At 34.5% G+C, this 72,089-nt stretch overlaps 1 long non-coding RNA gene across 1 annotated transcript; it reads right to left on the reverse strand.

Moving 5' to 3' along the window:
- Positions 1–5,650: 5,650 nt before the first annotated feature.
- Positions 5,651–34,799, reverse strand: LOC308640618. Its single transcript, XR_014020316.1, has 3 exons — positions 34,724–34,799; positions 11,584–11,710; positions 5,651–5,801 (listed from the first exon to the last, which is right to left on the reverse strand). It is a non-coding gene; the product is annotated as an uncharacterized lncRNA (long non-coding RNA).
- Positions 34,800–72,089: the final 37,290 nt, after the last annotated feature.

Raw genomic sequence — 72,089 nt, forward strand, 5'->3', positions numbered from 1 at the left:
TAAGAATAAATAAAGTTCATCAACAACTAAAAAAAATAAGTTAAAAAAAAAAGAATGCTCTTGGGATTTTAAAAAGCACAGCTGGTAAGAGACCCTCTTTCCTCCCTCTTGTGAAAGAGCCTGAGGATGGCCCTTGCTCTGTCACTTTTAACCCCAAGGTCCTAAAATCATGCTGACTTGTGTGGCATTTCATTCCTTTGAAACCTTCTTCAAAAGTCTTCCTTCTTTAGTAAGCCTCCTTTTAATTTATGATGGTTGACTGCAGCCAAGAATCCAGACTTGCACCTTCTAAAATTTTCCAGTCTGTGTATCCATCTCTACCATCAGTACCCTAGCTCAGGTCCTCATTGGCTCTTATCTGGACTAGTCCAATGGCCCCACAATTCTCTTATTTCTAGTCCTCACAACCAGCATCTGTGCTACAATAACAGGAAAAACCATGTTCCCCACACGCACCAAAACTCATCAATAGCTCTCCATTATTAAAGATAGATCTAAATTCCTTAACAGGACTCACCCCACCCTCTATTCACAATCTTCCCTCCAGCCAAACAGCTTTTCCTCCTTGATTCACATTGTAGCTCTGACTACCCAGAACTGCTTGGGTTTGGGCTGGAACTCAGATACATGAACACACCGCACTGAATTAATTAGTAAATAGCAAGTCCCCATTCTTGAAATCCTGAAGAAATCCAAGAAAAGTGGCTTTCTTCAGGCTTACTTCTAGGTATCAAAGTCATCACAATGATGTCTACATATCATTACATTAATATCCATAAATATTGCTGTTACAGATAACTGGTGCCAATGTACACAACACACACAGCAGCAAGTGTATGAAAGGAAGAATCACAGATTATAACAAAAGGTTCTGATCACCCATGCATCTCTGCAGACAGAGCACCAGCACTGACTCCCTGTGAGGCTTTCTCACCCAGACAGTGCCCCTCCTCCTCCACTGGTGCCACTACCCTCTATAGAAATCAGTAGCCTGGTACATGATCTCTTGTTCCTTAAGGACAGGACCATGTTCCCAGCATCCCTGGATCTCCAAACCCAGTCAAGTCCTCAAAATACATTAGACACCTATAAATGTCTACAGAATAACATGTGCATTCTGAGCTAAGCAGAACACTCAAAGATATTTTCTGATTTTAAAAAAAGGGCACTAGATATCAGGTTTGAAAACTTAGGCTTCTCCAATTAAATTTGATAAAAATATTTGAAAACACAAAATATTTTTTAATATCTCTAACCCATGTGTAGTTAACTAAATGACAATTATTTCTGTAGAAAAAAATTTTGATGGGGGCTGGGGATGTGGCTCAAGCAGTAGCGCACTTGTCTGGCATGCGTGCAGCCCAGGTTCGATCCTCAGCACCATATTCAACAAAGATGTTGTATTCACCGAAAACTAAAAAATATATATTAAAATTCTCTCTCCTCTCCTCTCCTCCCTACCTCTCCCTCGCCCTCTCTCTCTCTCTCTCTCTCTCTCCCTCTCTCTCTCTCTCTCTCTCTCTCTTAAAAAATATTAATGGAACATTGAGAAATATGGCCTGTTGTGTTTTTTTTTAACTTATAGAAAATTTCAGAGAAACTGCATAAGGAGACAAAAAATTGGTAAATTAGACTCCAATAAAAAATATACATGCTTCATAAGAAGTAAAAACACTATATATGATAAGAGTACATTTGTGTATATCCAGAATATGTAAGAACTATTACAACTGATCAAGAAAAGAACAGCTCAATTTTAAAATTGGGAAAGGATCTGAATAGGCATTTGTCTATCAAAGAAAACCAATGGCTAACATGCACATGAAAAAGTTCAATATCATTAGTTATGAGGGAAATCCAAATTAAAACCACTATGAGATGCCACTTCATACCCATTAGGATGATTACTATGGAAAAATACCATGGCAAAGTGTTGGCAAGGATATGGAGAAATGGAATCTTCAAACATTGGTGATGGGAATGCAAAATGATAGAGTCACTGTATAAAACAGTCTGGCAGATTTACTTATGGCCAATAAATTTCACTTCTAAGTATCTACCCAAAAGAAAACATAAGTCAACTAAAAAACACAAATATTCACATGATCATAAGAACCACAAAGTACAAGTCACCCAAATATAAATCAACTGATAAATGGATAAACAAACTGCAGTGTATCCATATAATAGAACACTATTTAGCAATAAAAAAGGAATAAAGTTCTGTTATGTGCTACCTCAAAAACAGGCTAAGAAGCCAGACACAAAGGGCTGAATGATTACATTTATATAACATGTCCAGAACAAGTAAATCCACAAAGAGAGAAAGGAGATTCATTGCTACATGGAGCAAGAGTGAGTGCAGAGTGATGACTAAAGGGTATGGATCTTTTTTGGAGGTGAAAAAAGCATTTCAGAATTTGACAGCAGGATAGGCACACAACTATGTGAGTATACTAAAACTCAGTGAATTGCATTTTTAAGGAGTGACCTTGATGGTAATGTGAATTATTTATAAATAAAGCGGTTATTTTTTTAAATGGCTGCACAAAGTCATATAGTAACATCTCTGCAAGAGGCTCTTGTTGAATCACTCTGCCAGTCACAGAATAATCTGTCATAAAAACATACAATCTGTTCAAATGAGGAAATAATCTATGTTCCTACCAATAAATTCCTATTAAAACCAACCATAAAACCAGATCCAAAGTAAAAAGAGCAAAGAACAAAAGAGCATTCAAGTCACAATTAGCTGGCAGGTTACAGAATGAAACTAACCAAAGACTACAAAAAAAAAAAAGTTTATTAGGACTACCCAATTCTTATCAATTACACGGATATAAACAAGTCAAAATCCTTTATACTCATAAGAAAATCTGCCAGCTTCTTTATTAGCACATAGCAGGTAAGTACAAATACTCCCACATCCATTATAATTCCATGCATTGCCACAAGGAGAAATTGTTCATTTCATCACTTTTGTAAAGTAACAGTCAGAGAGACTACTAAAACTCAGAAATTTCTTCTTCTCCTTCTTTTTCTTCTATCTTGTCTAAAGAAATATTTGTGTATATTTACTCAATGGTGAATTTTAAATTATTCCAGTGACTAACTAAAGCATGAAATAGACTCCATTGCAAATTTTTCATTTTTTAGAGGAACAGTATAATTACAAATGCTGTTCAAAAATGTTTAAAAGCACACACAGGTCCTCAAATGTGACTGCCATATGTGTTCTTGTCTCTCTCCAGATTAGCCAATGCCCCACATCCCTACAGTTCCACCTTTCCTCCAACACACTATTGTCTAGTTTTAATTTGTGGGGAATCCTGCAGGCACTGGACATATTATTGCCCTGATGTGCCAGAGCATTCTTCATTAAGCCAAAGAGCAAACTTCATCTGAGCTTGTCTGCTCAACTTTCCAGCAAAAATATCTATCACTGAGGGTGTTTTTAAAATTCTTTCTATGTAACTAGCTTACTGAAATAAGTTAGAGAATACTTTTGATTTGTTGAAAACATTTCTTGAGATGCACAGGTAAGTAGACCTAAGGCCTCAGAAAAATCTAATGGCAACAGAATTTAGTTCATTAGGGACATGTATAGGATCCAGGAAGTCTCTGTTTCTCACATTTGGAAAGTTTTTCTCATTCCACCCAAAACCACAAAAATGCATAGATCTTTTGGGATATTCACTTGGAGTCTGGTCAAAATCCCTGTTGATATGAAAGATGAAGCACTGCATGTCAGAAGGAACTGCTGAAAGATATCTATAATCTGTGCATGAAATTAAAATAAAAGCATGGAAGCCTTTAGGGAAAAAAGTCTGGTATCTGGGAACTCACAGTTGAAATCCAGCTGGTTTGGGACTATCCAGTACATGTTATATACTACCTAGTTTTGTCTAAATTAAGCATGGCACTGGAGATGGTATCATCCATTGGAGCCATATAGTCACTTAGCATTACAAAGATGGGTGAGACATGTCAGAAGGCCAATCAACCTGTCTCAAGAAAGACTCTTACTGTTGAAATCTTATTCCTACTTTGATGCACACTCCCTTAAATAAAGAACTGGAAAAATTATCTAGCAATTGATTTTCAGAACTTATGAGGTCTAGAGAATCTATAAGATGTTTTACCGCTTTTAACATAAGTACTTGCCTGGTCTTATGTTCCTTTACTAATTATTTCAGATATTTATTTTTTTTTTCAGATGGCTTATCACCTTCCAAAAAAGAAATTACTCAGGAGGGATGCTTGATGTCCCATGACATGGAGTAATTATGCTAACTTATGAGCCATAAATACATTGGTAACTACACAAAGACTGCTTCAATTTGAATTAAAATTATAAATAAACATTTACAAGCACCTTTGACTCATACTATCAAGCTTCAGGGAGAAGGTTCTACAAAAGTGGGCTTCTGCAATGGTAGACAGAATCATGAAATGACAAAGACATTATAGATCTTTTTTTTTTTCTTACAGAGGAGAAGTTTAATGATAAGCCATTCCTCATTCAAAGGTTGTCTTAAATCACCACTGTGGCTGCTTTACTTTTCTCAAAGTGTTATACAATTATTAGCTACCCTTCATTGTTCTTCATTTGCCCCACACCATCCCTACTACTACTATCTCAGGCTTGTTTTATACCTCTTAGCAAGATCCCAGAAAAGTGTCAGTAGCCTTTCACAATTCTCACAAGACCCTCATGTCTGCTTTTGGGGTGTGATTCCTGCAAGCCATTTGGGCTGTGGGTGTGATTCCTGCGAGCCATTTGGGCTGTGGGCTTTCTGGGAGACTGTGCTAAAAGTTCCTGGGACTTTCCTGTGTTTGGATTGTCATACATGACAGATGAGCTGTATGCTTATTTGATGTGTTTTAGAAAGATTCAACTGCTTCTCTTCTTTTTGTTTTTTTGCTTAATTATTATTGCATTTAAAAGCAATACCTACCAAACTTTCACTGTAAGCACATTTAATTATTGAATTGTTCTTTTCAACAGAAATGTCTTACTAAGGCTTGTTTCAGCATTTCCTTAATCTGCATGTATTTCTTTTAAGTAGAAATAGTATGCATGTGTTTAAATTAGATAATTTGTCTATACTGTGTAGAAAATCTTTTTATAACTTTATAAAAAAGACAGATTAGAATGCTGCAACTTTAAATTAATGATTTGTACACTTTTCTCTAACCTGCGCTTATGTAGAGATTATTAAAAGTTTTAAAAACATAACTGACTATAAGCATTTTATAACTTTTGAGTTTTTTTTTTTTTTCATTAAAATGCCTATTTCTATCTTAATCCTAATTCTAAAGCTGAGCAAACTGGCTGAGTCTTTATTATCCTAAAGGTATTTTTAAGATACAGCTTAATAATGCCCTGTAAACATTGTGTAAATGTAATTTTATACATGTTTTTGCAATTTAAAATATTGTGTATTGCAAGCGGTTTTACAAAAAATACTGAGTAGTAAAAATTTTATAATTACAATAGTGTAATTTAAAGTTTTAATGAAAGAAAAACTGAATGGCACTAGATGAGCAGTCAGTCTTCAGAGATTTTTGTAATAATATAACCTGATGAACTTGTAATTTTTTGAATAAATAATTTTCATGTTTTTTTTTCCATTCATGAAGACAAATTTTCTGAACTTCCCTCTCTTTCAATTTCAATTTCTTGTTTAAAACGAAGTATTAACTGCCCTGCTTTCCATACCTTTGCTTTTTCAAGTTTTGCAAAAAATATTGTATTTCTTGCTCTCCTGAAAATTCTTGGTTTTGATTAGAAGACATACCTAAAAAAATAATAGAAAGTTATTTCACTTACTATGGTGAATAACTCTGCAATTATATAAAACTTTATCAAAGTGGGGGGGAATAGCCACAGAACAGTATGATTAAAGGTGATTTTTACTCAAGAAATATATAGAATTTACTACAACATGATGACAAAAGCTTTGAGAATTTTGAAAATTATCTTAAGAAATTATAGCACCACAGATGAGGACAAAATGCAAACTGACTAATATTACTACAACAATGTCAAATCATAGCCTTTCACTTCAACATATTCAGAATCCACCTGTGACTCAAATGTTTCAGGAAATGAATATCTCTTATTTGTTTATTTATATTTTTATCTTTGGGGGCATTATTTCATAAGAGAACACAAGGGTATTCTATCACCAAACTAGATCCACAGGCATTTCTCTATTTATATATCTATATACTTTTTTTAAAAGACAGTTTATGAAAAAGATGCTGAAATTTATTTTAAACTGGCATTCCACTGTCTCACCTTTCCAGTTATATGGAATTAAATTTATATATCATTGCACATCACCTTTTTTTGTTTACTTTGTAACTTCCAAATATTTTCCAAAATGACTATAATGATCTAATTGAACAGATTTTGAATAGAAATATCCCAATGAAGATAATATCTCACACAATAAAGAGTATAATCAACACAAGCAAACAAACAATGTAATACTAGTAATTGAGAGTTCAAAAATTGATGTTGTTAATTAACTAAGTAATGCCAGAAAACCACCTGAAATGTATTTAATAAACTAAATTTCAATGTAGAAAATTGAAAAAAAATTAGAAAAAATAGCAACAGAAAAGTTAGAAATTATATACTAAAAATATTATTTTAAAAACAATGTCTCAGGCTGGGGACACAGCTCACATGTTTGAATTCTTGCCTCACATGCAAAAGGATGGGCTTAATCCCCAGCACCACACACACACACACACACACACTCTCTCTCTCTCTCTCTCTCTCTCTCTCTCTCTCTCTCTCTCTCTCATAAATTAGAAATTTGAGAAAGAAAATATATCAAAGGCTAGAATTCATTAAAATACACAGGTACTGCTGGAAGATGTGGTACATGACTGTAATCCCAGTATCTGGGGAGACTGATGCAGAAGCACCATAAGTTCAAAGACAGACTCAGCAATGTTGAGGCACTAAGCACCTCAGTGAGATCCTATGTACTTACATAATTCCAAAGAAATGATAAATAAAACATTAAGGGTAATAAAATAAAATAATCACCATAAAATCTATGAAAAAAATTGATGTTGTTAAGGCAGTTTTTTTTTTCATAGTAGAAAAATTAAGGCAGTTTTTTTCATAGTAGAAAAGTTTATAAAAAATCAACAAAATTTGAAATCTACAGAAATAAGTTCTTCCTCATCAGGAATTTAAATAGAAATAAACTAATTTGTAAAAAACTAAACAGAAAACAATGTGATTAACAAGATTAAAACTAAAATTATATTAACTATGTCAGATGCAAATCTACATAATGTTTTCTTAAGATACAAGGTCACAAAAGTCTAAAAACAAAAAGATATAACAAATATTACATTCAAAATTGCAAAGGTGATAATAATTATATAAATGAGAGACAAAGTACAATATCATATAAAGATAAATATGACTAATCACTTGAATACCATCATAGTCGAAATATTTGTAACTCCAATCATATTTTTTATATATAGAAAGAAATCACAGAAAAAAATTCAACAGCATAAAAAGCAACACACTAATAGTAGGATACATCAATCCCCAGTTGATGTAAATAAAAAAAAAATATCATTGCATTAATACTCAGGGAATGAAAATACTTCAAAAAGCACTAAAAACTAATTAGGTTTACAGAGGCAATCTTCTCTATAGTGTATGGAATATTGTTCCAAAGAGATCAGGGTAAAAATACAAAACAAATGTTAAATATATTAAAATATTGAAGTTGCTTTGTAACATAAAATAATAAGTTGGAAAGCAAAAGTGAAAGTGATATCCAAAATTTATGAATATGAGTTTAAAGCCAAATTCAGCAATTAAGCAAGGCCCTAAGCAACTTACCTAGGCACTGTCACAAAATAAAATTAAAAAAAAAAAAAAAACAGCTGCCAGCTAGGCACAGTAATATACACCTGTAATTCAAGCAGCTTGGGAGACTGAAACAGCAGGATTGTGAGTTCAAAGCCAGCCTCATAAACAGCAAGGTGCTAAGCAAATCAAGGAGACCATGATTCTATATAAAATAAAAAAAAAAAATGGGGCTTTAGATGTAGCTCAGTGGACAAGTGCCCCTGAGGTCCATCCCTAGTACCCTTCCCCAAAAAGAGCTCTTGATGTTGCTCAGTGGTTAAGCACCTGTTCTTAAAAATAAAAAAAAAAAATGCCAGTAGCACCCCCAAAAATCTAAGAAGACTATGTAATACCAAACAATATTATTTTTGTGTAAACAAAATAAGTTATTTGAACAATTCTTTAGAATATTCTTGGTACATCAATAACTACACATACTAAAAAAATTTAAATAGTAATTCCTGATATAAAATAATAAAAACTACAATATTCAATGGAATGAGGTTAAATGAGAAAGCCAAGGGTAATAAAATTGAAAGTATATCAATTAGCCCTCAACTTGATGGTCAAATCAAAATATATTTACAGACCTATTCTCATTAAACAACATTCAAAAGAGACCAATGTGGCAAGCAAATCAAATATCATTTCAAATGACTACATGAAGGCAATTTGGAATGAAAAAGTTAAAAATCTTTTCAAAGATAATAAATTATATAATATCTACAATGATCAACATTCAGGAGAGTATGTTAAGTAAAATAGTAATTCACACCCCCCCCAAAAAAAAAATACCAGGTAATTCTACTTCTGAGAGATATCTAATGTAGCCAAATATAAAGACCAAAAGGAATGGCATTAGGGATGAAAAAGTAAGGAAAAGGAGAACTTGTTTGAAGAAAAAATGTGATACAAATTTTCTAGAAAAAAAAGTTACAAAAAAATTTGAATGAACAGAACTGACCAGTAAATTTAAAATATATAAGATAATAATTCAGCAAAGATATACAGTTTTGAACACAATTACATATTTTTCAAATATATAAAAGATAAAAGAATTGTAAACATCTTTATGGTACATTTAAAAAGCTAATGTCTTACTCCTAGACAAAAGAACAGATTTATATATGTAGAGATGATGAATATGCCATTAATTCTAGCTACTTGGAAGGCTGAAACATGGAAATACAATTCCAACTTTTGCCACTTAGCAAGAGTCTATTTCAAACTAAAAGTCAAAAGGGGGTGATGATGTAGCTCAATATTACAAGAACCTCTGTGTTCAATCTGCTCTATGTGTATGTGTGTATGTGTGTATGTATGTATGTATGTGTGTGTGTGTATGTATGTGTGTGTGTGTGTGTGTGTGTGTGTGTGTATATATATATATATATAAACAAACTTTAGATACATTACATGATTAAGCACAAAAGCAGAGTAAATAATCAAGGCAATATACAATCATATATAAAACAGGGGTATTATTTGTACTTGTAAGTAAAAGCATGGAAAACTTGATTGAAAATTGGCATATGGGTCACATGCAGTTTAATTTTATCTAATGTTGTCCTAAAGTGACAAGTCATGATAATTTCTATTCAATTATTACATATAGATATAAAAACAAAAACAGTATCACTAATGTGAGAAAACATTATGAACAACACTGAAGCTCTCTAAAGAGTGAGAGTCAAAAAAGACACAAGAATTAGAGAAATGTTACCTACAATATTATGAATAATTGTATTACAATAGAAATCTTTTTTTTAATTTTTGTAGCCATAGATGGATAGAATGCATTTATTTCATCCATTTATTTTTATGTAGTGCTAAAGATAAAACATAATACCTCACATGTGTGAGGCCAGCCCTCTGCCACTAAACTACAGCCCCAGCCCTGAAAATTCTTCTTTAAACCACATTGATCAGCTAGCTATACTTACAGAACCACTAGGAGCAGGTATTGTGAAATACTGCTATTCATTACATGGCAGAAAAACTTTACAGAACATTCAATATAAGCATTCATATAAAGTTCTGATGAGAAAAATTTGAATGAATAAATATTTATATTATATTAAAGAAACTCTCCTGTAATATTTATCTTACAATGGTTTGCCTAGAGATATTTGGAAATGAGCAGATTTTCTAGGGAGCCTCCAAATGCAAATAAATGCCAGGTTATGCATAGTCATTGTGGAATAATTTGTAGGGGTGACAAGACTTTGTTTCCCCGCCTTAGAATGCCCTGCAATTTTCCCTAGGAACCAGTCAAGCAATTAAATACATGTGTAATGTAAATCTGCTATGGCAGTGCCCTGCTTGAAAAGGCTCTGCACCAGAGTATTATCAGCCTGAAACATAATCTCTGGCACACAACTCCTTGGAATAAAGAAACTCTCTTTTTAGACAAGCACAATGGTTCACTGAGTCTAAATCTGTCCATAAAACAGTAAGTTTATACAATAGACTTTCTTGAGAGCTACACAAACTCCTAACACTTCACATTGCAACTTAGTATATAACTGATAAATAAGCTGCATAATGTTGCTAAGTTTGTAATCTGCCTAGTAATAAAGTGAACAGTATGTACTGGTGATGCCAATGACCTAAATTAACCTGTTGATATAAACAAAGCTTGGCAGTTTGGCCTCTCTGTCACTACGCCACATTTCCTGTCACTTATCTGTGTATTCTTTTGATTTTCTTTTTTTTTAAAAAGAGAGAGAGAGTGTGTGTGTGTGTGTGGGGAGAGAGGGAGAGAGAGAGAGAGAGAGAGAGAGAGAGAGAGAGACAGAGACAGAGACAGAGAGAATTTTAATATTTTTTTTTTGGTGGACACAACATCTTTGTTTGTATGTGGTGCTGAGGATCGAACCCAGGCTGCATGCCTGCCAGGAAACCGAGCTACCACTTGAGCCACATGCCCAGCCCCTGTTCTTTTGATTTTCCTACAATATTTTGTTAATTGAAATGTAGGGAGATCACTGAAGAACAAGAAGGAGCTTAAATAATTGATATGCATGGTAAACAGAGTGTATGAAATGCTCTTTAATGATTGCAACTGAAACAAACCAAGGATTGAAAAAACACTTTGTCAGATTTTAGCTTATCAATTAACATTTTAAAATGTGAATTCCTCTTTAATTTTGGACCTCTTATCTGTATTCTTTGCTTCATTGATTTCTACCTAATTTGGTATGTCTACTGTCACTTTTCTCTTCAAATCCCAAGGTTATTTCATTGGAGACCAAGTGGTGACCAAAGATTACATAGAGACATCAATATTTTTTTTTTTGATGGAATATGTCACGTTTTGTTATTTTCTTGGTAACTAAAGAAGTCTTTTTAATGTTACCCTCATTAGGAAAAAATGAAAGAGAAAATATCCTATAAGAGTCTACAAAATTATTTTCTCAAACATTTTTTTCTAGACAAAAACACTAAAATACTTTGAAACCATTTTCATTCTCTACATTGTAATCAATACTTAGAAAAGATAAGTTACACCTAAAAAGAAAAAAATCTTTAACATTTTCTTTTCTACATAAACAAATGCCCAATCTTTGTACTAAAAACAAGAAGCAAACTTTTTAATGCAGAATAGAAGCTACCATAAGATACTCTATAAAGTTAAAAAAATAAATATTGGTTTTTAATTAAAAATTCTGAATGAAATTTAGGCTCACCAATAAAGAGTAGGTTTTTACAGATCTCTAACATCACATCTCCATATAAAGTCTGCTGAGAAGGGTCCAGGAATTTCCATTCCTCTTTCGAAAATTCAATGACCACATCCCTTAATGTCAATGGTTCCTGAAATAAAAATGAAGAAACACATAACACATAAACCATATGATTAATGACATAGTATTTAATTTCATACAAATTTTAATGAGAGTTCAAATAGGTGGCTTTCACAAATGGTAGTGATGTCAACCATTCAATAAGATACATTTTTTGTGGTACCCGGGACTGAACCCGAGGCTTTTTGCATGAAAGGCAAGCACTCTACCAACTGAGCTATATCCCCAGCACCAATAATTCATTTTAAGCAGTAAAATTGGTGGATAATTTTGGTATAATGAAACACAGCCAGCAGCACATGTAAAGCAAAACACTGAAGCAAAAAAAGTGGGAAAAAATCCAACATAATTCCAAAGGATAAATAATAGTTGCAATTAGTTATTGAATATTCAAAAGAAGAACAACCAAACAAATCAATGATACTTGAGATATGCATAGCAAAATTGTTAGTAATAACTATACTCATATGACAGTGGTCACCTTAGTGTGCAGAAGACATAAGGGATCACTAAAGACACACCAAAACTTTCAACAGCCCACATAATTATTTGAATGTTTATCTCCAAAGTTGTCTATCTTCTCATTATTTAAATATACCATAAATCTATACTGTATTTTAAAAATTACTTTTACAACATCACAACTCACTTCTAAAACAAAAGAATAAAATTTTTAACTATCAAACTATTACAAAACACTTAGGTACTTGGGTCAACTTGAATCACATGGCACAAAGTTATAACAAAAATAAAAATAAAAAAAGCAAATTAATTGAATAGACTATTAATCTCTCAGTTCATAAGGAAACTGACATATCAGGTTTAACATTCCCAGATTTGTAAAACCACTCTCACTGTGAAACTGTATCCTCACTTGGCTCATTTCAAAGTAGAAATTGAGAGAATACTAAGCAGTTAAGAAAAAAATTCTGAAAGGCTCTTGCACCCTAAATGCCTCTCTGACAGCTTGGAAATACTCCTTTTACCAGGGTCTCAGTTATCACTAGTGAACAAACACATACATGAAATTAGTATAACATTCTGATCTGTGATGTCTTTCTTCTGATTCAGCATTATTATTATTATTTTTTTAATTTAAAGATTTAATCTAGGGGCACTCTACATTTCAAGAAGTTTTGATTTTTTTATTGTGATAAATGGGCTTACAATGTTGCTTAGGGTCTCTGAATTACTGAGTCTTGAATCATATTTACTTTTATCCTACCTCATTTTTCCACATCACTATGATTACAGGTTTGTGCCACCTTTTCCTGACTCTGCAACCACTTTTGATACCAAATGTGCAAACTTGCACAACAACCAATATTTCAACAACTAGTAGTCCAATAATTCAGTTCTGATACCATCTAGCACAGATCCCACAAGTTTGGTGTTCCCTACTATCAAATTTTACTAACTTAGGTGCCAGTTTCAAGCCCCAGAATAGAACAATATTCATATTTATAATTAATTTCCTATAAATTAGGGGTCTCTACATTTACTCACTCAAGGTACTTATTCTGATAAAAAAGAACTCTTATGTATACCAGCTTGTTATAAATTATATAAATCTGGAAGATGACAATTGAAACCTTACATAGACTCTAAAAAAATGTCAGAGGAAAAAGAGACAGTATATAGGCCATTTGAGGAAATAAGTGGTTGAAGATATTACCTCCAATTTTTATGTTCTCCCATAGAAGAGCCCCTTTCCCAATAAGATTTAGAAGATCCTAACTATTTTAAATATGCTAATTCAGATACTCATTCTGAATATTCCCATTGTTTTACATAAACTAATATTTAATTGAACACTTTTACATTCAGGGGTAAGAACAAAATATTTGTTAAAAAAAAAACAGGTTGGTATTCTTTAGATAATTTCCTTTATATGAAAATCTAAGAATACTGAGCCATCTCATGGCAGTCCAAACCAACATACACACAATTTTCTTAAACTCCTAAGTATTCATTGGCTTCAGGGAAAAGGATACTTCATTTGGAGTTTTGATTTTTTTTTTTTTTTTTTGGTACAGGGGTATTCTACAACTAAGATATATTCTAGACCTTTTATTTATTTATTTTTTTTTTTGAGACAGTCGCTTACTAAGTTGCTACACTAAGCTTCAGCTTTGATCTTTCTTCCTCAACCTCCAGGTTGTTGTGATTACTGGAATGTCACAATATGCCCAGAAAGATATGAATGCTCTAACTTCCTTTGGTCCATTTTCATTTCACCTTATTTTTTTGCTATTTCTTCTAAAAAGAAACCCTTGACAGCCTAAGATTTTGGATGCATCCATATCTTATATTTGATAAATTTGAAGTATTGCAAAATAGATTTAGAAAAACAAAAGCTGCTTATAAACTATCTCTGAATTTTTTCCAATCTGACATTCTAGAAATAGCTCCACAGCAATAAAAATTATAGCCACAGATACAACTAAGATGTCACTTACCTTCAATGATGTTCTTTTTCAGGCTCAAAAAATTACCTTAGTTTGAATACAATTTTATTTGAAATTTGCCTCTATCTTTTCTCTTTGGCAACTTTTTTTAATCTTTCAAATGTTAGTGATGAATTGCATTTTATAGGTAATAAAAATATTAGACTAAGTGAGACATGCTAAACCCACCATCCTATTTATTTAAATATTTAGTTACCACCCCAAACTTGAGGCATTACATTATGTCTTCCAATTAGCATATACTGAGTTTTTCCTTGAAGACATCTGCACAAACACACTAGTGTTTTTTTTTTTTTTTTTTTCCTAAATCCTTGCTACGGATTATTCTCATTTCAAATTCTGGCCCCTTATACTCAATCTTCCCTACATCAATAAGAAAAAGGAGGACAAAAATCATATTTCCCTTTCTTTTCAGTTACAGAATCAATAGATCTGAGCAGTAATGTGTTTCTCGGGAGCTGAACCTAACATTTGGAGAAAATATTATTAATATTCCAATATCTGCATTATTTAGATGAAAACTATAAAGGATATTCCTGTAATCTCTAGAGTATCTAGAGTATCCAGCTAGTCCAACAAGGTGTTCCATTCCCTGACCACAAGCTGCTCTGTAGGAAGAGAGGATTACACACAGGTTAGCATTCTCTAGGTAATTCAACAAACATGGAACCTGTGGACACCTTGGGTCAGCTTCATGTAATTTTTACCCCATAGCCACTCAAAGACATGGCAGATACTGAAAAGACATCACACTCTAAACTTTCTTAATGGGTACCTAAACTTGCTGTCTATGCTTATGAAAGACAAATAAACAAAAGTTCAAAGATTTTTTTTTATTTTAATATCAAGGATTAAACTCAGCAGTGCCTACACACTGAGCATCATTCACCTCCCCTTTATATTTTTTATTCTCAATATATTAATTCTCTCACATCAGCCTATTAAAATGCTGAGATTATGAACTTGCATCTTCACACCTGACATTAGGTAACATAGCCTGGTGTCATTTAAAAGAAAAAATATATATTCACAAAGTGAATATTTTACCAGTGAATGAATATATATATCTCCCCACTGGTGTGTGTGTGTGTGTGTGTGTGTGTGTGTGTGTGTGTGTGTGTGTATGTATTTGGTGATACTTACTTCCATCCTCTGTACTGAGGGGAAAAAAATGAATAAAAAAATAATGTTTACCAAATGGTTGCTGAATTAAATAAATAAAGTTATGTCCAAGTGTTAGAACATGGGTAAATGCTTGAGAATGATAAAATATTAAAATAGAAAGAAAACCAATTTGAGATTTATACCAAATCATAAATTGTTACTAGTATTCTGAGAAACATAATTATTTCAGAAACATAACTTTTAAATTTTTCATTAAAGTATGATGCACATATAAAACCACATAAAGCATTTATGTAAAGATTCAGAAGTTATTCAAAAGTAAACACATTTTGAATCAGCCTTGCTCAGGACAGTCTAAATCAGTTTTTTCATCTACTATCCCAAAGAGCAAAAAGGTTCTTAATAACTAGCATGGGAATGTTTTATTACATAAATGTAAAATGTATCTTAAAAAAGTAAATATTTTATCAGTTACCCAAATTTAATACCTGCATATTTTATGCCATTTTTATTTTTTCTATGCTTCTACCCATTTCACAACATAGGCCAGCCATCCTCCTTGTATATTTATTTTTTGGTGATGTCATAAGTACATATCTTGAATGTCATAGAAATACATTATACAGTTTTAACAAATTAGAATGTTAAATCCTTCACTACTTTTAAGCACAGAGTATTTACATTATTGCCGCCCCCCCCCAAAAAAAAAAACATTTTCTTTTACATGCAACTTTGTTTTCCCCAGAATGATGTTATTATAATGTATTATAAAAACTATAATTTTATTTTGCCTGGCATAATGCAATATAATTTTAAATACAGCTGCTGTAAGAGTCAATAAGCATGTGTGCTTCAGTAAAGTGTTCCTTTATATTGATGACTGATTTTGTATTTTATGGATGCACTACAAATTGTTCATTTCAACATCCAAGAACATTTGAGTTATTTCTTATTTTGGACCATTAGGATGAATGGGGCCATCAATAATTTTAAACAAATAATTATTCCACTCAGCTTATTCTTTCCTAGTATTTCAATGACACTATATTTCATTTTTACTGGTGGCTAAGAAAATTATAATTTCCATCTTATCTCAATTTAATTAGAGCCAATATTATATGAGTTTACTAAATACAAAATAAAAACCTTACCACAGACTGTTTATTTTCTTGTACCCTTTGTGCAAGTACTATAAATGTTTATGTACGCATTATACATCCCAAAATACATTGCATAATTTTTGTACAAAATAACCATAGGTTATTATAAAACAAAGAGAAACAAGTGTCAATCTTAAGGTTGCTAATATATGTTAGACATGGTGGTATACACCTATAATTCCAGTGACTTGGGAGGATGAGGCAGGATGATCACAAGGTCAAATAGTGCCTCTGCTACTTAGCAAGGCTCTAAGTCATTCAGCAAAACACTGTCTCTAACAAAAATATAAAAAGGGCATGGGAGCACAGGATTTGTCTCAATGCTTAAGTGTACTAGGTTCAATTAATGGTACCAAAAAAAGAGAAGATTTCTAATATATTACAAAATTTAGGCAGTGTGGTAAAACTTTGACAATAATAAAGCACATACAGAATTTAATAGATAATACTGAGAAATTATAAAATGTTGTTAGTTACATTTTGGATGCAATATTAATAGGTATGTAGTTTTTGGTAAATTTTCTTTGCTACGTGCACATATTTCTAAGTATAGATTTTTAATATCACTATTTATAGGTTGAGATCCCATTTAAACAACAGAATATAGTATTCTTTTATACTGATTGATTTATGTTTAAAAGACACTTTTTCTCAGCTTTTTAAAGTTTTCAGGAACGTGAATTCATAAACGGTTTCAAAGTCACTGAACACTACACAATAAGGAGTATAGAGATCCTTTAATACCCCTGGTAAATACAACAAGACACATTAGAGATGAAAAACAGTTCTATGTGACCATTCTGAATTTAAGTCTTCACTCTCAAATTTTTATGTACACAATGACAGCACATTAGATAACATTCAGCCAGAAATTCACCACATTAGTCAGAAGCCCAAGTGCATATATTTTGTTGACTTTTCCATTTTGTCTAATTTTTTTCTATTTTTACACACTTCCTTTATGGTGACCTTGAAAATATCTACTTTTTAAGCTCTGTTATAACTCATTTGGGGAAAAAACAAAATTAAATAGCAAGAGACACAAGTAAGCTACTTGGTATATACCTTACTTTTACCATATTAAAAACATTGGTTTGAATCTCAAAAATCTACAATTCAGAAACAAAACAAAACAAAACAAAAAAACAAGACCACCAAAGAGACACAAATATATCCACTCAGTGAAAAAAGTGAAAGAAACATGAACCAGTAAATTTTCTGTTCTCAATTAAGTAGATGACAGAAGCAATAAAAAATTCCTCCAATTTTTAAAAATAAAAACATATTTTCAGGAAGTTTCTCAGAATCAGCCCTACATTTTTGAAAACTGCAAAAATAAATATATTAAAAAGTATTTTAGAAGAAAATATTTTATAAAGAATGAGAAGTTATATAAAAGATAGAGTCACATCTGCAGTAAGCAGCAGGTAAGATATTAAATAAATAAATAAATAGATAAATAAATGAAATGCTGAAGAATTTGCCTTACCAAGCTCATTCTGTTTCTGAAAATATGCTAGGCAGCTTTCAATTAAACTTGCAAATATATATAAACAACCTGGACAACCAGTATTTATATTTGATACCTACCACTTTTGGAGAATTCAGTTTGGTTACATTGTCAATTAAACTTGCAAAAAAAGTCCCTATATTCCTATTGCTACTAAAGGAAATAATCGCAAATATAACAGCTTAAAATAATAAAAAAACTCATTTTTATAGTTATGGATGTTTTTATTATCAAGACAGAGGATTAATAACAAATTTTAGCAAAGACACACTCCTTCAGAAACTTTGGAAGAAAATCATTCCAGCTTTTAATGGCTATTGTATTTTTTCTGTGGTTACAAATGTTTCCGTTCTCCTAGTAGTGATACAGCCTTCAAAAGAATAGAGAGAGACTACACAAACACACACACACACACACACACACACAGAGAGAGAGAGAGAGAGAGAGAGAGAGAGAGAGAGAGAGAGAGAGAGAGAAAAGTGCTGTCATAACAAGTTACAACATTCAAGCCTCATAGAATCAGAACTATAGCAACATAGATGTTAGATCCTCCATTGAGCTTGTTTTTATTCTTGCACAGAGTATTTGACAGAATCACAAAAAATAAAATTTCATGCACAGTGGATGAAGGAAGAGAGGGGACACTGATCCAGGAGAAAGTTGCAAGACAGGTTAATTATGCACAAAACTGACTATGACAGATTAAAATGTGACATCATACACTGTCTCCAGATGCAGAGCAGAGGACATAGCTGTGTACAGAGTGGAAGATTTACTTATTTTTTCTTGAAACCCTGTAAACCCACTCAATTACATGGAGCTTTGGATTATTCCAACTAATGCTCTATGTATACTTTCTGCCTGTCCTTGGTAATCCTCTTAAAATGAATGTGCATGGTACTTATTTGAATACTGGGAAAAGAGAAACTATATCAGTGACCTATATCACTCAATTTTTAAGACCCTTTCCTGTTTATTTTCATGGATTTATGTATGTGAAGGCCAAATTTTAATATTTTAGATAAGGAACACTCAGGTATCCAAGATAAAATATAAAGTGAGAGAAAATACTTGCAAAGTACATATGTAGCAAAAAGTTGATATGACAGAATGAAAGTGGTTTATATTTGTGAGGAAAAGAAGGCATACCAAAAGAGTATGTTACAGTCAAAATATTTCTAAATTCACTTAATTAAAGAGGAAATATTAAACCATTATGTAAATTTACAAAAAGGAGTATAAATCATGACTATATAGACAAGTTTACAAAAAGCAAATTCACTTTTGCATATCAATCAGGAAGGAGAACATGAAATAGAAAGGCAAAAAAAAATAACTGAAATTACAAGCCTTGTGGAAAATTGATTTGGTACTGCCTACATAGGTATACCTCAATGAGTCATCAGTTCTACTCTTGGACACCAAAATACTGTGAATTTTCCAACAGGTTACTGCCACTGCTGTTTTCATCATGAAAATACACTGCTTCTGCAGCCATCTTTCACTGTCTAAGTCAGAGCCCTGGTTACCAAGATTCCCATGAGCCCATGCCCAGTCCCACAACAATGTCAGAGTAAAGCATAAGGTATGTGGCATCCTTGAGAATCAAGGATCTGAATGTGGACACAATGAAAGAAAAACCAAATTGGAACAAGTAGAAGAAAGGAGAAGGACTAAAAGAAAGGATCTAAGGAGGATGAAGAAACTGCTAACTGTGTATTAGATGAGAAAAGAGGTTGATCCCATGGGGAAGAAGACAGGAAATATTGTGGCAGCAGGATACTTACCCGAGTGGCCTCATATTTGGACATTCCTAAAAACCAAAATGCTGTAATCAAACAAGTATGCCACACACCTGGCTTCCTGCTCTTAGAGCTTTACCAGAAATGTCACTCTCATTTTCTTTAAAGACTTCGAATTTATCCCTCTCCAGGCACTGCTCATCCAATTTAAATCTGCTGGTCCTCTACTTCTGAACCTGTTCCGTCTGAGCTCCCTCAGATTGTCTCCAGTAACTCATACCTAATCTTTTTTCTTCTTCTTCTTCAAACCATCCCACAATCCTTATACTCAGGTAACCTCTCATAACTGAACTCTTCATGCTCCATCCTTGATATTTTGAGCTACCCCTCTTTTTTTGATTCAGGATCACCCTCCTATTTGCTCCACAAAAAAACTTCAGGCATAATTGGTGTAAAATTTTGTTTCCTACACAATGAGATACATATTTTACTCAATTCTTGTACAATTAACAAAATAAATAAATGGTCCCAATTGTTTTTTGTTTGTTTGTTTGTTTAAAGAATAATACTTTAAAATAACTAGTTGAAACAAAAAAGTTGAAGTTACCACTAGGGTGACTGGAGTGTATAGTGAAAGCAAGAGGACACGAATCTGTTCTACGTAGCATCAATAATGTTCTATTTCTTAATAGAAATAGTAGTCACATAGTAATGTTCCACTTGTAATAATTCATTGATCGGTAGACTGTGATGCCGATCAAGTATTTGCATTGTTAAATATAATCAAATTAATTTCATAAAAGTTGGTGGGGAAGAGCATAAGGGAGACAAAAAAATTAGGGTACCTGAAATTACACTATTAAATGATTAATTCAAAATAAAAGAATTCATTCACTAAATATCAGTCTCAATATTTTGAGAAAGGCAATTTTTATAGGTAGAGTGTATAGGGAAAATACTAACAAAGGAGTAATACTTGAACATATTAACACTGAATATAGCATAGAAAGTATCAGTAATTCCAAATGTTGCATTGAGAACACAACTAAAATTAAAAGAGCTCTGGTAAATTTTATAAGTAAAATTTTTATATTTATATATTATATACTTGTAAAATGTATGGTATGTATAACGATGCCTCATTTAATTATGTGGATATATTATAGAAAATGCACCATAAGGTGATTCTGTTATTTTACTAATGATGCAGGGTACTTACTTAATTCTACATGTTATATACCACTACACACCTAGGTTATAATTTAGCCATTAGAGTACATAAAGTCCATCATTAATGAAAACATTGTGCTACATATGACTATTGGATTTAACATTATAGCAATCAATATAGATATCATGGTGAGGTGAGTTATTAGCCCTGTGGAACTAAAAACAGAATACTTCAGAAGACTCTGGCCATTTAGACAATGATGTAAGAGAAACAGAACTACCATAAAGGAGAAAAAAAAGATAAACTTTCCAAAAAAAATCTGCTTAAACAATGCAGTATCTGCATAATAAAAATGCCATTTTATCATTTCCTGGTATTAGTTAATAAATCATTCACTGGTAAAATATACCTTAATATAAAAGAAAAATATAAGATATGCCATAGTTTTTACAAGAAAGAAATTTATACAGTGTACATAATGGTCGGTGATTGTAATACCAGCTACTTGGAAGAAAAAGAAATATTGCAAAATTAAGATCAGCTTAAGCATCTTAGTGAGATGCTTACTCAAAATAAACTTTAGAAATGGCTGTGAATGTGTCTGAGTAGTATGACACACCTTTTTTAATCATGAAGAATATTAAATAATAATAACATTAAGAGACAGAAATATGGTTGTTTATTTTCAAAGTTAAATGATACCTTTATTTATTTATTTATTTATTTATTTTGAGAGAGAGAGAGAGAGAGAGAGAGAGAGAGAATTTTTTAATATTTATTTTTCAGTTTTTGGAGGAAAAAACATCTTTATTTTATTTTTTTATGTGGTGCTGAGGATCAAACCAAGCACCCCGCGGATGCCAGGTGAGCACGCTATGGCTTGAGCCACATCCCCAGCCCCTAAATGATCACTTTATAACAAAACAGGAAAATACTTAAATGCAAATCATATTTATAATATGATACCATTAAAGGGTACAAACTGAAGTAACAAATTGGGGAAAAAACTAATTGCCTCACATATGACAAAATGTATGCCTCACATATAAAAAAGGAGTAACAGAAGCTAGGGAAAGAGGATCCCAAGCCTTAGCAACACATCCAAGCCCATAAGCAAATTAGAGACCCTGTCTAAAACTTAAAAAATAAAATAAAAATATTAGGGGATGTTGCACAGTAGTTAAGAATCCCTGATTTTAAAACTGGGCACCAAAATAGTAAATAAAAATAGAAAGAATATCAAACACAGAGACTCCAAAATAGAGAAAGTAAGAGCTATGATTGGTGGCAGATTTTTATATTCCCAGCAGCTCAGGATACTCAGGAAAGAGACTTGTGAGTCCAAATCCAGTCTCAGAAGTTTAGTAAGGGCCTAAGCAATCAAGTGAGAACATGTATCAAAAGAAAATATTTTTAAAAATCTAGGATGTTGTTCAGGGGTTAAGTGCCTCTGAATTCAATGCTCGGTGCCAATAAAAGGAAGGGAAGAGATCAATAGCCACCTTTTAAAAGGAAACATACTGTTCAATAAATAAAAAATAGCTCAATAGCTTTAGAAATTTGAAAATGGCAATTAAAATCATATCTGTGGCACAAAAATTAAATAGTATAAGTAAAAACATGGAGCAAGTAAATTCTAAGGAACTAAAGACAGAGTAAAAATTGTTATTTCTTTTAGGAAAGGGGTATTGAAAATATATGTCTATTCCCCAGCAGAAGCATATGCTTATTAAAATTACTGCATATCTGAACCATGATAACATATAAGGATATGGCCGTATTGTTACAAACAGCTGAAATCCAGGACATGGAGAAAAGGCAATGTACATTGAGAAAGATATAACAAGAATAGTGTTAGAAAGGCAAAGGGAATACAGTGAGAAAATGATTTTCAAAACCCATTTTCATCATAATACATCCAGTTTGACAAATATGTGAGTCATCACATAATTTTATGTAGATGTCACATACATATGTTATTTTGCATTCATGCATGTATAAAAATATGTAGAGTTTGAGAAAATAAAAATATACAAAAGAACATAAAAGACTTTATTATACACATCATTGTGTACATGATAAAACTCATTACCAAGATGTAAAATTTCCCCTAAATCTACAATATCACTTCATTAAAATATTAGCATATTTTACTTTTAATGAGAGAAGTGACCAGAGAAAAAATTCTAAAATTCATCTGGAATGTTATATGTTATATTTGAAACCAGCAACCTGAAAATTCTGAATTTAAAGAACAACTTATTTTACAATAATAAAAAACAAAATCCATAGGTGAATGTATATGTATGTAAAACTTTATGTATACTTAATAGGAATTGAAAGGTCAACATAAATCTAAACACCTCAAGAACAACATCACATGTGAATGGTTGACATGGCCAACCTGGAGAAAGATCGACTTGGGGGCAGAATTCACTGGTGTAGTTTGTGTAAAATCTGCAAAACACATGACTACAATAATAGCCCAATGATAAAAGGCATACATTAAGTGAGGGCAATGTTGGGAATGTAAATAAGTAGTAGCTCCTGACTCACTTTCCATTAATGAATACATTAAATTGAAATATTATATTTCAAGTTCCTCTTAGGCAAAGTAAAAAAATGAGTTGAAAGATTTATATAAACTGTACAACTTGGAAAATGTCTACCCTTTGATGACCTTAAGAAGCTAGGGTAGGCTGGGATCTCAGTCCAGCCTTAGGCAATGTGCTACGTAATTGGAACAGAATTACCACCAGCTAGTGAAACCCCAAGAAGAGGAAGATTGGGACCATATATATAACACCCTACCTCTAAACTGTTTTCTGTGCTTTAGATCTTAATTTTGCTTGTGCTGAAGAAGGATCCTCACATTAATACCACTAAGAATACAGAAAAAAATAATAGTTATCTATGTTCTTCCAAGGGTTTCCATGGGCGTAAGACCCTGGGATTGGGACATAGAAGTTAAATCACAAATAACTTGGTTTATGCATTTATGGGTGTTCAGCACACAAAGAGCTCCAGTTTTCAGCTTGCCCCTCTAAAAATTCCATGACAGCCAATTTTTCCCATCTGAGTTAAATCCCAAGTGCCTACCCCCCAAAAAAAGAGAATAGTTTTGTCAATAATCTAATACCAAACAAAGAGTCAAGAAGCTATGGATATGGAAAAAAAGAAACCCCTTGCACTCTGTTGGTGAAAATGTAAGTTTAAAAAAGTCACTTGTGAAAATAATGTAAACTCCTTGAACTATTTAAAACAGAAATTACATATAACATGGTTAAATTAATTCTGGATATAAATTCAAGGAGTTAAAATGAGTAAGTAAAAGAAATGACTGCATGCCCATTATCATGTAGCAGTATTGCCAATAGTCAAAGAAAAAAAAAAAGAGACTTAAGTGAAGGATGTCTCATGAGATTTATTTCAGGTTCAGGGCATCCAACTACTCTCCAGATAATCTCCACAAAATATTTCAGAGTGCTTCTCCCTTTCCAGTGTACACATATGGTCTCAATACCCTGCACAGTAACTATTGCCTGGCTTTCAGGGTGACTTGCATTTTCCCAATAGATTTTTTTATTATCTAGGTGGAAGCAGAACTTCAGTCTCCTGAGCACTGTGAAGAAAGCCTAGAAATGAATCTGAAAGAATGACAAGCTCCAGAAATTAAAACTCGATCAGATAGTGTAAGTCATAGCTTTTGTACTTATCATAATTTGGATTAATCAATTATCATCCAAGAGCACCTGATTGGAAACTGCTTCTCTCCTAGTCTGAATCCATTAAGCCTACTATCTAATAACAGTAGATGGCATCACCTCCAGGAATGAATGAGGCCAGAATGAGTCAAGATATGCATGTTCTTGTGTGCATTCACTTCATTTTTTAAAGGTGATTATAATTGAGTACAGACAGCAGCTTTTTTAAAAGGCAAGTTTATCCAAAAGTTATGGAGTCTAGCCTGGCAATAGGATATTTACATTAAGCCTTTTATATAGGATAATATCAATGTATGAATTAAATGCATACATATAGTTAATTACTGAAAACTATATAAAGGGCAATAATTTTTTATTAAAGTCTCTTGATCTAATTTCTAAAAAGACAGTTAGAGCTCTCAACTGGGAAGCACTCCCCTAATCTCCAACTACAAATAATATGTTAGGCATAGGTGTAGATTTAACTATTTTAGTATATAAAATAAAAAAAGACATAGTTGAAATTTATTTTAATCACAAAACTGAATATATCTAGAGTATTCTTATTATGAGACAAATATAAAATTACTGATAAAGAATATATATGTATTTAGAACTCCATCCTCACAACTCCCTCAATTTTAATGCTCTAGCACAACTTAATTCATAATGATCACATTCCATTTTGAGAATATGGCTTCCCTGTCCTTGGGGAGTCAAAGTGCCTGGACCCCTGCATTCCATACAAAAGATATGAGAATACACTTTCTAATAAATGCTTTTCCACAAAACCAAACAGCAGTAGTGGCACTGCCCTCAGAAAGAGAAGTAAGACCAAAAGACAAGGTATAAAATATAAAGATTTTTATTTTCTATTTGATGCTGGACACAGACTCATTCCCATTTCAGATGTCAGATAGCATAACAGAGAGTTCCAAGAGTTGGATGTCTCATTTTGGTATACCTTTTCATAGCGTTGACTCTAAAACTTAAATATATGAAAGACAAACATCTTATTTTGTAACTTAGCCTTTGACCTAATGCCTACCTAAGCTGTGATATTGTTTTCTCAGTTTGTATGAGGTATTGTGACAGTTTTTGCATCAATCTGATGCATACATGTCTGCATAAGCTAATAGCACCTCAATAATGGTCCAGACTTAACTTAGGGAAAAAGGAAAACAGTACCAATAAGGCAACTGCTGTTTTCCACAGAATTTTCTCCAAGTATGTGACAGAATCTTGGTTTCCAATTATAAATGGTGAATGATTTACTCTAGAGCTTATTATATTATGATTGGGCTGCTTTATTAATTCAAGCTGGGCTTATCTGGGTTTTTCTGGTAGAAAAAGTTAGCTGATGGCTGGTGAACTTCAGAGGGTTAGCTATCATCCTCACAAGCAGCACCTTGATTCTCTGCTTTGATAATTCTGATTATTAACACTTCTGTTAATAAGTAAGAATGATTTTAAATAATGCAAGTTAACAATATTTCATCTTTATAAAACACAAAAACTAACAAAACATGGTGGCACATATCTAAAATCCCAGTGGCTCAAGAGGTAGAGGGAGAAAAATAATAAATTCAAAGTTAGCATCAGCAACTTAGTGAGGCTCTAAGCAACTTTGAGGGGTTCTGTCTCTAGATAAATATGAAAATGTATGGTGATGTGGATTAGTGGTGAAGTGCCTCTGGTTCAATCCAAGGTAAAAAAAAAGTGTTTTTTTTTTTTTTTCCTAAAAATGTTGTGCTTCAATTTTTTTCACTAGTTGATCTTGTTAATGTCTCATAAAATTAAGTAAAAATGTTCTGTCATTACATATTATATCTTACTGACATTGACATATCCTATTACCTTAATCATTATAATTATTTGAATATTCAGGTAGTATATATACAAATAAGATTGAGCAACACAACAATGGATGAAAACTAGAAATCTATAAGTAAACTCCATAGCTCTGGTCAATTTAATTTTGGCAATTGTGTCAGAAAAATTACTGGAGAATAAGTAGTCTCTTCTTTAACGTAGATTGATATAAATGCATGCTTATGTTTTAAGTAATGTTATTGGATTTTACATGAGATTATGTAAAATATTTAACATAAAATGTGTTTTACACTAAAATATAGTAATTAAAACTATAAAAAGTTATGAAGAAAACAATCACATATTTATAAATCAGATTAAGCTGTGGAATCTTTATTATGCTTCCAAAGTAAAAATAAGAAATAAGAAATTGGACTTGAAAAAACTTCTGTACAAAATTAACCTCACCATGAAATTGAAGACATAATTATCAAGTTTTCCTTTTTGTTTTCAAAGAACTATCCTTTACACGTTTTTAGCCTTGGCTAGAGGGCAGTCATTCCTCCTTATTGAGAGGCTGATTGAGCCCAGAGCCCAAATAATTACCTTTTTAGGCTCTCATACTCCAGTGACAAAATGCACCCTTCATAATTACCCAACAATAAGGGAATAAACCATTAAAAAATGTTATACATGCCAGAGACCCCAAAATTTTTAAGCTGTTAAATCAATGATAATTCCTAAAATCTAGATGACTTCATAGTACATAGTATATAGTACAGAGTACATAGAACTGCTACCACAGTTCTAATATGTTTTTGTTATACCTTTGAATGAACAACTATGTGTTTATTTTTGACATCATTCTTTTATTCCTTTTGCCTATCCAAAGCAACTGTTTTATATTATGTAAACAAAAATTATAAATATTTGCAATAATACCCTAAAATAAAACAACATAGAAAAGAAAAAAAAATGTAAATATGCAGAATATTGAAAATTCCATGCCTCTCTGATACAAAAGTAAAATTACATTGATGGTTTCTTGGTAAAATAAAGAATTAATAGATGAAGAAGCATTTATTTCTGAAATATACCAAAAGTAACTGGAAATGTATTGAGACTGTCATTCATATAGGAATATTTATTACTGAACCATTCATAAGAACCAATATGTAAAATCAATGCAAGGTAAATAGATAAATGGAAACATGTAAATTTTCACAGTAGACTATTACTCAGGAAAGTTATATTTGTGTTGCTAGAAATTGAACTCTGGGCCTCACACAGGCTAGGAAAGCACACTACCTCTGAGTTATTATCCCAGCCATATTGAGCAAGTACGATTCATGAGAGCACTAAATGTTACAATGAATGTGTACATGGAAACTTTAAGCTAATTGAAAGTAAGGAGAGAAACTATAATGTGATTTACAATTAATATTATATTTAATTTTTTTGCACAAGTAAATTCTTGAATCCAAAACACATATAAGTCATTGCCTAGAGCTATGTGAAAAATAAAAAAGGAAAAACTTGTAGTGGGCAGTAATTTCTTTTCATCTAAAATAGTTTCTGAAGCTAAATGCTGGGGATGGTAAACACGTGAATATACTAAATGATAAAGAATTACACCCTGAAAATATTTATAAAGTTAATTTTAAGTTCACATGTGCTTTCTAGGAATGAAAAGATAAATAATTTATGGAATTCATAAAGCAGCCAAAATTAAAGCCTGTAAAATAGGGAAATAAAAATGTAACTTATTACTGTTAAAAAAACACTGAGTTTTCATTGTGAGATCCACTTACATTTATGTGAATATACTGTGACTTTTTAAATTTTCATTTATACTTCATAATTTGTAATAAGTATATAAGAAAACTATGTCTATACATCAACCACTATTGTAAAGTTGTCAAGTTTTTAACATTCTTATATGAATTAATATTCATTTTTTGTGAGTGTGTGTATGCATGCACCAATGGAGATCAAACCCAAGATCTTGCACAAGCATGGCAGGTGTTTGACTGTTTTGCCACAACCCATGTAAAATGTATATTTTTAATCTTGGTTGCCTCTCTCTCTCTCTCTCTCTCTCTCCCTTTCTTTCTGGCTCTCTTTGTCTCTCTCTTAGCCCCTCACTCTCTATCTTTCTCTCATTCTCTCTGTTTTGTATGTTTGGACACAGATGGCACCCTGGGGTCATTTACCACTGAACTACATCCCTAGTCCCTTTGATTTATTTTGGCAGAGAGTTTTCCTAAGTGTATTAAGCTGGCCTCTAATTTATAATCCTCCTGCCTCAGCCCTCAGTCCTGGGATTACAGGCATGTCTTGCTTTATCTGTCTATTTATCTCTTTTTGAAAAAATATATAATGCCAATTTTCAACTGTATTATATTTCTTATTGCAAAAGTGAACATTTATTATGTTCTAATTAACATTCTACTAATACTCTATTGATTGTTGTTGCTGTTTTATGGGTGAATAAAAATTTCACATGATTAACTAATATTTTCTAATACTTCACATATATGCTTTCTTGTATTGCCTATTTATTTTTTGTAGAATATAAACTTGATCTCCCTGCTGATTAGTGTGCTCCATCTCACACAATCCTCAGTTCTCTGGGCTCCTCAGCCTCCTCACTCCTACTTTTGCTCTACTTCAGTGTTGGCAATCTCTCTTACCTATGCTCTTGCATATGTCATGGGTCTTACTCTAACATAGCAAGGAACAAGTCTGCATTAAAACAAACAAAAATCATCTATAACTCATAGCCATGTTTTCAGACAGAAGAAACTATGCATAGGGACAGTCAGATTTATGAAAAAGGAGTCACAAGGCATTTACTAAAAGACAAAATGAAACCTGAGAAATAAGAGCCTGAGCATAAAGTTTCCTGACATGTTATTTACTCATAAGTTAAATGAGTAATTCACAAAGATGCAAATTACACAATTTATCATACGTTGGTAAAACTGGCAATTTTGGAGGCTGAGGTCAGAGGATTATGAATACAAAGCAAACCACGCGTGGTCATTCTATTTTTAATTGTGCTCTCTTAAAATCTAATAACTTTAGGGGGCAGTGGAGCACTACTGTAATCACAGAAATGTTGCAGGTTGAGTCAGGAGGATTGCAAGTTGGAGTCCAACTTCAACAACTTAGTGAGGTCCTATGTAACATAGAGAGACCATGTCTTCAAATTGAAATTCTCAGGCTGTGACTCATTGGTAAAGTGTCAATGGGGTCAATCCCCAAAACCCTTAAAATGACTAATATCTGAAATTTACTAAAAATGAATTAATTATCTAAGTTTTTTTTTCATTCCTAGTTTTTTTTTATTGGTTGTTCACAACATTACAAAGCTCCTGACATATCATATTTCAAACATTAGAATCAAGTGGGTTATGAACTCCCATTTTTACCCCAAATACAGATTGCAGAATCACATCGGTTACACATCCACATTTTTACATACTGCCATATTAGTGACTGTCATATTCTGCTACCTTTCCTATCCTCTACTATCCCCCCTCCCCTCCCCTTCCATCTTCTCTCTCTACCCCATCTACTGTAATTCATTTTTGAGGAATGTCCATACTTTTTTCCAGAGTGGTTGTACTAATTTGCAGTCCCACAAACAATGTGTAAATGTGTCTTTTCCCCTACATCATCACCAATATTTATTTGTATTCTTGATAATTGCCATTCTGACTAAATTGAGATGAAATTTCAATGTAGTTTTGATTTGTATTTTCCTGATTGCTGAAGATGTTGAACATTTTTCATATATTTGTTGGTCATTTGTATTTCTTCTTTTGAGAAGTATCTGTATAGGTTAGTACTTTTGCCTGCTTATTAATTAGATTATTTGTGGGGTTGTTTTTGGTGGTTATTTTTGTTTTGGGTTATTTATGTATCTGAATATTAATCTCTTGCCAGTGAAGCAGATGGCAAAGATCTCCCATTCTATCTAATAGTTTTTTTTAATTACAAAATTAGCACTTAGTTGAAACAAATACGGCCTACAAGTTTTTTAGCCTCTACTTTAATTTCTATTTGAAGGAGATAACTAACAGTTGCAAATCAAAGGAACATGATATATATTGTAAATAACTGATGAAGTGTAATCTCCTGAGACCAGGACATATACATTACTTTTAGTTCATTATCCAGTTTCATAAAGCCTAATTATAATATTATGGGTTTAATAACCAGTTTTATTAACAAATATTAATTTAGTAATAAAATAATAAACAAATGTGAAGTATGTGTCTTGTTGTGGATGGACTTTTAATTTTTATTTATTTATGTATATGTGATGCTTAGAATTGAACCCAGTACCTCAAATTTACTCAGCAAGAATCAGGCATGATGGTGTACATCTATAATTTTAGTAAGTTGTGATGGTGAGGCCAACCAAATAAGTACAAGATTCCTTGTTATGATGGTGAACTTCTGTAATACCAGTAGCTCAGAAGGAAAAAGCAGGTAATTCTCAAGGTTAAAGGCAACCTCAGAGATTTAACCAAAAAAAAAAAAAAAAGTTTTCCAAGTAACTCAGAGGTTAAGTTCCTCTGGGTTTAATTCCTGATACTAATGAAAGTACAAAACTAATTGGGCAACTTAGGCAGAGATGATTTTGCTCAATTATAAAGCACTGCTAGATTTTATCCCCAGTACAAAGAAGAACAAAAATAAGAATAAAATAAAGAGTCACACATTTACTTAAGTCAATTCCACAGTAAAATTAAAAATTAATTAATTAATTAATCAGTGCTTTTTGAGGACTGATTTCCATTGGTGAATAACTAATGTGGCACTAAGTACATGCTAGACTAGAAGATACACATCTGGAACTTTTGGTTGCACTCCAAAAAAAAGTGCAAATTAGTAGAATTAAACAAGGATTTTTGTACCAAGCCAAATGTATGTGTATGGGTGATGAAAAAAAAATGTTAAACACTTCAGTCTGAAGACACTCTCTATTTTTTACATGTTTTCCCTTTAGAAACCTCAAAATATGTGTCAAACAATATAAAGAAGAATACTAAGAATGCTTACCACATAGCGAGAGGTTTTTTTGTTTGTTTTTGTTTTTATTTTTTATTTTTCAGGTCAGGGTTTTTGAGCAACTAAGGACATATATTTTAAATATGCAATTTTATATGTTGCTTTCAATATCCATTAAGAAAGTAGAAAAATGTGTATTTCTATTGCTTTTATACTTTTGTTTGTACCTTTACTTGTCTATTTTCTTGAGCTAATTTTCTGGACCAGCAATTATAAATACTTGGAATTTTTTTTTCCTGTTCACTAGTTCTGCTGGGCTAACCTTTCATGAATATCTTCATGCTGTCATGCTAAAGGTCTCTCAAAATATCATATTTTAAAGAATGTTCACTGAGTAAATTATGAGCTGTTTCTAACGGACACATTGTGGTAACATATTAATTACTAAAACAACTCACAATCACCTATGAAGTAGTCACACTACTATTTTCTTTATAGGCTTATCAGATGTGATGATAACCTGAATAAATACAATTAAATATTTATTTTTTGAATGAAACTAAATTTTGTCATTGGCCTACTCATCATAAAATGACAAATTTGAGTAGAAACAGTAAAAAGTGTATCTGAAACTAGCTACATTGGGGTCATATAAGATTGAAGAAATATGAGCTTATTCATTTTTAGTTACTACATAGCTACAAAAATATTAAATGTTGCAAAACACTGTCAATAACATGACATTAACATGATATATATTTAATTTAGTAAGTACAACAGAAAAATTATAGAGAAACATTACCCCCCCAAAAAAAATTTTGCTACCACAATAATAATTGCATAATGAATGGAAATATATTTCTGTAAGTGCAACATAGTTGTATTTGCAAGTTTAAAATGACATCAAATTAAGACATGCAAGATCTAGCTGGGTAAGGAGGCGTAAGCCTAGAATCCCCGTAGCTCTGGAGACTGAGGATGGAGGATTTCAACTTCAAAGCTATCCTCAGCAACAAGGCACTAAGCAAATCTGTGAGGCCCTGCCACCGAATCAAATACAAAATAGGTCTGGGTATGAGTAGGGTACTCCAGTAGCCCTGAGTTTGGTTTCTAGTTATCCCCACCACCAATCAGAGACTTTGATGGGAAACTTTGAAGAAACCAATATCAATGAGGTAGAAAAGTAGAGAATGGGACCATAAAATTGATCAAAGTACATTCACTTGATGAAACAAATGATAGGAAACTAGCCAACAAATTGATCAAATTTAAATTGAATAGGTTAAAAACCTGGGAATAAAACAGCCAATCTCCAAAATATAGAACTAGAATGATCAGAGTATATATATAACAGTAGAAAACCTCCTTCTGTGAAAATCAGTTTTTTTTAAATTTTTTTTAAAGAGAGAGTGAGAGAGGAGACAGAGTGAGAGAGAGAATTTTTTTTAATATTTATTTTTTAGTTCTCCGCGGACACAACATCTTTGTTGGTATGTGGTGCTGAGGATCGAACCCGGGCCGCACGCATGCGAGGCGAGCACGCTACCGCTTGAGCCACATCCCCAGCCCGAAAATCAGTTTTTTTAGTTCCAAATAATAAAATGAATCTTTATTAGGTTCATAAGAAAATAATAGTCAAGGCAGAAGTTATCAGAAGTAACTAAAAGCAAAGAGAACATGTGAGTATCTAACATGAAGAGAATGGTTTAGCAAAGAACACCAATAAGTTACATCACAAACAAACAGGTATTTCTCTCTCTCTCTCTCTCTCTCTCTCTCTCTCTCTCTCTCTCTCTCTCTGTTTTGAGTGTGCTAGGGGATTGAACCCAGGGCCTTATGCATGCAAGGCAAGCACTCTACCAACTGAGCTATATCCTCAGCATTGGAAACTAGTATTGAAAAATGAATCACAAATAAACTTAAATACTATTCAGAAATTTAACATTGCTTTATCAACCTGTTTCTTACAGGGAAAGGCAGGGAAGTTTCAATCATGTTTTATAGCAAATTTGTTCAATGTTCTCTTAATTCCTACTTAATTCTGATCACATTATTATCGTGGAAATTTGAATACATAGATTTAATTTTCAGTAATTTCTGATTTTAATATGGCTAAAAAATTAAGTCACTTATTGGAATGAAATAACCAGAAATTATTTCTTACAATTATGGATTATTTAAATACAAGACTTTCACAGTGTGAATGACTGAGTATATAAATTTTTATCAAATTGATGAAATAGCCATACTTCCTATAATAGTCTAAGAGACAGTTATTACTTGCATTTTCTCAAATCTTATAGCTTCTAGTGTTCTTTACCTTATGACCACAAATACTTCTCTTCTGAGTCGGTGGAATACAAAAGATAGATAAACCTTCTCACAGGGAAGATGATAGTAAAACAGCAGGGAACTACCCTCAATTCCCACAGGGTCTGAGAACCATATCATACGATATGGAAGACCCTCCTATAGACTGACTATTTCAAACATTGTTTGCAAAGATAGAAAAAAGTCAGTTTATTGAACAAAGTGAGTGAAGTGGGTTTGTGCCTCTGCAGATGAGAATAAACTGTAAAAAAGCAACAAAAGTGAGTTCAGGACTGGGCATTACAAGACTTAGCTGACAAAATCCTGAAAACAAAAGAAAACAAAAATTCAGAAAGCACTTTACCCACCTAAGCTTATTTGAGAGAACCAAATTCAGATGAACAGCAGAGGAAAGAGGCATACCCAAAGTGATATAACAGTATCTATTTTTATTAATTTTTTATTATTATTCCCCACAATTATAGAGTTCTGTATCACGTCAATTACTACTTTCTTCATCTTTTAGGTGTTATCATTACCTTGTACATAGAACTCATGCTGTTATCATTACCTTGTACATACAACTCATGTACACTGAATTTACTATTTTATCTTTTTCTCTGTATAACTGTATATGTATGTGTATATTTTTATCTAACATTTCCAGGATTCTGCCATTAAAATTTCTTTGGTACCACCTCCATGAAATGCATTTTTGTCACTTCAGTTCAGTACATCTAAATGTTCTATTCCACGTAGTTGGGAAAGATGGAGGCTATTGCAAGGTTTTTCTTATTTTACTAATTATCCACTAGAAGTAAAGATCAACCTTGGTGCCTCCACAGGATTTAATTCTCATTCACCTTTCTTATACATAGTGTTTTATTTTTTATGCAAGCAGCAATAACTGTATTTAAAAGGTGAATAAAAGATTCTGATGTGGACATGGTGCTTTAGAGGTCCCCAAATCCCTAGGGTGGTGTTCTGACTCCACCTTACCACTGAAGCATCTTGATTACATTCCACCTTGGACACTGGTACTATGCTTCCACTGAAAGTGATTCATTAGTTATGAATATTCTTCTTTTTCTACTCTCAATACTCTTGGAAATGTTGGGATTCGTGATAGGTTTAGAATCATAATTTTCAACACACTTATCATAGATGCATTTGAGAACAAGAGACCACACGTATCTAAGACGAAGAAAGAAGAGAAATAAGACCATTTATCAATACTAAAGAGGTAACAGAATAAAATCTGGGAATAAAATAGTAGTCATCTAATAAATTTTTTCAAAAAAATATTTTAGATGGTAATATATTACTGCATTAGAAAAAAGTGATGTAAATGCAATTTCAATTATTAGAGTTGTGACTGATTATTTTAAAGAGAGTATCAAAAGCTGTGTGCAGTGGTACATGCCTATAATTCTGGAGTCTTCTGAGGTTGTGGATGAGAGATCACTAGTTCAAAGCCAGCCATCCTCAGCAACTTAGTGAGGCTCTAAGAAACGTCACAAAACCTTTTTCCTATATAAAATATTTTATAAAGGGCTGAGGATGTTTCTTAGCAGAAAAGCATTCCTGGGTTCAATCTGTAATATGAAAGAGAGAGAGAGAGAGAGAGAGAGAGAGAGAGAGAGAGAGAGAGGTGGGGGGGTAATCAGTGAAACTTTAAGGATCAAGGATTTAAACAATTTAAAAACAATAGTGAATTTGTTGATGAAAACTCATCTATATTTATTAAATGCTGCATTCAGAAATTAGTATGTTCTCAAACATATACAAGTGGGAGAGGAGTCCTATTTTAAGGTGTAAATAGGAACAAAGAAAAAATTTGACTCATCTTTTAATTGACCCAGATGCCCACTTTAGTTTGTGATTGGAATTATGCTCAGGAGATAGATCCTTAAGCTGTTTAAAATAATGTTTTTAATCAAGTATTTATAAAACAAGATTAAGGTCTAATATAAATCAGGTTTGGCAAGGGGGAAATTGTTCAAATAATAAGTATATACATAAACACATAAACCAATATTAGAGAAGTTAACATTTGGGATATTTATGCCATTATATGATCACTAATAATGTAAAAACAATGACAAGAAAAAGTGAGTAAATAAATAAATAAATAATTGAATGAATGAATGAATAACTAAAAAGTACAAGGATGTAATGTGACTGCAATTGTAAAAGAGAGCTTGTACCCTTGAAAAAGTGTAAAGGTACTTTCAATATGGTGTTCTACTACTTACTGAGGCATACCTTATGAACTGTCAATTCCACTTCTAGATGGGAAGTGTTAAAAAGAGAACCCACACAACTGGTTCTCTCACTTGGGAATAGTGCAACAGTTACCTTTTTCTTTCTTCCCAAATTTTATTTCTGCTTCCAAGAACACTACCCATGTAACCTCATGATGCCATTGTAGACTTGTTGCATCTGAACCCTTCTGCTGCTCAAGTTTTTTTTTCATTGATCTTTTTCTCCCTACCCCCATATATTCCACAATTTTTAATGTGTTTATTTTCAGTTGTATTTGGACACAATATCTTTATTTTATATATTTTTATGTGGTGCTGATGATCAATCACAGGGCCTCTTATGTGATAGGTCAGAAATATGGAGCTGAGCCCAGCCCCTACATCAATACTTAAAAAAAAATAATGTCACCTACATACTTAGCATCTACCAGTCTTACATTCTGATCCATCCATTTCCAGCTTTTTGCATGAATAATTTTGAGATTTTTTTTCATTCAGACATCAATAGTCCAGAGTGCTCAGAATTGGGGGTAAATTTTACAGAATATTAGAGGTCAATTACACAACATCAAAATTTATATAGTGGGATGCACCTAAAGCTGAGGATAAAAAGAAAATCTACAGACTTCACTAGTTAAAATAAAAGGTCTAAAATTCAGAAAAATGAATAATTTTGAAATGACAATTTCATAAAAAGGAGAATAAAGGGCAGAACATACTAAGCAAAAGCAAAATTTTCACACCACAAAAAATGTACATCTGCATAGAGTGTCATGTATGCGTGCTTCCAAAAGACAAATTAAATTGAAAGAGATATGATTAATTTGAGATGTAGCAATAAAATATTAATTGTATATAATAGTAATATATATGTACCTGTACCAAATATGCCTCATTTAATAATAGGTATACATTGAACTCTAAACTTTTTTTAACTTTTTTTTTAATTTATCTTAGGCTACATATTAGATTTACTTGAAGTACATCACTGAAAAAGAGATGAATTTTACCACACATTGTTGTACAATATGAACCTATAGAAATAGATACCTTATAATAATATGAATAAATAGATGTGTGTAAGTAACATAGAACCTTTATTAAGAAAAAGAAAATGAAACAAAGCAAAACAAACAACAAGAAACTTGAAATTTAGAGAAAGTTTGCAGTGCTTTGCAGAAATAGAAATATGACATTCTTTCCAAAAAAAAAAAAAAATCATTGGGACAAAAAATTATTTTTGGGGAAAACTATATTATATGCTTTCTTAATATCAGAAGAAACTCATTTTCAGGAGCATTATATACTTCAATATAAAAATAAAATAGAGTTGTGGATGGTATTACACAAATAATCTCAATGAATTGGGAGGTAGAGGCTGAAGAACCAAAAGTTCAAAGAAAGTCTTGTCAACACAGGAAGGCCATGACCACCATGAGGAAGTTTCTGTCTCAAAATAAAATATTGAATGGCCTGGGTATATGGCTGTGGCTTAAGGGTATACCACCCCTAGATTCAATAACACATATATATCTGTCAAAAGTTACTATAACAAAGAATTTATGCTAGGTGTGGTGGCACATGCCTGCAACCCCAAAACTCTGAAGACTGAGGCAGGAGGATTTTGAGTTCAATGCCAGCCACAATAAAAAGTGTCACTAAAAAGCTCAGTGAGACCCTGTCACTACATAATATATAAAATAATCCTGGGAATATGATTCATTTGTCAGTTACCCCTGCATTCAATTCCCAGCATGAATAGAAGAGATTTATATGGAAAATGTCATAGTACTTGCCTCTAATGCCATCTATTTGGAAGACTAAGGCAGAAAGGTTAAAATTTCAAGGTTAGCTGGGCCACTTGCCAACAACCTGTCTCTATATAAGATTTTGAAAAAATGCCTGGGGATGTTGATGAGTGTAATGGCAACTTTGGATTAAATCTCAAGAACCACAAAACAGAGCAGTTATTTATTTTCAGAAAGTTACATAAATATGTTAAAAAAATTATAAATTGGGCAACATTAAGAAATAAACTTTTTTTCATTAAGTGGTACAAAGATGGACTGGAGTTCTGGATCAGTAGCAGATCACTCACCTGGCACATGTGGGGTCCTTGGTTCCATCCTCAACACCACATAACAATAAATAAATAACATAAGGGTAGTATGTCCAGCCACAGCTAAATAATAACATAATTTTAAGAAAAGGTATAAAGAGAAGTGGGAGAACTCATGAGCTCACATAATAAAAGTAAAGAATATTTAATTAAAAAAATGACACTTATGGTAGGAGAAATGTTCAAAAATTATAACCTCTTAACATCTTAACAAATTATAAAAATGCAAGTTAACATCTGATGCCAAAAAAAAAAAAAAAATTACACAGTATTGATGAGGACCAGAAACAAATTCTCTTGAATTACAGAAACTATATAAATTGCTATTATTTTTTGTGTAAAGTGTTTATTTAATATATATGATACTCCTCAAACAGTAGCAAAGCCTATATAAAATACTGTGTTTCTGATCCTGATAATATGTAGTTATATGATAGCATAAGGCTACAGATATGTTCATCCATGCTGTTGAAACCAGAAAAATAGGTGAAAAGAGGAGGAACATTCAAAGTGAAATAAATCCTATAGTTTGAAAAAATTGCTTTCTTGGGATCAGACACATTTTTAGTTTCACTGAAGTGGCTCCTGTTTTCTCCACATTGTCTCAAAATAAAACATAAAAAGGACTGGGGATGTGGCTCTGTGGTTAGCACTCCTGGGTTTATCTCCCAGTGCCAAACCAAGTAAGGTGAACAATTTCTGAAAGATTACAATTATGCTAGTATCCATATACATGTAAAAATATTAGTGAAAATTTAAAAATTTATAAATATATTTTTATGAAAAAAGGGTTAATGTTCTTCCAAAGCTCAAGAAAAAATGACATATAATCCACTAATAATTTGGGGTAGCAAAGCAAGTCTTCACATGCCTATGCTCCAGTGGCTCAGGAGTATAAGAAGGGAGAATCTCAAGTTCAAAACCAGTCTTAGCAATTTAGCAAGGTTGTAACCAAATGAGTGAGATGCTGTCTCAAAAAAGGGGTACAGGTTGGTGTATAGCACAGTGAAAAAGAGTCCATGGGTTAATCTATAGTGACTCAATAACTAAAAATAATAATAATAAATCTGGCTAAAAAGTACCATACAATCCAGTAATAATATTTCTGGGCATACATCTAAATGAATTGGAAAACTTTTCTCAAAGAAATAACTGTAATTCCATTTTTACTGTAGCTTTATTCACAGTATCTAATAAAAAAATGAAATGCCAGTCAGGCATGGTGGGAAATGCCTCTAATCCCAGGGGCTTGGGAGTTTGAGGCAGAGGATGGAGAGTTCAAAGCAGCCTCAGCAATGGTAAGGCACTAAGCAACTCTTTCCAAAGAAAATGTAAAATAGGGCTAAGGATGAGCCTAAGTCGTGGAGTGCCTCTGAGTTTAATTCCTGGTATGCACCCCCCCAAAAAAAACATCCTTTTAGATGAAAAGAATATCAAAAGATTTCTTCCAGCTTCACAGCATTGAACTACTCCCCTTAGATGCCACACACTTATAGTTCAAACTGATCTCTAGAAGACAAGACTCAGATAATGATATTTTCCAAATAGGCTAAGAGACATTGATATCTGTGGACACCTTATGTCAGACTGTTCTAAAACTGAGGACTGGGCAAATATGGGACGTTGGAATGAGAACACAACACAGTTAAGTTCTTCAAAGGGGAATCTTAACTCAGACACTGTGATATCTGAAACCACAGTTGGAGATAAAATTAGATTCTTTGCTTCACTGATTTCTGGGTTATTAATTCAAACCAAACAGATATTGAAAAAGTGTTAAGGCTACTGGTTAATGTATGTAAAACAGGTTATTAAAAATGTATCAGATTAGGGCTGGAGTAACAGAATGCTTGCCTAGCATGGGTGAGGCACTGGGTTGGATCCTCAGATCCACATATCAATAAGTAAAATAAAAGTCCATTGATAACTATTTTTTTTAAATGTACCAGGTTTCTCACATGGCTTTTGATGTTCAGATTCACTATGTACTCTACCCTTTGTGATTAAACTTCCTTAGAGTTTAAATCAAGTTCAGTCCCATCTTTATTTTCCTCCACACTAGGACACAGATGTTTCCTGGAAATGTTTGGAATGCTTATACAGGTCATTTTAATAAAGTGGTCTTACATATATGGAGGGAAAAACATCAATTAAGGTCCCATTACATTTTTAAAAAGTATTTAATTGGGACTGTGAGGATGGCCTTAGCCCTGAGCTTAAACAACTCCATTTTAAAAACTCCAGTTTGAAACATGCAGTGGCACGAGGCACACCCACAGAGTCCTCCAGTATGGCCTTAAAAAAAGTTACTTCCCCTTAACTTGATAAACAGAGTGAAATATCTGGCAGGCTATACTTGGCCTGATAAGAGAGAAAGACAAGAAAATCAGAGTGGAGACCACAAGACCAGAAGTTTCTGACCCCAGGGTAAATGATGTCATGGAGAAATCCCATGATAGCTAAGAAGAATTGAAAGAGAGGTTAAAAGCCCCCAAATTTAGTATAAATAATAGAGCTAATGAGCAGGGATTTAGCCAGCAGAAACCAGCATGCACTCAAGCTGAAGAGCCTGAGGAGGACCTGACATCCCATCACTTGTCATTTTTCTTCTGATCCTCTGCATGATTTTCTCATCTCTCAAACTCTACCACTTCATCTGAACTTTGGTGAAAGCCACAACTTCTCCATAGGTTATCTCCTCAACCTGTTGTCCACTCCAAGCCAGGAGAAATCTGCCTTGGTTCTGGACCTGGTCACCATGGTCTGAGTGAGTGTGCATCTGCTGGACTAAAAGCCTAAGGCTTAAGAATTTTGTTCTTACATTTAAACTTAGTACACAGAGGGAATGTCTGTAACTAGCCTGTCATGATTAAGTTACTTTTCAGTGTCTAAAATTAATCTAGACTTCTTAGCAGTAAATTAATCAACCTTTGTTTTTTTTTTCTTTTGCTGTGAATGGATTATCTCTATTACAGTGTCTAGCATTCAGGATTGTTATTTTCTTGAGTAAGAACCTATAGAGTATAATTGCAGTGAGCAATTTGAGTGAATAAAGCATTAAAAGGGGCAGAAGCATTTGGACATTTTTTATTTATCTCCTTGACTGCATATGTCACAATTTTGTCCCTGGCAACTGGGACACATTGACTATATTATTTTATTAAGATAAAAGTCATTATTTTTAACATCATCTAATTTTTTCCTGCTTTTTTTCTTATGTGAAAGTCTCACAAGGATAAAGCAAAATCTTTTAAAACTGCCATCCAGTTCTTGGAGAAAAAAATACAAACAAAGCATGCCTTTAAAAGAAAACATGGGAAAACATAATTATGTTGAAACTGAAATTTTGAGATGAAACTAAATTTCCCATTTAACCAATTTTCTCTGGGATCTTGTCTCACACGTTTTGAAGAATAAAATCTATGGACACTCAGGGAAGGTAATAGTAAAAAGAATAGGATTTATTTTAGCAAGAAAAAATACAACTCTCAAAATGTGGTAGAGGGCATGATAGCAGACGAACACATTTTTTGTGTGTGTCAATTTCAAAGTTTAAATATGGCTTTTGGCAGAGCATTGGTTAATATCTATTTAAAATGAGTATTGAAAAAGGCATTTTTATTACCAACTAGGCTCAAGTTTGTCCTTAATGTATCCCATCCTCCTTCCAGTGACTTCCAATTGGGTTCACCCCAAGGAAAAAGAATTTGGTTGAAGGTATTCCCATAAGTGAGTCTCAAGTATTTTTTTTTCTTTTTTTTATTTGAATAGGCCTTAATGGTGCTCATTAACATATCTATCCATTAACATTCAGGTATGGTTAAATAAGATGTCCATTGTACAGCTGCCTTGTAATTTTACTATCTATTTTATTTTATTTTTTCTCAAGTTGAGCAAGAACCCTGCCTTTGAGAATGTGAAGGGAGCTGGAAATTTGGGATTTAATCTCAGACCTATAAATAGCTAAACTATCAGATAACTATTCTGGATTTGAGATACTTCTTAGTCTACATTTACAAAGCTCAGGAGGAATAAGGATGTTGAGTTCAAAACCAGTTTGAGCAACTTAGTGAGGTTCTAAGAAACTCAGTGAGACTTTGTCTCTACATAAATATATAGAAAAAGGTTGAGAATGTGGGTCAGTAGATAAACACCCAGGGGAATAATTCATGGTCTAAAATAAACAAACATATAAACAAAAAAAAAAAAAAACTTAGGAGGAAGAAGAACAGGGGTCCCTAAAAAAGCCACAGCTTCTCTCACACAGGAACACAACTAATGAAGTTGGGGTCCTCTTCTGATGATTATCCCAGTCTTCACCACACATTCTGGGGACATGCTGAGCTAATGGCACACAGATGCCCTGATAGGAATCAGGAAGGCCCTGAAAACACCATACAATTATGGAACAAAAGACTTGAGGTCTAAAATACTGATCTAAGCTCCACTATACTAGTCAGAGAAAACTAAAGGCTAAGCTGCCAAAGAGAGACCCTCTAGCTGAAGCCAGATTTAAAGTTAGGTAGTCAGTGTAGTTAGGTAAATCGGGTCTAATACCGAGTGAAATCTAAAATGGAGGCCATGATGGGAATGACTCAGGGAAAACACAGGACAATTCATGGAATGTTGACAAAGTCCCCAAAAGGCCCTAGGCCAAAGTCCACCTCAAAGAAGTGTTAATGAACAGCCCCCAGCAAACTTAAAGATAGCCCATCACAAAGAAGTGTCCCACCCCTCGGGCTCTCCAACTTACATTTCATCACCAAACCTATAAAAAGGGGAACACATTTGCCGCCAACTGGATTCCACCTCTTGGGTCCCCTTCTTCCTCCAGGAAAGTCTTTTCTGCTGTCCTTTAATAAACTTCTACTTTCTACTCTGACCTTGCCTCAGCGTGCTTCTTTGGTGTTATTCTTCAACATCGGGGAAGCAAGGACTCCTCACCGGTCAACAGCGGTAACATAGCCACCAGACTCTGGAGACAATTATGAGGAGTTTCCAGCCACAATTGCCAATCCCACTGGCTTCAAACAGCCTCCCTAACCAGTCTCAAAATAAGCACACTTACCATTTTCTGGATTTCAGGATGCTTAGTGTTCCCCTTATATATATTTTTTTCAGCTCCAGTGTAGCACAAAAACCTGGAAGCAGAGAAATGGATTCAATAAATGGCAGGCTCCCAAAACAAAAGGAATAGAAGACTGTGGAAGTCCCTCCCCTCATCACTGTCTGTGTCGTGATTGGACAGTTCTCACCCAAGAGACAGATTGGAAAGGGCTTCAGAAACTTCCTCCAAAATTGATCCTGGTAGTGACACCATTGGTTACTGGTGACAAGTCTTACTTTTCCACATGTTGAAGTTTGAAAATTAGAGAAGAATGTCGAGGTAAGCATACAAAGCAGGGTTTATTTAGAAAAGGGTAACATAGATTCTCCCACAAGGGAGAAGGGGGACATAGCTGGTATCAGGGTATCACAAGAAGCAAGGTGTTCTGCCCTTTTATATGTCCTAGGCTTCCTTTGTTCTCCTGCCTTTCCCCCCATATCTTTCTCCTTCCTGAGGACATGTCTAGGCCCAAAAATGCTTGGTGGAATGGCCTAAAGTTGCAAAATATGTGGGTTTAAGGGGAATGGCAGGATAGAATACAAGGACACATTAACAATCTTATAGCTCCCTGTAGGGAGGGGAAATTCCTGGGACAGGTTACCTTGGCAACAGGTTGGAGCAGGGGCAAGTTCTTGATAATATCCCTCAGGGGACAGTCTCCAACTTCCCAGATTCACTCAAAATTGGCTTCCTAGATTCAACCTGACTCGATTTACCTATCTACACTGACTTCCTGTCTAATTCAGTAGGCCTACTGTTTGAGTAATAGTAAATTTTATCCAGATCTGAATCAAATAAGGACACAAAGACAGATTTCGTCTGTTCTGTTTTTGTTGCTCAAACACTGGGGATGTACCACATGCAGGGGTGCATGCCTATAATCCAAGCAACTGGAGAGGCTGAGGCAAGAGGACAGTGAGTTCAAAGCCAGCCTCAGCAATGGCAGGCACTAAGAACCTCACTGAGATGATGTGTTTAAATAAAATAGAAATAGGGCTGTGAATGTGGTCTCAGTTGTCATGTGCCCCTGAGTTCAATTGCCAGTAGAAAAAAAAAATACTGGAGATCAGACCCATGGGTATTATTCACTACAGAGTCCCAGGACCACAGATGAATGGATTGATGAATTGATAGAAACATATATAGAGTCCTGGGGAAGGGTCACAAATTCTCTGATGGCTTTTCAAGTAACTGATATTACAATATTACAGGACTGCTCCACAGCCTTGGAATCTTTATTTTATTTATTTCTTTTTTTTTCTGTGAATTGCATTAAGTGACTCAGGATAAAATTATTTCATGGCAGAGTTTCCTCCCAGTGTTTAGATCTAGCCCAGACAGAAGTGCATTTATATAAAAATTAAATATCACAATTACTGTAAAATTTTATTTAACATTTCTTTTCTCTGGCCTTTTGAGAAAAGAGCTTGAGACTTCAACTCATAAGTAATTCCCTGAGGCAGCATTGTCCCTACTCCCCTACAAAAAAATGGGACAAAAAAATTTTTAAAGTTTCTAGTTTAATAAAATAAACAAGAGGTGAATGGTGCCAGGTCTCTAGATCTCTCAGTATTCCAGAACCTAGAGTATAAGGAATTAAAAAATAAATTATTTGCAATTTTGCCTTGAGCATAAAAATAGAATTATGATGTCTGTTTTTTCTTTGGTATGGGGTACTATGAGAATATTAGCACAAATCACAGGCATTATGTCTATATATATTTTTTTTTCTATAATTCAATACAGCCCATCAACAGAGTCAACTTCAAGTTTAAATAAAGAAAAATTTAATTATTATTGCCAGGGTCCAGCCCTAGCAGGAATCCAGGGGTCCTGAAGTATGAATGGCATGGGGTACTGAAGGATATGTGGCCTCAGAAAAAGAAGAGGAGACAGGATGACAGGTTGCAAATTAAAAGCAGCCTTCAGAAGGATCTGATGCCCATAGAGGGGCCTTTATTTTTATACCTTTTGTAACAGTATTTATTCATGGAGTTAAAATAGCATCAAAGCCCAAAACTTCTTTCATTTAAATAATTTTCAAGAGCTGCAATCTTTACTGACATATATTAACTTCATAAGATATTGAACACATTGTTTAAAATATGTTCCTGTAACCTTTGCCAATCATGATTAAGCTTTTACATTTTCACTTCAATCACTAAGTACTAGACTATGCAACTTGACTACCGGCATGATGACCTATCAACTTTAAACTTTGAAGCACATGTATGATTATTGGTAAGCTTTTTTTGCTTCTAAACTAAAGTCCTAATAACACACACTTAAAACAGTGAAAGTCTATTATTTAAAAGCCTACTCCTCTGAACTGACTCAACAATATATCTATATAAAATTTTACATTATTCTGTTTTTCCAAAGTAATTTTCTTTTTTCACATGACCTATTTAACTGCTTTTTTAAAGAGTTTCTTTGATCCTCCATCAAATTATGAATTCTTATGTCTTTATAATTTTTAATTAAAGAGCAGGCTCTGCACTTCAACTCATTTGCTATTAGTATTGACTATGTGTTTCCTATTTTCATCATGAATTCCTGTGTAGAGAAAGAAGGCTCTGTTAGTAAAGGGAATGTATGTTGCACAGGTTGTGACTTTAGAATGAGGAGCTTAGTGTAGATTGTTAAGCTTTTCTCAGGAACCTTGATTTGCAATCTTTCCCCTGTGAATTTCTTAAGAAAAAACACTATTGTTTGTATTGTCAAAGATACTAAAATACATCTCAGGACATATCTTATTTGCATCCTTAATCTCATTCTGGGAATTTTCCTGCAATCTCAGGCAACATGTACTTTTATTATTGATTGTGGTATGCCCTATTATCTATCTCATGAGTATCATAAACAAAACACTTAACATTCCCCATTGTTCTGGTTTTCAGGTGGTGCAGCCCTGCCACAGAATCCCCCACAATGTGACCCTGTCAGACAGGAGTTGTAGGAACATCTTCACCACACTGTCTATAAGATACCAGCTATTTTCCACATAGAAACTAGTTGGTATCTTGTAATTGAATCATGGCATTCAGTCAATAATGAGTGGATTAGTTATCTGTCATTGGATAACAAGTCATTCTAAAATATATTCACTCACTGGACCCCTGAGAAAAATCCCCAGCCCTATTTTGTATTTTATTTAGAGAAAGATTCTCACTGAGTTGCTTAACACCTCATCTTTGCTGAAGCTAAAATTGAACTCATGATCCTACTGCTTCAGCCTTCCAAGATACTGGGATTACAGAAGTGCACCATTGCACTTGGCACTGTTCATATATTTAATGCCAGCATTCCCTCTTTGCTTGTCAAATGTTTTCTTTTTTCTATTTTACATTTCAAATGAATGCAGTATTTCTAATTTTTCTCTAAGAACTGGATGTCAGATTAAAGATTTTGGTTTCTCTTTGTGAGCACTTCACATGAGAATAAAGCAGACAATTGTAACTTGACAGTTTGAAAAATAAGAACAATTTTTCTCTGCTCTTTGTCTTCCCAGGTACAGACACCTTATCACAATATCTGATTTGAAATTCCTCCTTTAAGATTTTCCTGTGTGATGTGTCCTCTTTCTAACCTCCTATATTGTCCTACTTGTGGGTTTCATAACTGCTTAACAAAAGGTTTGAAGAGCCATCATGTCTAAATTCTTTTTTTTTAAAGAGAGAGTGAGAGAGGAGAGAGGAGAGAGAGAGAGAGAGAGAATTTTTAATATTTATTTTTTAGTTCTCGGCAGACACAACATCTTTGTTGGTATGTGGTGCTGAGGATCGAACCCGGGCTGCACGCATGCCAGGTGAGCGCGCTACCGCTTGAGCCACATCCCCAGCCCCATGTCTAAATTCTTTTGGAGTGTCTAGTGAATATCATTCCCTGGGTCTCTTTCTCTAGAGATCAGTATAAACTATGAAGTGAAGACACTCCAGGGAGTCTCTGATAGCCCTTCAGATGGCAAGGATCTTTTAGTGATACATGGCTGGGACACTCTGAAAAATTGAGGTAGAATGAAGACCACTCCCTTCAAATGCAAACTTTTTTTTCAATCAAGACATAACTTTCCAAACTTAGCAATCAGAGTGGCAGGCAATGAGTTTATTAGAAGTGATTTGAAGGAAGAACAGGGTGACACTCTGACAGAAGAAAGTGTGTTCTCTCTGAAAAGATAATAGCATGGCTCTCTTGAACTTCAGTTTTATTGAAGATCTATAACAAGATCCCAAAGAGTCCTGACCAGGTACACTTCTTGACTATGGACTGAGAGCAGGATAACATCAAACTCTCAAGTATCCTCTGCCATGACAACTTTAGGTTAATTAGGCTCATGTTCACCATTTCTAATTGAATTCTTAAGCATAAACTCTCACAGATTTTATGGTTAGTAAGAATTATCTTTATTTCTCTGAGTTCCAGAATCTGGTCTATAGCAGGGTCACAAAACTCTTCACTTCAGGGTAACTTAAGTTTCTCTAATAAACATTATTTTGAAACTGCATTTCTTCAGCAGATAACAGTTTGTTAAGGAATGTAACATATCCTGTCCAGTTAAGCCAGAATTCTCTTGGAAAATAAAGCATGGGGTCAACATGTTGGGCCTATTTATTTATATTACTACATGATGAAAACAAAGCTAGTCTACCACTGAGCTATGTCAGTGTCACCCTTTCCAGAAATAAAGTTGCATGGGGATGCAAATCTCTCAATAAGGCAAAGGCAGTATCTAATTGACATCATATTCTGGAGCTAAAAATCATAAAAGAGGGTTCCTTTCAAATGTGCTATGCCACCTTTTCATTAGATGTGGTTTAATTACTATTTTCACTAATTCCAGGAAACCACTTCGAAATCACAAATTTTATTTAGCTTCCATTCCTCAGAGAGTCATGTTCTTCTCGTGTAGATCCTCAGCACCACACAAAAATAAATAAATTAAAGCTATTGTGTCCATCTAAAAAAAAAAAAAAAACACACAAAAAAAACTAACACCAGAAAACTGGGCACACAGGTGCAAGCCTATAATCCCAGCTGCTCGGGAGACAGAGGCAGTAGAATCATAAGTTCAAGGCCAACTTCAGCAACTGAGACCCTGCCCCAAAATAAAAAGGGCTGGGGATATAGTTCAGTGGCAGAGCATCCCTGAGTTTAATCCCTGCCACTGCAAAAAAGCAAAAGAAAGTGACAAAAAAGTAACACTTATGATTTGCTCTCAGAAATTTTTCCACAGATTTCAACAAAGTAAGATACCTCAGACATTAGTTTCTCCTAGTTTCTCATTTTTTAATCTTTATTTATTTATTTTTAATCTTTATTTAATTATTTTTATGTGGTGCTAAGGATAAAACCTAGTGCCTCATATGTGTGAGGAAAGCACTCTACCACTGAGCTACAGCACACTTCTCTGTGCCTCAATATCGTTATGTCTCAGGGAGGAAACAATTTAAATCACAATCTTCAAAGAACCATATTTTATGTATAAAAATTTAAAATATGGCAAAAGAAATAATTAAATCACATGTAGAGAGCAAATGAGGAAGAGAAGTAATGAAGAAAAAGCAGAAAGATCAATAAATAAACAACAGAAAAAAAATAGAGAAAAATAAACTAATTAAATGCTGGTTCTTGGGCTGGGGTATAACTCAATAGTACAGTGTGTGCTTACCATGTGTAAGGCCCTGGCTTGATCCCAAGCACGCCCCCCAAAACAAAAACAAAACAAAACAAAAAAATAAACAAAAAACAACCACTGGTTCTTTGAGAAGACAGAAAAAAGTGGAAATCTCCAGTTGGGCTAATGAGAAAAAAAAGAGAGAGAGAGAGAGAGAGAGAGAGAGAGAGAGAGAGAGAGAGAGAGAGAGAATATACATATTACTAAAATCAGGAAAGATGATATCACCATAGTTTGTAGAGATGAAAAGGATATATGCCAATAAATCCATTAACCTAAATGAAGAGAACAAATTTTGTAGAAAGATACCACCAAACTCACCTACAATGAAAACCTGAATTGAATAGTCACAGGTTTATATTTAAGAAAATTTGTAGCTTGAAAATCTTCTCTTAATTTTTTTTTTTTCAGATCCAGATAGCTTCACTGGAAAATTCCAACAAACATGTAGGAAAAAAAAAATTATACAAATTCTATAAGAAAACTGAATAGGAGGAAATACTTCCTAACCTTATTCTGAGGCCAGCATTAACCTGCTATCAAAGCCAGACAATGACATTATAAAAGGTTGGGATACCCCTCATAAACACAGGTGCAAAATCCTACACAAAATTGTGAGGGGGATGGGTGGTTGTAAAAAGGGATAGAACCCAGGGCTTCACACATGCTAAGCTAATGTTCTAATGTGGCTAGGCAAATGCCACATCCTCAGTCCTTTTTATTTTGATACAGGATCTCACTGAGTTACCCAGCCTAGGCTTGAACTTGTGACCCTCCTGCCCCAGAGTAGCTGGGATTATAAGTGTATGCCACCACATCCAATTCCCAAGCAAAATTTTAATGAATTAATTATAATAATATATAAAATGAATAATACCTCATGACTCAATGAGATTTATGCTAATATTGCAAAGCTGGTTTGCCATTCAAAACACAATGCACATCATTATATTAGCAAACAAATAATAACAATCCAATACCCCTTCTTAGTTCAAAAACAAGAACAATAAAAACCTTAGGAATAGAACAGTCTCATTCTGATAAAATGAATCCAAAAAAAAAAAAAAAAAACCCCAAAAACAAAAAAACCTACAGTTAACAGCACGCATAATAAAAAAAGATAGAATGTTTTTCTTTTAATATAAGGAACAAGACAAGGACGACCACTCCCATCATTTCTATCCAACAATATACCAGAGATTCTGCTTAGATTAATAAGGCAAGAAAAAAACTGACATTCAAGTGAGAAAGGAAGAATTCAAACAATATTTTTAGATGATGAGATTATCTATATAGAAAAATCCGATGAAATATGCCCCCCAAAAAGCTACTGCTAGAAGGTGAGTTTGGCAAAGCTGCATGATACAAGAGCTAGATACAAAACTGAATTGCTGTTCTATGTTAGTAATGAAAAATTTTGTATTGAATTTTTTAAACATACTATAATAACACCAAAAATGTCAAATATTTAAGACAAATTTGAAAGGGATATGCAAGACTTCTACTTTAAAAGATTGCTGAGAGAAATTAAAGAAAATCTAAACAAATGGGAAGAAATAACATGTTCATTTGTTGGAAGACTCAATGATGTTAAGAAGTCAATTCTCTCCAAGTTGATTTATAGATTCAATATCTCAGAATCCCAGCAGGCTGTTTTGTATAAACAGGTAAGCTAATTATAAACTTCCAATGCATATACAAAGGACCCAGAGCAATCCAAAAAACTTTGCAAAAGAAAAAATCTGGAAGAAAAACACTATTACAAAGGTAAGGTAATTCAGACAATGTGGTACTGATATAAAGATAAACAAGTAGATCATGATACAAAATAGAGGCCAAAATAGACCCATGTACACAAAAAACTGATTTTTGGCAATGGTACAAAGGCAATTCAGCAAAGAGACAACGTTCATTTTTAACAAACGGTGCTGGAACTAAATACCCATATACAAAAACTTACGAATTTTGACCCCTGCCTTGCACCACATACAGAAATTAACTCAAAATGGGTCATATACCTAAGTGTAAAACCAAAAACAATAAACCTCCTCAAGGAAAAAGGAGCTAACTTCTGTAACTTGGGGTTAGGCAAAGAATTCTTAGATATGATACCAAAAGGGCATTACAGAACAATTCATAAATTGAATTTCATCAAAATTAAGAACATCTGTTCTTTGAAAGACACTGCTAGTGGAATGTAAAACGTGTCAGACTGGGACAAAATATCATAAATTTAATAAAGAATTTGTATCCAGAATATATAAAGAACTCTTAAAACTTAATAAGAAAATCAAATACCTCAATAAATAATAACATACAAGATTTGATACTTTAAAAAGGAATGGCAAATACGCACATGAAAATATGCTCAACATCATAATAAGCCAATAGGAAAATGCAAATTAAAATCACAATGAGAGGCTGGGGTTGTGACTCAGTGGCATAACACTTGCCTTGCACATATAAGTTACTGGGTTCAATCCTTAGAACTGCATAAATATAAATAAATAAAATAAAGGCATTGTGTATATATCCAAATAATTTTTTTTAAAAAAAATCACATTGAGGTAATACTATGTATCTTTTAAAGGACTAAAATTTAAAAAGACTACCATAGTAATATTTAAGATAGAGACTTGGAGCAACTGATTCCTCATTCACTGCTGGTAGGAATGTAAAATGAAACAACAACTTGGAATACAGTTTGGCAGTTTAAAAAATTAAAAATACACCTAGCACATGATCTACTCATTCCACTTCTAGGTATTTACCAAAGAGAAAAGAGAGCCTAAGTCCACACAAAGATCTGCAATACAGTTGTTCAGATGGGTTTTAGTTCTAAGAGCCAAATGCTGGAAACACCCAAATGGCTGTCAGTGGTGAACAGGCACATCCATACAATGGAATACTTTGAGCACTTAAAGGAACAAACTACTGAGTGAAAGAGCAAGGGGGGGGAGAGAGAGAGAGAGAGAGAGAGAGAGAGAGAGAGAGAGAGAGAGAGACAGAGAGAACATGTTCTATAATTCCATTTACATAAAACCTTAGAATAAGCTAATTAACCTACAGTGATAGCAGATCAATAGGTTGGTGGTTGCCTGGAGAAAGGAACAGAGGACCTTGAGGATAGAAGAACAAAGAAATTTGGGGTGGTGATGGATCTGTTCATTCTCCTTATTGTGATGATGGTTTCTTGGGTGTGCACATGTGTCAGAACTGATTAAATCATACACTTTGAACATGAAGTGTTTTGGATGTCAATTAGACTTCAATAAAACTGTCTTTAAAAAGAGCTACCTGAATTTTATAATATCAATTTTAAATTGTCCCTTTTCCATCAGCATACCAAAAATCTTTCACTGTAGCAAACTTACTCATGTAACTGCTTCAAATACACCTTTTCTTTTGACATTTACTCTACATAAACACGATTGTAAAAGTAAATTACTGGCTGGGGATGTGGCTCAAGCGGTAACAGGCTTGCCTGGCATGCGTGGGGCACTGGGTTCAATCCTCAGCACCACATAAAAATAAAATAAAGATATTGTGTCCACCAAAAACTAAAAAATAAATATTAAAAAATTCTCTCTCTCTCTCTCTCTCTCTCTCTCTCTCTCTCTCTCTCTCTCTCTCTCTCTCCCCCTCTCTTACAAAAAAAGTAAATTACTATTGGATAGAAATGTTAACAAATTGGTCTCCCTGGAGTGCACAGTTGTCTGTTTACTGGCTTCAAATGAAGTCTGAAAGTTTAGCTGAATTACCAGTACTGAAGGCTCAGTCACTGAATACTGAAAACATTACTTTTGCAAGCTGCCCTAAAACAATTCATTAATTCAAATAAATGTTTACTGCACATGTGCCCTCTGTATGCCACTGTTGAAAGGGCTGGATTTCATGCAGAATGGACAGGACCAAACTACAAAGTTATTCTATGTCAAAGTTATTCTATATGTAAGATTTAGAAACACTTAAATCACATGATGAAAGAATAGCAATGGAAACAGGCCACAGAAAGCCAAGAACAGTGACTCTCCTAATTAAAGGTTAAAATAATAACTTCCAATGATAATATGACTGAAGAACTGTATCCTAACAGCTTAATTCCAACATTACAAGTATTTCTCATATCTTAAGTGAACTCAGAACAAAGATTACAAATTACTGCCTCACACAGTGAGTATGAAGTCTGCCAGCTCTAAGAGGTCATTCTGGCTTAGAAATATGAAAGGATGTGAAAAGACAGACCCCCAATGATTTTTTAATACCAATAACAAATAGGAAGTTTTAAGTGAATTCTCTAACAGCTGGTATCAAAGATAATACTCTGTAGCAGCATATTCTTCATTATTGAGTTCAGTTAACTGGACCAAGATTGGAAATTACTATATCTTATAGAAGATACAAGCTTAATTATTTATCACAAATAAAATCATCCATAGCTCTGCCACAAAATACAAGATATTTTACAGCTTAGCAAGGGAATCCATTTGTAAACCTTCCACTATCTTTTTCCCTTGAAATGATACTACCCTTTAAGGTTGTTTCTCTAAAAGAACCCAACATCTGCTCCATTTGTGTACAATGAATTTAAGCATTTTCTACTGTCATGTATAACTGATCATAACTAATGAATAATTAAAAAAAGAATCAAACGAACCCATGCCAGGTACACAAAAATCTATAAAAATCACTTGTTAGCAATAACTATGGATGGCATGTGCTTCTGATTGACTTAGAAAGTCACTCCTCTTCTAAATTTCTTCAGGTTTTTTCAGAACTGTCATGTTTTGTGTTCTCAAAGATAGAGTTTTGCTAAACAATAAGCTTTTAGTAAATTTTGACTGACACGATTCCTCTGCATGTGTTCTAAACACATCCTACCCAAATTCATATCTACATTAAATACTACTAATCCTGAGTGTTCAGTAACCATGGAATGCAGAACACGAGTTCTGAAAGCACAATATCCAAGTATTCTCATCTTCATGGAGAAGCAATATCCACTAAACAAAAGATGAAACAAACCATAGTACTCAGTTATTGCATCTTCCATTTATTGATTTTTGGAGTTTTACAAATGCAAATGGTTTGCTTTAGGTAAATTGGTGAAAAAAGCAAAGACATTTAACCACTATTAATTAAAATTATGAAAACTTTACATCTCACCTCTGAAACTGATTTTAATTAAAATTGTGAAATAATACCTGCTACAGCTTGAGCTCCATTGAAGCTAAGAGCCAATTTGTGGTTCCTCATGATACGTCCAATGTCAATTACTGCCCTCCTGTTGCATTTTACCTTGAAGAAAAACACTGTTTCATGGAGTAAGATCTACTTGTAATTTGTAATGTGCTTGGCACTGTGCTTACCAGTTTATATGCAACAACTGTGCTCATCCTCAAAACATTGCTACAATGGAGAATAACTGACCTTAAATAACTTGTCCAAGGTCACTGAACTACTTCCCATTACTGAAACAGAGTATATCTTAACCTTTTAACAAGAGGGCCCCAAATTGGACCAAACCTGCCAGAGAAATTGGATCCATCCCATCATGAGTAACTCCCATTTAATCTCAGTACAGTTATTTTTCTCTAATTCACCTTAATCTGATCATCTGCCTTGGCATGGAGGAGAAACAACATACTGGCAGAGCTGGGTGTGTGCAACAATTTATCTTCCAAGTTTTGGCTTTCAGCTAGCCTTTATTGTTATATCTAGGAAAGTTAGGCACGATCAAGATCCTTAGTAAAATGACATCTATAGAGTGGCCTTACCAGCAGTATTATTATTAACCCTGACCATGTTTAAAGTGACATTAAATATTCAAGACAATGCTGATCTTAACTGTAGCAGTGTTTATCACATAAGCAAATGATTTGTGCCATGTTATAACAAATAAGATACATAAATGAGTAATTTATACTTCATTCCTCCAAAAATTACTTTGTATTTCATTAATGAAAACATAGAACAGTGATTTGTTTGTGGAACTGAGTATTAAACCCAAGGCCTCACACATGTGAGGAAAGCAACATCCCCAGCCAAGAATGCTTGTTTTTGAATGATGCTGTTGGCGTAACAGTGTAGTGCCAGTCCAGCCTGACCACTGTCCTCTGACAAAAATTTTTATTTAACTGCTAAACACACTGATGGTTCATGGATAACATCAAGAAAAGTAGTTTACAGAAACCACATAACTTCCACCCTTTTAGAATTGCTGTACAATATTGTGTTCTCTTTGAGATGCATAAAGAAATTTAAATTCACACTTCACTAGCATAGGAGCAAGAACAGCATCTACTGTTCTTTGTCCATTAAGAAAGATTGTTCAACCAGGTTGGTGGAACACACCTGTAATCCCAATGGCTTGTAAACCTGAAGCAGGAGGACTGCAAGTTCAAACCTAGCCTTAGCAATTTAGTGTGGCTCTAAGCAACTTAACAAAACTCTGTCTGAAGAAAAAAAAAAAAAAAAGTTGGGGATGTGGCTCAGTGGTTGAGCACTGTGGGCTCAATTCCTAGTACAAAAATAGGCAGAAAACAAAAACTCAATAAGCTACACTGTATAAAATGAATTTTAATTACTTTTTTCTAGGAGCTGATAAGAGTACCTCTGAAAACCCATGCTGGAAAGTCATAGCAAAGAAAATAACCAGTCTTTAGAGGGGAATAGTCACAAAAACATAACATCTGGACAGTCACATCCCAAACAAAGCTGGTCTAAATGTGAACTCTGTTTACTTTCTGCATTCTAGTCTACTCATTTGTGAACCTTGTTCTTGCACAGAAATGCTGTAATCATGGGCTATTCACATCACAAACTTCTGAAGTATTCTGAACTTTCCTCTTCAGATCTCAACAATTGCCCAAGCCAGCTTGAATTACCAAAGAGAAACAGATGGTTCTGCTCCACAATCCTTCCCCTCTTCTTGGAATGCTAGTGATGATGGCAGGAACTCCCAGCAAAGCTTCTGCCTGAGCAGGGGCCACAATACCCAAGGCTAAGAGTGCTCTTGAGTGCTGTTGTTTTGGCTCAGTGTTAGAGCACTTGCCTAGCATGTATAAGGCACTGGGTTTGATTCTCAGCATCACATAAAAGTAAAAAAAAAAAAAATACAGTTCATCAACAAGTAAAGAAAATTTTTTATATATATATATATATATATATATATATTTAACAACAAAAAAAAGAGTGCTCTTGCTCTTGGAATTTTAAAAAGCACAGCTGGGAGGAGACTCTCTTTCCTCCCTCTTGTGGGAGAGCCTGAAAATGGCCCCCTGCTCTGTCACTGTTTACCCCCAAGGGCCTAAAATCATGCTGGCATCTGTGGAATTTTATTCCTTTAATCCTTCTTCAGAAATCTTCCTTCTTCACTAATCTTCCTTTTAATTTACGATGGTTGATTGCAACCAAGCATCCCAACTTGCACCTTCTAAACATTTCCAGACTGTGTATCCACCTCTATCATCTGTGCCTTGGCTCAGGTCCTCATTGGTTCTCATCTGGAGTAGTCCAACAGCCCCAGAATTCTCCTATCTCTAGTCCTCACAACCATCATCTGTGATACAGTTAACAGGAGAGACCATGTTCCCCACATACACCCAAACTCATCAATGGCTCTTCATTATTAAAGAGAGATCTAAATTCCTAAAAATGACTCACCCCACTCTCTATACACAATGTTCTTTCCAGCCAAATAGTTGTTCCTCTGTGACTCACATTTTAGCTCTGATTACCCAGAACTGCCTGGGTTCGGGCTGGAACTCAGATACACACATACACCACACTGAATTAATTAGTAAGTAGGAAGTGCCCATTCTTGAAAACCTGGAGAAGTCAAAGAAAAGTGGCTGTCTTCAGGCTTTCCTCTAGGTATCAAAGTCATCACATTGATATTTACATTTCATTACATCAATATCCCTAAATATTGCTGTTATAGGTAACTGGCGCCAAGGTATAGAACACACAACAGCAAGTGTCTGAAAGAAAGAATCATATACTATAACCAAAGGTCCTGATCACCCACTTATCTCTGCAGACAGAATACCATCACTGACTCCCTGTGAGGCTTTCTCACACAGGCAGTGCCCCTCTTCCTCTACTGGTGCCACTACACTCCTTAGAAATCTGTAGCCTGGCACATGACCTCTTGGTTTTTAAGTACAGGACCCTGTTCCCAGCATCCCTGGATCTCCAAGCCCAGTCAAGTCCTCAGAATACATTAGACATTTATAAATGTTTACAGAATAATATGTGCATTCTGAGCTAAGCAGAACACTCAAAGACATTTTATGATTTAAAAAAAAATACACTGGATATCAGGTTTGAAAACTTGGGCTTCACCCATTAAATTTGAAGAAAATATTTGAAAACACAAAATATTTTCTAATATCTCTAACCTATTTTGTAGTTAAAGAAATGATCATTGCTTCTGTAGAAGAAAATTAATAGGAGATGTTGAGAAATAAGGTCTGTTTTTTTTTTTAACTTTAGAAAATTTCAGAGAAAACTGCATAAGCAGTAAAAAAAAAAAATAAAAAAAATAAAAAACTGGTAAATTGGACTCCAACAAAAAATCTATTTGCTTCATAAGAAGTGAAAAGACTATAGAATAAAAAAAAAATTATACTTCTCATATCTCATAAGAGTACATTTGTGTATATCCAGAATACATAAGAACTATTACAAATGAACAAGAAAAGGACAGCTCAATTTTATGTCTGACAAAGATAAATAATGGCTAAAAAGTACATGAAGATATTCAATATCATTAGTTATAAGGGAAATGCAAATCCAAACCACAATGAGATGCCACTTCATACCCCTTAGGATGACTACTATGAAAAAAAATACAATGGCAAACTGTTGGCAAGAATATCGAGAAATGAAATCTTCAAACATTGCTGATGGGAATGTAAAATGCTATAGTCACTTTATAAAACAGTCTGGGAGAGTTACTATGGTCCATTAATTTCACTCCTAAATATCTACCCAAAGAAAACATAAGTCAACTAAAAAACACAAATATTCACAACGGCATGATCATAAGAACCACAAAGTGCAAGTCATCCAAATATCCATCAACTGATAAATGGATAAACAAACTGTAGTGTACCCATATAACAGAACACTATTTAGCAATAAAAAAGGAATAAAGTTCTGATATGTGCTACCTCAAAAATAGGCTAAGAAGCCAGACACAAAGGGCCATATATTGAATGATAACATTTATATAACATATCCAGAACAAGTAAATCAACAAAGAGAAAAAGGAGATTCATAGATACATGAAGCAAGAGTGAGTGGAGAGTGATGACTAAAGGGTATGGATTTTCTTTGAAGATGACAAAAGTTTTTCAGAATTAGACAGCAAGATAGGCACACAACTATGTGAATATACTAAAACTCAGTGAATTGCACTTTTCAGGAGTGATCTTGATGGTAATGTGAACTATATATCAATAAAACTGTTATTTTTTAAAATAGTTGCACAAAGTCATATAGTCACACCTCTGCATAAGGGTCTGGTTGAATCACTCTGCCTGTGACAGAATATTCTGTCATAAAAACACACAATCTGTTCAAATGGGGAAATAATCTATGTTCCTACCAATAAATTCCAATTGAAACCAACCATAAAGCCAGATCCAAAGTAAAAATAGCAAAGAACAAAAGAGCATGCAATTCACAATTAGCTGGCAGGTTACAGAATGAAACTACCCAAACACTACAAAAGAAAAAATGTTTATTAGGACTGCCCATTTCTTTTCAATTACATTGATTTAAACAAGTCAAAATCCATTACATTTATAAGAAAATCTTCCAGATTCTTTATTAGCACATAGCAAGGAAAAACAAGCATTCTCTCCTATAACCAAATTAACAATCCACAGAACGTCTGTTTGTACTTGGCAGCATGAACTTTTCATTTTGGAGTGCTGCTAAATTACACAAGCCTAAGAGCCAGACACCCTGGAATGCTCCTAGACTTCATTAGTTGATGCTGAAGAACATTAAAAATAAAGAGGATAGTATTAATAATGGCAGTGGTGATGACAGAATAAAGTTATTGTCAGTCTTTTCAACACTTCCATTATCTAGACTACAACCATGGAAACATTCAAACAACTTTCTCCGTGTTTTTTTTTTTGTTTGTTTGTTTGTTTTTAACTGAGGATTGAACCACACAGAGATGTACTACCTCTGGGCTACATCCCCAGACCTATTTATTTTAATACAGGGTCTCACTAAGTTGCTGAATCTGGCCTTATCCTATCTATCTTCCTGCTGCAGCCTCTGAAGTTGCATATAATTTTCTAAGCTTCTACCAATACCCTTTTCTGTATACATAAGAAAGCACTGGACCTTAAAGATAGGGAGAACTGAATTCAAGTGTTAGTTTTTTGTTTGTTTGTTTTTATTTTTTTAAACATGCTTGCTACATGCCCAAGGACAAACTTCACAATTTTATTGAGTCTTTGTTGTATTGAGAACAAAATGAAGTAATGCACACAAAGAGCACAGTGCAATGCTCAATCCACAGCCCACCACAAAATCCTCACTTTTCACAACTCTTCACAGCAAATACTCATTTCAGAACTTATATCAGAGTAGGGATGATTAACACTGGCCAACCTTCTACCTTGTGGATATCTAAAGATCTATGAAGATTTCACATTGAATGAATAATATTTCTCCTTCATCCACCTACCACATAGGTTTTTGAAAAAGCTATCAATAAAGTATCTTTTAAACATATTAAATCAGGGCATGACACAAAGCATTCATTCACCTAAGAGGTATTTTCAGAGCACTGAACTGAGAGAGAGAAAGAGAGAGATGGAGAGAAACACTCTCTATTAGAAAGAAATCACCATTTTGCAGTGCAATAATTGGTAACCTTTCAATAAAAAAAATGATACAATCTGATTATAATTCCCAAGTGTCTATTATCTGTTCTTAAAGTAAAAAAAAAAAAAAAGGAAGTGGGATGGTTTCATGCACCAAGAGATGATGTGGGAAGATATCCTTTCCCATTGACAGCAATTAATGTTTGAGTGATGGCTGCTAGAATGTTCAGACTGAAAAATTTTCAAATATTAGAACAGACTGAAATATATCTAAAACAAAACACATGGGGTTTAACACACACAAACACAAGCTTCACCAAGGTGTCCTCTCTATACAAACCAAAGAAGGAAAAGCTTGTGTGAAATTTCAATTGCAGTGCTATAGATAAGTTGTGGGGAAGGGGATAGTGGTTTTCAGCCATACTCCTAAGCTGGATGTCTATTTAAAGACACCATCTAGACTCTGTAGTAATAGACTCACTCTGCGTAGCTCCACACAAATTTGTATCATGCAACACACTGGAAAAAAACTTTCAGTGTTAGAAGAGAGGAAATTCCTCAGAGGGATGGGAATTTCTCAGAACTTTGGAATAACCCTAAGGAGTTTCACTAAGCTCTGAGCTCATTATGAACCCTGTGCCCAAAAGCTACTGCTCTTTCCTCCCTTTTCTAAAACTCCACCCATAAGACTTTGAGTTAACAGTGCCCCTGGGGGAGACCTGGTCAGTTGCAGAGTTTACAGAAGGAAACCCTGAGCGGCTCTCATCTACAGTGTACATCAGCACTTGGCACCTCTCCTCCCACTGCAGCTCAGTACTACCACCCTCACTGCATAGCTGTTCCATCTCAAAGGGTACAAAGTCTGAAATTGTGCACAGGAAGACTGAACTTCTCTGTCTACCCAACTTTCTAATTTAATGATCACTTACTATGCCAGTTAAACTAAGCTTTATGCCTAATATAGCAAGAAACTGTTTCAAATGCACAAAATCCAACCAATTTAATATGTAATAAAGTATTTTTTGGTAGTTGTAGATCGACATAATAGCTTCATTTATTAATTGATTGATTGATTGATTGTGGTGTTGAGGATCAAACACAGTGCCTCACACATGCCAAGCACTGAGCCATAATCCCAGCCATGTAATTATGTCTTAATATCTATTTAAATGTAGTATAAAATTTTTTAACAAATGCAGGTAACAGGAGAAATAAAGGATAAAGGATTAAGGTGGACACAATACCTTTATTTTATTTTTATGTGGTGCTGAGGATCAAACCCAGTGCCTCATACATGCCAGGCTTGTGTGCTATGACTTGAGCCACATCCCCAACCATCAAGTTTCCAAATATTAATAATAAGTTAAAATCAAGGCAAAAGACCAAAAAAACAACTCAATATGTTTAAATATTTTCATTACATTTAATGCCTAAGAATATCTCACAAATAAGAATCACAAGTATGTTCTTAAGGAAGAGAATTCTTTATGTTAATAAGAACATTGAATATAAGAAGTCTTTGAATAACACAATGTTTTCTTCAATAATTGGGTACAGTGGAACACACCTGTAATCCCAGCAACTCAGGAGACTGAGGCAGGAGGATCAAAAGTTCAATGACAGCCTCAGAAACTTAGCAAGGCCCTGTCTCAAAATAAAATAAAACAAAAGGTTCTGGGGATCTAATTTACTGGGGAAGTGCTACTGGGTTCAATCTCCAGTACCAATAAAAAACATGTTACCTCAAAAATGTTCTTTTTTTCCTATTAGATTAGCAAAGATTAAAAAGATTAACAAAACTTGGTATGAGCAAGGGTTTTGAAAATAGTATTCTCATGAAAATTGAGGGGGGATAGATTTACAGGTAACAGCTTAGACATATTTATCAATATTTAAAATGTATATGTTTGACCTGGCAGTTATACCTCTAAGAAGATAAATGAATAAGTATACTATCATCAACATACCATTATTCACAAGAAAGAAAAACAAGTAACAATCTAAATGGTTATCAAAGGAGTAGATACATAAAGTATGATGTGTCTAAATGATGGACAGTCAGAACTAGGGTTGTAGCTCAGTGGTAGGGCACTTTCCTGGCATAGGTGAAGCACAGGGTATAATTCTCAGCACCATATATGTAAATGAAGATCCATTGACAACTAAAAAAAAAATTAAAAAAAAACTAGGCAGCCAGTAAAATGATCACAGATGATTATGCACATCAGTTTCAACTCACAAATAGAGATATATAAAACACATTAAAAATGACCACATAGCTACATATAGAGAGAGAGACTGATTTTTATTTAAAGTCCTATATATACTTTCATATACATCAATAAGTTTCCAAAAGTGTGTTAATGGTGGCCATTTCTTTGTGTAGGAGATGAGGACTTACTTTTGTCATTATGTTGTTTTATATGGGTAGACATTTTTCTAATTATTATAATAAGAAATCACAACAAACTTTTAAGATTAAGAAGTGCCTCTATATCACCAAAATTACTTCAAATACTTTCAAATTCCTATTTAAAAGAAAATAATTCATTGAATGATGCAAGTAGACGTAACACAGGATCTCCTTCTCCAAACCACACTTTAAAATGACAAGATAATAAAAATTAAAATATTAGAGTCAAAGAGATAGAGAAAGGCAAACATCATAATTCAAACAGCCCATATTCCTGGCATTCACCTTACCACCCATAGGTTCTAGGAACTCAAACACTCCTAAAACAATATCCATTTTACACCTTAACAAACCAGACTAAACAAATAATAATTAAAGAATTTTTAAAATGTAAAATCATAAAATACTTACCACAGTAAAAATATTTAATTATTTTCCTGCCTTACATTCTTTCTTATCACCTTCTTTAGGAACCTGAAAATAGAAAAGTAAAGATTATTTTCTATCAAACACATGCCAGCATCAAAGGCAGTTAGAGAAAGCCTCCTGGAGAATGTGAACATCTGAGACCAATCAGAACAAAACAGAAGTTAACAGAATAGGACAATTGGGAAATAAAGTTGGGCAATATTACAAATCTAACCTATGTAAATAATTGCATTCAGTGCATATGTCTGGGGCACCATGGCACGCTCATATCCTGGACCTGGACCCTGCCTCTCCCACTTGCCTGTGACCAAGGGCAAGTCATGTCAGCCCCCCTCTTTGAGTATGTTCCTTATATGTATAATAACAATGCCCATAAAGAAGATTTCTAAGGAATATGAGGGATAATCCACATCAGAGGCTCTAAAATAAATCTTAGAAGAAACTTTCAATGTTTTAACATTATAGCCTCTCACATAATTAAAAAGTCTGCCACTCCACCACATCCACCCCCTATTATTTACTGTATTTCTTATAACTCTTATTGAAAACAGGCATAGTCTTTGTATTCTACAAAGACTAATGTGTAATGGGTGAGAGGAGCTACCCAGACATGTAAGGCAAAAGTCCAAAGTGAATTCTTCATTTGTTTGTTTAACAAACATCTCAATGTGAACATTGTCAGGTATTTTGCTGGGTTCTGGCATTCTCTCCTATACAGAACAGACAACAGTTTCTCTCAAGGAGTGTCCTATCTACCAAGGCTCACACCACAACACAGGAAAGCTGCTTGAAGTGACAGACAATGGTTTTTACTGGACTGGGGGTATAACATATCTTAAGTGGCAGAATTAGGTGTGGAAGATTCTGGGTGGAAAGGATGGTATCATAGGACACATGGGGCCTTTGGGGAATGCTGAGTAGCACTGTTATTAGGGTGCACACAAGAGAGCAATAAACAGGAGGGCCTTGAAGACAAGACTGTTTGTTTCCTTTCTGAAAAGCAAGAAGGAAAATCTAGTTAGTTTTAAAAGTTATTAAAACTTTTATAAAACAAATAATGTGATACTGGTAAATGAAGAAAAAGACTAATAGCATACAAACCCAGAGACACTTCAGGACATCCGAAAGTTAAAAATACAATAAGAGTGTTCAGGCAGAGAACTGACGACATCAGACTGCGGCGGAGGAGATAACTTCATTGAAACCTGCGGCTACAGCATCTAATAAACTTATACGAGGAAACAGTAACTAATCAGTCAAACAGAGCAAGAAGTAACATGAGCAGCTTCAAAAAGCAAGGAAGAAAAGGAGTACAAACAATGCAGGACAGCCTAAATATTCAGGAGGACCTAGAGTCATCAGAAAAATGGTCATATAAAGAACTCAAGGAACACCTTAGACAGATGGAATAGAACCTTAAATAGGATACAAGACAGCAAATTCAAGCATCGAAAGAACACATTGAGAATGAATTACATAAACAGATAAAAGAAGAAGTTAAGCATCTTTATCAGGAGATAGAGATTATAAAAAATAATCAAACAATAATTCTAGAAATGAAGGAAACGATAAACCAAATTAAAAACTCAATTGAGAGTATCACTAACAGAGTGGAGCAAGTAGAAGCCAGAACGTGAGATAATGAAGAAAAAATATATCATCTTGAAAACAGTCTAGCCAACTCAGAAAGGCTGGTAAAAAATCACGAGAAAAACATTCAAGAGTTATGGGATAACATAAAAAAACCAAACTTACGAGTCATCGGGATAGAAGAAGGTACAGAGATTCAAACCAAGGGAATGAGTAACCTGCTGAATGAAATAATTACAGAAAACGTTCCAGAAATACAAACGGAAACAGATATACAAATTGAAGATGCATACAGGACACCGAGCACACAAAATCACAGTAGACCAACACCAAGACACATTGTTATGAAGATATCCAATATACAGAACAAAGAGAAAATATTAAAAGCTACAAGAGAAAGGACACAGATTACATTCAGGGGTAAACCAATAAGGTTAACAACGGATTTTTCATCACAGACACTGAAAGCAAGAAGGTGATGGAACAATGTATTTCAAACACTGAAAGACAATGGATGCCAACCAAGAATTCTGTATCCAGCAAAATTAAGCTTCAGGTATGACAGCGAAATAAAAATCTTTCATGATAAACAAAAGTTAAAAGAATTTGCAGCCAGAAAACCAGCAATGCAAAGCATTTTGAGCAAAACACTACACGAGGAAGAAATGAAAAACAATAACTAAAAACCATCAGTAGGAAGTGCCTCCGTAAAGACAGAGGGCGAGGTGAAAGATAATCATGGAGAAACAAACTAATTTTTTTTTAAAAAAGGATAAATAATCAAACATGGATGGAAGTACAAACCATATATCAATAGTAACTCTGAATATTAATGGCTTAAGCTCTCCAATAAAGCGACATAGGCTGGTATCATGGATTAAAAAAAACAAATCCAACCATATGCTGCCTCCAACATCTGATTGAAAAAGACATACACAGGCTGAAGGTGAAAGGATGGGAAAAAATATACCACGCACATGGTCTTCATAAGCAAGCAGGGGTGGCCATCCTCATATCGAATAAAATTGACTTCAAGACTAAGTTAATCAAAAGGGATAAAGAAGGACATTATATACTGTTAAAAGGAACCATTCACCAACAAGACATAACAATTATCAATATTTATGAACCAAATAATGGTGCTGTGACATTCATAAAACAAATTCTCCTCAAGTTCAAGAATCAAATAGACCACAACACAATAATTATGGGTGACTTCAACACACCTCTCTCACCACTGGACAGACCCTCCAAACAAAAGTTGAATAAAGAAACTATAGAACTCAATATCACAATCAATAACTTAGACTTAACTGACATATATAGAATATATCAACCATCATCAAATGGATACACTTTTTTCTCAGCAGCACATGGATCCTTCTCAAAAATAAACCATATATTATGCCATAGGGCAACCCTCAGTAAATATAAAGGGGTGGAGATAATACCTTGCATTTTATCTGATCATAATGGAATGAAACTGGAAATCAATGATAAAAGAAGGAAGGAAAATTTCTACATCACATGGAAAATAAACAATATGTTATTGAATGATCAATGGGTTACAGAAGACATAAAGGAAGAAATCAAAAAATTCTTAGAGATAAATGAAAATACAGACACAACATATCGGAATCTATGGGACACAATGAAAGCAGTTTTAAGAGGGAAATTCATTGCCTGGTGGTCATTCCTCAAAAAAAGAAAAAAACAACAAATAAATGAGCTCACACTTCATCTCAAAGCCCTAGAAAAGGAAGAGCAAAACAACAGCAAATGTAGCAGAAGGCAAGAAATAATTAAAATCAGAGTGGAAATCAATGAAATTGAAACAAAAGAAACTATTGAAAAAATTAACAAAACTAAAAGTTGGTTCTTTGAAAAAATAAATAATATCGACAGACCTTTAGCCATGCTAACGAAGAAGAGAGAGAACTCAAATTACTAACATACGGGGTAAAAAAGGCAATATCACAACAGATGCTACAGAAATACAGAAGACAATTAGAAATTATTTTGAAAACCTATATTCCAATAAAATAGAAGATAGTGAAGACATCGATAAATTTCTTAAGTCATCTGATTTGCCCAGACTGAGTCAGAAGGATACACACAATTTGAACAGACCAATATCAATGGATGAAATTGAAGAAGCAATCAAAAGACTACCAACAAAGAAAAGCCCAGGACCGGATGTTTATACAGCGGAGTTTTACAAAACCTTTAAAGAAGAATTAATACCAATACTTTTCAAGTTATTTCAGGAAATAGAAAAAGAGGGAGCTCTTCCAAATTCATTCTATGAGGCCAACATCACCCTGATTCTGAAACCAGACAAAGACACTTCAAAGAAAGAAAACTACAGACCAATATCTCTAATGAACCTAGATGCAAAAATCCTCAATAAAATTCTGGCAAATTGAATACAAAAACACATCAAAAAAATTGTGCACCATGATCAAGTAGGATTCATCCCTGGGATGCAAGAATCATTCAATATACGGAAATCAATAAATGTTATTCACCATATCAATATACTTAAAGATAAGAACCATATGATCATCTTGATAGACGTAGAGAAAGCATTCGAAAAAGTACAGCATCCCTTTATGTTCAAAACATTAGAAAAAATAGGGATAACAGGAACTTACCTTGACATTGTAAAAGCTATCTATGCTAAGCCTCAGGCTAGCATCATTCTGAATGGACAAAAGTTAAAGGCATTCCCTCTAAAATCTGGAACAAGACAGGGATGCCCTCTATCACCACTTCTATTCAATATAGTTCTCGAAACACTGGCCAGAGCAATTAGACAGACGAAAGAAATTAAAGGCATAAAAATTGGAAAAGAAGAACTTAAATTATCACTATTTGCAGATGACATGATCCTATACCTAGAAGACCCAAAAGGGTCTACAAAGAAACTACTAGAACTAATAAATGAATTCAGCAAAGTGGCAGGATATAAAATCAACACGCGTAAATCAAAGGCATTTCTGTATATCAGCGACAAAACTTCTGAAATGGAAATGAGGAAAAACACTCCATTCACAATATCCTCAAAAAAATAAAATAAAATAAAATACTTGGGAATCAACCTAACAAAAGAGGTGAAAGATTTATACAATGAAAACTACAGAAACCTAAAGAGAGAAGTAGAAGAAGATCTTAGAAGATGGAAAAATATACACTGTTCATGAATAGGCAGAACTAACATCATCAAAATGGCGATATTACCAAAAGTTCTCTATAGGTTTAATGCAATGCCAATCAAAATCCAAACGGCATTTCTTGTAGAAATAGATAAAGCAATCATGAAATTCATATGGAAAAATAAAAGACCCAGAAGAGCAAAAGCAATTCTAAACAGGAAGTGTGAATCAGGCGGTATAGCGATACCAGATTTCAAACTATATTGCAGAGCAATAGTGACAAAAACAGCATGGTACTGGTACCAAAACAGGCGGGTGGACCAATGGTATAGAATAGAGGACACAGAGACTAATCCACAAAGTTACAACTGTCTTATATTTGATAAAGGTTCCTAAGGTGTGTCCAGGTGACTGCGGGTGACTTTGACCCCCAAGGCTGCAAGAAAGGGGATCTGTCTAAAGCTGAAGTTCAAAAGGGAGACAGACAGACTTCAGTCAGTGCACCCAGAAAATAAGGAAGAATTTCTCAGCAAATCGTGCATCTGAATTGTTTGCAAAAAGTCTATTTTATAAAAATAAGAGTCTAGGAAGTCCTCAGCCAAAGAGCCAAGTTAGCAAATACTGAAAATGAACAGAAACAATCACCAGTGTCACATGAAATGGAAAGAGCCCTGGGAAATGTGACAGGTAAGAAGGACATCAATGACACACCACAGAATGGCACATATAGGCATGTCTACACGTGTCTCCCTTGATGGAAACACACTCTCGAAAATTCACTCTAGGATGACTCTGCCATTTTCCAAACATCTAGGTGTAATGACAAGAATCCAGATGGCACAGACTGCCACCCGCCCAGGCCACTGGCTTCGGGCACTGTGTCTGCAAAGCCCATCTCTGATGGAAACACCACGAGGCCACACACGACTGCTCTTGTCATTCATGACAATCCATGTCGCCCTCATCATGAAACAGGCTGCAGTGGAACTCAGGACAAACCTCTCAGGAAGTCTCCTGCCATTGAGACAATGACAATTCATCAAGAATGCACAAGTCACAATGGCTAGATTGTGCAACCAACTCAGATGCCCATCTGTAGATGGATGGATGGGTAAACTGTGGTATATGTACACAGTGGAATATTACTCAGCACTGAAAGAGAATAAAATCACGGCACTTGCAGGTATATGGATGGAGTTGGAGAATATCGTGCTAAGTGAAGTAAGCCAATCCCAAAAACACAAAGGCCAAATGTTTTCTCTGATATGTGGAAGCTGATCCATAATGGGAATGGGGGAGCATGGGAGGAATGGAGGGATTTTAGATGGGGCAAAGGGGAGGGCGGGGGAGGGAGGGGGCGGGGGGGGGTAGGAAAGATTGTGGAATGAGATGGACATCATTACCACAAGTACGTGTATGAAGACCCAAATGGTGTGACTCTACTTTGTGTACAAACAGAGACATGAAAAATTGGGCTCTATCTGTGTACTATGAACTGAACCGCATTCTGCTGTCATATAGAATAATTAGAATAAATAAATAAATTTTTTTTAAAAAAAAGAATCGGTTAATTATAACAGAAACTCTGTCTTCAAGAATTGAAGAGACCAGCCACTTTGTCCTTTAGACACCGAGCCAGTATTTCAATTACGCTTTGGGATAACTCTACTGGAATTTTTCATCGTTCCACCACACAGACATGATTTGGGTTTGGTTTTTGTTGTTACTTTGCCAAGGTCAATTACAAGATCTTGAAAGAGAATCCGTTGAGTGGCAGTTGGTGCTTAAACAATGAGTATCTGCCTGGTGTCTCCAGCTGTGCCTTAGCTGGGCGCCACAGCAGACAGGTATTAGTAGGCTCCTGTGACAGCACTGTCCACCTGTGTCCTCCAAAACTATCCCCATTGCAGAGATGAGAGAACACAGTTGTCCTGACATCAAATGGCATCTCCTCAGCACACACAGAACCACCCCGAGACAGAACTCGTGGATTTTCAAAGATCCTCAGGGGCTGGTTTGCTCCTGGTATAGGGAGGTCAGTCTGGAGAAATAGTAGTTTCTCCCCCATATTGAAGACAGTGCCTAGAGAAGACAGCCCAGAAAAACTGTTAAAGGAACTCTTGAGAAACAGAGATCTCCAGGCAGACTCCTGACGGGGGCAAACACTTGGAGATTACAGAAAACATCACATCCCAGGCCCAGAGTCCGAGTCTGACCCCAGGAAGAAAATCATCTAAAGGGCTTACAAGATATAGAAAAAAAAAAAAAATAGGTAACTATTTGTAAAAATAAATATGAACTAGAATTCCACTTGAAATAACCTCCAAAAATAGAACAGACAAGAAACCTACAATATATAACCCAGGAGAAGAAAGAAAAGGGAAATATTTTTTTTTTTTTTATCATCAAAAGTAAATCCATTTTTTTTTCCCCTGAACTCAAACCCCACCTGCCTCTTAGGATCTCTTTTCTAATCTTTGAAACCAGAAATCACAAAGGAAATGCAGGCCAGAAACAAACTGCCAATTTATACAGGAGACGTGGAAGTATTCAGTAATCATTAAAAAAAAAAAAAAAAGAATTCAACCTCTTTAGAAATCAGAGAGATGTTACATGAAATCCCACAGAATTAGTATTGACGAAGATATGAAACAAATTTATTCTCGTAAACTCAAGAGGGAGATGAGGTGATTATTATGTGTCAGTGGAAACTATAGATGCTAATAAAGATCCATGATACTCCCCCACAGAAACAGAGACACACTGAAATTGCAGTGCATCTGACCACAATGACAAGTAGGAACACAGCAGGACCCATCCAGACCCGTGAAACCCAGGGCTGGTCCAAGAGAATGTGCCTTTGGAAGTGATGAATAATGATCTGTGGGGAGAGTGGTCAGTAGGGGCCAGCTATATTTTTGGTCACAATATATCCAGTTTAAAAAAATAGTATAAAACCACCATATTTAGGTCTTACATAGGTGCCATATGCATGTGGTGTTTCCCAAGGACACAGATTTAAAAAGATCATATGCACTTATGAGAAAATAAAATCACAAGAAGCACATAAAAGACTCAATGACACAGCTCACGTATAGATGATAAAACTCATCATTACAAAGATAATTTTTTTTTTCCCCAAAAGTAACTTACAATATTTTGCCCTCAAAATAACTATGCCAGGCTGGAGTTGTGGCTAAGTGGTACAGTGCTCTGTCTGGCATGCGTGAGACCCTGGGTTCCATCCTCAGCACTGCACAGAGATAAATAAATAAATAAATAAAAGGTCCATTGACAACTAAAAAAAATTAAAAAAAAAAAAAACTATGTACATATATGACTACATCACAGTGATGTTTACCTCTAGGTGCATCTATAAAGCAGTAGTTTTTTTTTTTTTTAATATTTTTTAGTTGTTGGTGGACCTTTATTTTATTTATTTGTATGTGGTGCTGAGAATCGAACCCAGTACCTCACACAAGCTAGGCAGGCGCACTACCACTGAGCCACCACCCCAGCCCCTAAAGCAGTAGTTTTAAAAACTCTAAATAAATAGAAGACAGAGGAAGATAGGAGGAGAGAGAAAAGAGATGTACTGCATGCTGAAGTGGAACAAACGATATTCCATGCTTATAGGATTCAACCAGAAAATGAGCCTGAATATTATGCATTACTATGATGCACTAATGAAAAAAAAAATCAGTCTATTTTGAATGATTCATCCACCAAGTTAAATATATGTAAATTTAGCCAAGAAACCTTTCAATGGTAAGAGGAAAAAGAAGTCGTGATCATCCCCTGACACATATATATGATGAAACTTTCCTATTACAATAATCACAATATTAAACAAAAATCCATAGGTGAATCTTGGGCAGGTCCAAATGAGATCCCTGAATTGCAATATGCAATTGATGTCGATATGCATCAAACCATAACAAGGCCAATCGCTGCAACTTAGCTGCACTCTGTCTCTAAATAAAATTAAAAAAAAAAAAAAAAAAAAAAAGAAGAAGGTCCCAGGGATGTGGCTCAGGGATAAAGAGCACCCTCCAGCACCACCCCCCCCCAAAAAAGAAAGAAAACAAAGGAAGTAAAACTGAAAAGTGCCTCGCTTAGGACTCACCGAGGACCCTGTGCCCCACAGCTGCCCCCTCTTGCAGGAAAACCAGCGTTGGGAGGCGGCCCGCGGACGCTCTTCTCACCTGTCAATCACCCCAGCCCGGGAAGAGGCCGAGCAGCCGCGCTCACCTGCCTTAGGCTGCCCCAGGGGATGGGGAGGCCGCGAGGGGGTCTCCGCCACTGTCACGCTCCCCACCCGGCTGGCCAGGGGGGACTGAGAGGCGCTGTCCCCGAGGGGCTCAGGCCTGCGGCCGCAGAGAGCCGCCCGGAGTCGGGGTCGGGTTCCCGCCACAGCCGGTCCCGCCGGACGGCCTCCCTCCCCAGCCTCCCCGTGCAGGCTCCAGGTGCCACTGCCCACTCACCATTTCCTGGTGCCCAGCAGCCAAGCCTGCCCTGGGGAGCTTCGGCCTCTGCACGGCAGAGGCCACCCGGGGGTCCTGAGCGCATGGAGGGAAGCCCGGAGCCCAGCGGCAGGAATGGCGGACTCGGAGGAAGGCCCGGGGCCCAGCGCGCGGAAGCCCGCCCCCTACTCGCTGGCTGCGCTCAGGATTGGACAGCGCTCAGCACGGGGGCTTCTGATTGGACAGGGGGTCCGTCAGTCATCGTTCTCCCCAGCCTGAGCCCAGCGAGGCTCATTTT

This window comes from Spermophilus citellus, assembly GCF_964194105.1.
Source record: "Spermophilus citellus genome assembly, contig: SCAFFOLD_238, whole genome shotgun sequence".
NCBI classification, from domain to species: Eukaryota; Metazoa; Chordata; class Mammalia; order Rodentia; family Sciuridae; genus Spermophilus; species Spermophilus citellus.